The 60948-nt window shown below is 38.1% G+C and overlaps 5 protein-coding genes across 9 annotated transcripts in view; 4 read left to right on the forward strand and 1 right to left on the reverse strand.

Annotated features, from left to right (window-relative positions):
* The window catches only part of LOC135768510 (trypsin-like), a 262331-nt gene extending 259972 nt beyond the window's left edge, over nucleotides 1–2359 (reverse strand). Inside the window, exon 1 of one of the 2 annotated variants that reach the window (XM_065277740.2) lies at nucleotides 2166–2359. In XM_065277740.2, coding sequence (XP_065133812.1) covers nucleotides 2166–2223 — 58 coding nt within the window. In that variant the 5' untranslated portion in view covers nucleotides 2224–2359. The remainder of the gene's footprint in view (nucleotides 1–2165) is intronic. The other variant, XM_065277739.2, reaches the window with a different exon arrangement.
* A 3368-nt stretch (nucleotides 2360–5727) lies between these two features.
* Nucleotides 5728–32194, forward strand: taok2a (TAO kinase 2a). Of its 3 annotated transcripts, none has more exons than XM_065252701.2 (20): nucleotides 5737–6582; nucleotides 14258–14398; nucleotides 14519–14590; nucleotides 15027–15128; nucleotides 15211–15256; nucleotides 16289–16385; nucleotides 18140–18253; nucleotides 18827–18918; nucleotides 19255–19348; nucleotides 19562–19643; nucleotides 20032–20199; nucleotides 20690–20893; nucleotides 20979–21107; nucleotides 22880–23116; nucleotides 25719–25847; nucleotides 26037–26240; nucleotides 26461–26700; nucleotides 26885–27097; nucleotides 27374–27556; nucleotides 28473–32194. In XM_065252701.2, exons 2-20 carry the CDS (start codon nucleotides 14267–14269, stop codon nucleotides 29412–29414), a joined length of 3480 nt encoding a protein of 1159 aa, XP_065108773.1. In that variant the 5' UTR covers nucleotides 5737–6582; nucleotides 14258–14266; the 3' UTR covers nucleotides 29415–32194. The 3 variants fall into 3 exon arrangements, with proteins under 3 accessions (XP_073669988.1, XP_065108773.1, XP_065108772.1); XM_065252700.2 differs by having other exon boundaries at nucleotides 5740–6582; nucleotides 26885–27106; XM_073813887.1 differs by lacking the exons at nucleotides 27374–27556; nucleotides 28473–32194 and adding an exon at nucleotides 27179–27366 and having other exon boundaries at nucleotides 5728–6582.
* Nucleotides 32195–33950: 1756 nt separating this feature from the next.
* Nucleotides 33951–38565, forward strand: cdipt (CDP-diacylglycerol--inositol 3-phosphatidyltransferase (phosphatidylinositol synthase)). Its single transcript, XM_065252698.2, has 6 exons — nucleotides 33951–34125; nucleotides 34631–34765; nucleotides 34840–34993; nucleotides 35293–35374; nucleotides 36467–36548; nucleotides 37494–38565. Exons 1-6 carry the CDS (start codon nucleotides 34083–34085, stop codon nucleotides 37637–37639), a joined length of 642 nt encoding a protein of 213 aa, XP_065108770.1. The 5' UTR covers nucleotides 33951–34082; the 3' UTR covers nucleotides 37640–38565.
* Nucleotides 38566–38711: 146 nt separating this feature from the next.
* maza (MYC-associated zinc finger protein a (purine-binding transcription factor)) lies at nucleotides 38712–47703 on the forward strand. 2 transcript variants are annotated; one of them, XM_065277732.2, is made up of 8 exons: nucleotides 38712–39810; nucleotides 39946–40096; nucleotides 41396–41769; nucleotides 42344–42693; nucleotides 44846–44909; nucleotides 45664–45835; nucleotides 45942–46369; nucleotides 46808–47703. In XM_065277732.2, the coding sequence occupies exons 1-7, from the start codon at nucleotides 39778–39780 to the stop codon at nucleotides 46259–46261; spliced, it is 1464 nt and encodes a 487-aa protein (XP_065133804.1). In that variant the 5' UTR covers nucleotides 38712–39777; the 3' UTR covers nucleotides 46262–46369; nucleotides 46808–47703. The 2 variants fall into 2 exon arrangements, with proteins under 2 accessions (XP_065133804.1, XP_065133803.1); XM_065277731.2 differs by having other exon boundaries at nucleotides 45942–46359.
* A 1795-nt stretch (nucleotides 47704–49498) lies between these two features.
* Nucleotides 49499–59634, forward strand: nlk1 (nemo-like kinase, type 1). The gene is made up of 12 exons (XM_065252694.2): nucleotides 49499–49734; nucleotides 50686–50994; nucleotides 53537–53666; nucleotides 55543–55598; nucleotides 55871–55977; nucleotides 56246–56331; nucleotides 56410–56619; nucleotides 56704–56805; nucleotides 57481–57567; nucleotides 57736–57934; nucleotides 58019–58112; nucleotides 59235–59634. The coding sequence occupies exons 2-12, from the start codon at nucleotides 50687–50689 to the stop codon at nucleotides 59281–59283; spliced, it is 1428 nt and encodes a 475-aa protein (XP_065108766.1). The 5' UTR covers nucleotides 49499–49734; nucleotide 50686; the 3' UTR covers nucleotides 59284–59634.
* The last annotated feature ends 1314 nt before the right edge of the window (nucleotides 59635–60948 follow it).

Raw genomic sequence — 60948 nt, forward strand, 5'->3', positions numbered from 1 at the left:
TTTAGCTTTTTTTTCCATTTACATACCAATTACTCAAATTAAGATCTACAAGATATTGCTTTCACACAAACAAAATATTTCAGGGATAGGCAAGATGATTTTATTTACATGAAAAGATCATAAAAGCCGACATGGTCACTCCAATGGGCTTAGCTAAATTGAGATCTATAGTATTTTTTAATTTATGTATTTTATTAAGTTTCTGTCAAAGTGTTCTGGAATAGTGAAGTCACTTGGTGATCAATTACATAGGTATTTCAACAATGCTAAAGATCCAGGTTGTAAACTACTATGCATATTAAAAATTTCAACACATCAAAAAATATATTAATGATGTTTCATTTCTTAAACTTAATATCAAAATATCAATATTTTATTGATTTTAGATCAATGATTTAACAGTGAATCTAAAGAAAATAAACATATTGGAGAGGTTTCCCATACAGGGTTTAGATTATCCAGGACTAGGCCATAGTTATATTAGGACATTTAAGTGTTTTTCATAAATAAACATCACAAAACAACAATACTGGTGGTGTGCATCTTGAGACAAAACCACAGCACTGATATATGTTAAAATATGTTAGTGCAAGATGTTTTTAAAGTAAGGCAGCTCAAACATGCATATTAGTCTGGGACTAGGATACACCTGTCCGCGAAACCGTCACTTATTTCTAATTGCTTTGTAATCAGATTATTTATCCTTGACTTGCACTACATATCAAGTGTTTAAACACACAATTATGCTTTACTAGTATTCTATAATTGGATAACCATAATAAAAACCAGGGATGTGTTTAAAATATTTTGATAAGGTTTAAATGTAGAAACACTTTGTAGAAAATTAATGGGTAAATATTAAATATATATGAAACGTGAAAAAAGGGGAATCCAAGGCACTCTTCATATATCAAAAGGTAAAAAGCCTTTATTTAAATATGGCTATAACATTAAAAACATATAACAGGGCAGTAACCCACGCGTAGCGGCACAGATAGCCTTCTTCAGGGTATGGCTTTTTACCTTTTGATATATGAAGAGTGCCTTGGATTCCCCTTTTTTTCACGTTTTGTATACCATACACCAAAGAGCACCTAACTAATTTTTCCCAAACAAAATTTTTTCAGGTATTTTTGAGCCCTTTGGGTTTTTTTCTGATTTCATTAAATATATATGGTTTCTACCATTAAAATAGGTTAGCTCTATAATCTTACCTAGTTTAATATAATATAATATAATATAATATAATATAATATAATATAATATAATATAATATAATATAATATAATATAATATAATATAATATAATGGATTGCCATTACAATATAATATCACATCATATCATATCATATCCTATCCAATCATATCAAATCAATCATGTCATATCCAATCATATCATATCCTATCTTATCCAATCATATCATTTCATATCATATCATATCAATCATATCATATCATATCATATCATATCATATCAATCATATCATATCATATCATATCATATAATATACTATACTATCATATAATATCATATCATATAATATAACTATAAAATATTTGTTCACAGCATTATAGTTATTGATCGTTAATGTAATTTAATACAAATGTAGGTCTATTCATTTAATGTTAATGATTCAAAAATCTGTTTTTAAAATGTTTTAGTAAATATTAAAAATAACTAAAATGAATAAACTCTTGAAAAAAATATAGTTCATTGTTAGTTTTTAGTTATTTACTAATGTAGTTCATGTATTACTACATTTTATTTGAGTGTAAATAAAATGTATTACAGGCACAATTTATATTTGTTTACCAATTTAACCAATTTGAGAACTTTTAAATTAAAAGATATTTAAGCAAAACAGTTTACATTTCTCAATCATGAAATTATTCTGTCAAATATATCAAAACAAGTTTGTGTTAAATACAAAAAACCTTTGCAAAAGAAATTCTGTCACAAATGGTGCTTAAAAGGTTCTTCACAGTGATGCCATAAAATAACAATTTTTTGTTTCTCAAAGAACCATTTAGTCAAAGGTTCTTAAAGAACCATTCATTGTTAAGCACCTTCATTGTTAAGAGTATAGCTTATCTTTATAAAACAAAAAATTATCAAAATTGGTGGTTATTTTGCCACATTAAAAATATTTTTTTTTAGATCTTACCTGATATATTGAGAAGTATGACTCCAGCAACACACAAGCACACTGAATTAAACTTCATCTTCTGATGTGTTTAGTATCCTCCACTGTGAAGAAGGTAAATACTCTTAGCTTTTTAAGAAGTTCTCCCAATTGACTTGCCTTGTCTGATGGGATGTCTTTTATTGTGCCTCCTGTAGTATTTACAGTACACACCCGTCTGTGTTACCTCAATAGCATTTCACAAGTGCCTAAAATACCAAATTGTCACTTACAATTTTTTTATAAAATAGCGTACTGAACGTCACAACAAGTCACAAAACTATTTCTTCTTTATGTAAGCTTTTTCTTGTTTGTCTTTTGCCTATGATCCATGCTATTGAATGGACTGTTTTGCTCCTATAATAAACCTCCCCATAAGCGTCTTGCTGGATAGACAATGTAATGAAAAAAGAATAAACATACCCAGTTACTTTAATTCTGTGTTTTCAACTATACAATGTTGAAAACAATTTCCATTGGCACAGACTATATTTTTAAAATGAGTTTTTGCTGACATCAATAGAAAATTGCATGTGTATATCTGTGTATAAACAAAATATGTTGAGTTTCAAAGTTGCTGATAGTTTAATAAAGTATCATTTTGAAATGTTTCAAAATTTCCTGCTACATAAGTGGTTTATAATTAGATCTTCTCTCTATTCATTCTCCTTTTATTCCATTTCTCTTATTGTAAGAGCCTTCTTTTTAGGGAGGATATATTTTAAAGATGATGCATCCATTGATGATCTTGTTTAACTTGTTTCATTATGGAGAAACTTAAGCATGCTTCACTTAAACTCTGATGAATGGTGGGTGATCAACTGTAGATTCTTCAGAAGTAGTTTTTTCAAAGGGCAGTTGTGGCCTAATGGTTAGAAAATATGGCTTATAATGAAAGGCATGGCCTGAGAGTTCGAGTCCAGCAGGTGCAAATGAGGTGCCCTTGAGCAAGGCACCTGTCCATTGCTCCCGGGCACTGCAGGGATAGCTGTCCACTGCTCTGGGTGTGCGTGTGTTCACTGGATGGGTTAAATGTTGAGGTCACATTCCAAGTATGGGGTACTATACATTGGTCATTATGTCACTTGCACTTCTTAATAAATAACTTACTATTTTCTAGTATTATAATTTCAATAAATGTAAATAAATAAAATGTAAATGACAAAGCACTGACAAAAATAAATTTTCACAGAGAGGTTTATAAATATACATATTCAGTTAAGAATTTTTGTTTGTAGATAACATCAGTAACGTACAATGGCGTAACAACCATGTGAATGTATCATCACATGTCATAGATGGCATTTTCTTGCGAATGTTTGCGCAGGTTTATAGCCTTATTTGTTTGTTCTGTAAATTCTTTAAGGGTGTGCGTCAGAAAGCCGACTATATATAACAAGTGCATAGAGCTTCCCTAAATATTATGTGGTAGATTGACAACTGCAGGAAGTCCTCTGGTTTTACCTGTTGTGTGACTTTATGGGTGAACTAGCAAGCATGCTTCACTTATGAAATTTCAAATATCAGTAAAAAGAAAACATTAGGGAATTCTATTTAAATATTTAATCTTTCAAATCTTTGCATGTGGATCTACTTCTATGCTACCCGTCTCACACACAAGCCAGTGAATACACAATCTAGTATATTTCAGCAGCCAGCATTACATAAATTAAAGCTTTACAAATATTTGTGAAGTCTAGGGTTTATAAAACTACAGTTAATACCCATTTCTCTGTAGTAACCATGTTTTTTGGCATATATTGATCTGTATTGACATGCACATGCTATGTTATTTTATGGTAACAATGATTTAACTAGTAACCATGTTTTAACCCTTTAACTGGCACACCAAGAAAAAAGGCATTTGAAAAAAAAAATTGTTCAGATTTCTTATCTCCTTATGTCACTAGTTAATAGGCTCTATGTATTTTTTTTCAACACATTCAATCATTTTTTAAATATCGGCCTCTACCAAATGGTTGATATGTCACTTAAAGGAATTCATACACATACTATGGAAATCAGAAAATATGAACTATAATACTATTTGTTTTAGGTTTTTTATATTAAATCTTCTTTATTTATTATTCAAGAAACACACTGCTAGGTGTGGTAGTGCAATAGGATTTTTTCCCCTTTTTTTGATAAATTAACACTTCTTTGTAAACCAACAATGCAGAGTAAGCCAACATCAGAAACAGTCCTTCAAACAATATAAAACATAATTTAAGTTTAAATTTAAGTAATTTTTGATTAATTAATCAGTAATTATGATTTACATACATTAATCATATGAATTCATAATATTTATTAAAAAAATATATACAGAAGTGGCTAAAAAGACATACTTAAGAAATTATGTAGAAATAACAATAGCTGTGTCATATTCATAGCTGTGAATGATCAAAAATGTATATTACTCAGAAATGGATGATCTGAAAACATTACCTTAGCTTTTCTACATTTACCATAAAGTGACAAATCAACCGTTTGGTTGAGCGTGTTTTTGAAAAATTATTAAAAACATTTAAAAAAAAATTCATGGCACCAAGTAACATAATTTTGTAAAGTTAGGGCTCTTTCAGTGTACTATGTCAAAAAATATGCTTTCCTGGCAAAATTTCAACAATAACAATTTACATGGCAGGAGTGATTGCTTTCTCTCTGACATCCGTCTAAGAAGATGTGTTGTGACAAGTGCTGTTGATTGACCCTCTGACATCTATTGGATTTTTTTGGCATAACATAGCTCAACCAAATAGTAGAGATGGCTCAATCCGCTTGAGTTAAGTTAGGTACTCCTCTCAATAAAATATAGGGACTCAAAATGTGCTCAACCATTTGGTTGAGCAGGCAGTAAAACCATATGTAATTATTTTTAAATCTGACTTTTTCCATGTTTAAGTGCTATATTTGGGTCCACATTGCTTCTATCAACCTATAAAAAGAAAAAAGAACAACCCACTAACTTAGTTTTGGTAAGCATGTGAAAGATTATGATGTCATAAGGGGATCTTTTTATAATAATACCGCCCCCTAATCATTCAAGAGAGAGAGAGAGAGAGAGAGAGAGAGAGAGAGAGAGAGAGAGAGAGAGAGAGAGAGAGAGAGAGAGAGAGAGAGAGAGAGAGAGAGAGAGAGCACAATTGAGTTTCAATTTCAACAGCCCACCATCATTAAATATTCGTGTTTCATCATTAAATAAATCAGTGTTTGCATTTCATCTGCTCATTTGCATTTTAACTAATTCCAAGCCAAAACATTTGCATAAAAACCGTGTTCCTGATGAGTTTTTATTATTATCTGTAATACCATTCTTACCAAATTTATAAAAAATGAAGCAATTTCTTTTTATTACACCCCGTGTATGTTTTGATAATTGTTCTGAATCTGATCTCTAACAAAATACTTACACAAAATACATTCACAAAAGTATAAGAGTTTATAAACAGACAAAAAATAAAAATAGAATGAAATGCTTTTTTCCCATTTTGTTTGTTTGAAAGCAGAGGGTCTTTCATTTGATATATTTGTGTTTATACATTTTTAGAAGAATTTTTTTTGTAAAAACAACAAAAAAAAGACGTGCAACTTTAAAAAAAAAAGGCTGGTGGGGAATGAGTTATAGGACACACCCAAAAGGGCACATTTTTGCTCGCACCTACAAAGTGGCAATTTTAACACGCTATAATAAATTATATATATATATTGTATTTTGAGCTAAAACTGTCAGATAACTTAATACTTTGGTGTAAACAGAGCTAAACTCCAACTAAAACATTTTTTTTGTATAATAATTTTTATACTGTTTCATGACCTCCGTGTTAATTAAGAGATTTAATTCCTTTCGAAGTGTTTTAAATAATCCTTTCAGAAATCCACTTTCCCTTTTCAAGATGGCGAGATCATCTGTCCGCTCTACACCGGAAACACACGACACAAATTTTTGACCTTCCTTCCGGTTGGCTCCCGCCCCACGTAGCCATTTTGCGTTTCCTGGACAAAAAAGGGGATAGATGGAAAGACAATCAGGCACGGAGTAAAATACAGTCTGGAAATTATACAGATAATCATAAGTTTGGATGTAACACTGCAATATGATAGAAGCGGGAGCGGGCGAGCAGTTACACCAGCCGCGGCCCGTCATAAAAGTGCAAACAGTTAGCTAACTCGCTAACGAACCGTTAGCGAGAGATAAAGAGTTCATAGACATTCATGACATTTATAGTTATTTAATTCAGCACTGTTTCATGCTCTGAGGCGGACGTCGATAGAATTATGGACGGTTTGTTGGTCTGAAACGTCGTTGCGGGCAACAACAAACGGCGCGGGTTTTGCGGAGAAAGCCGGATAACCGTTTCCTCGCAGGGTATAAAGAAGAGGATCGCGGCACGCCACGGTAAGACAGGTTGTTTTTCTTGGATGATCTGGATTTCATGGGTTTGGGGATTGTGAAACATTCATAACTAGACCAGGCTTGTAAAGCACCGCATTCTGTTGTTGACAGACGTTTGTCATAAGCCTGTCACTAATGTATCTTCCATAATAACAATATATCAACCATGCTTCTTAGTTAGTGGCTGGACTCAAATCGTAATTGTGGTGTAACTACACCCCATTTTGTAGTAAACAAGTCACAGTGTTTGATTTAACTTCGCGTTTTGTCTAAAAATCTGCAGCTCACTTTGGGTTTGGGACACATCCAGTGTGTTTCTTGCCTATTGTTTAGTTTCCCCTTTCTTGCAGAACACCGGATGCTGCTTGTACCCTCAGCCCGAATTAGCATTTATACAATAGTATGCAAATCTTCACACACTATATAACTACACTTGACAATACTTTGGGTACTAAAGCCAACAAAAGTGCTAACCGGCCAACAAGAGTCCACATAATAAAATAAGTTGTGTTGGTGTGAAAGTGTGCTTTCACTGCAAACACATTATAGCCTTAAGTGCACTCAGTGGGTGGAAAAGAGAAACATTACTGATGCCATTTAAGTTTTAAAGTACAATAATAGCACATTAGGAGCTGCAAGTGTAATCAATATCTGATACGGATCATTTAATGTTAGTGGACAGCGAGAGGGAGTGAATCACATCATCAATACTTTGTTACAAGCGCTTGCTTTGCTGGAAATAGCTTAAGAATATGTTTAAGTTGGGCACAGTTTCCATGGTATGGTTTGCAGCTGTGGATATGCTTTAGATCCTATGTGGGTATCCCTCCTTTAAACAGGAAATGAGAATTAGACTTCTCAACTCCATAGACCATTACCCCACCCTGTTATCAAGCTGTTTGAAGCACGAGAATGTCTGCGTAAAGCGCATATTTATTTGAATACCCCAAACATTGTATTAAATTATATATTCTTAAACGTGTTTTCTTGTTCCCATGTGGTTTGATGTAGTCTGTGTTTATTGTATAGGAGTGCCTGGTAATGATATTATATTTCAATTCTAGTGTCTCTTCTTCAGCTGTTTTCTAGCTACATAGATCTGCTGTCTCATTTTTATGGTGCCCTAAATAGTATGTTTAAAGTCCACATGGAATTAAAATTGACCTGCGTTCTTTATGCATGTTCCTGGCATCAATATTAGCACATTTTTCCAAACATAATTGATGGATGTCTTATCAAAATGTAATATAACATGTTTCTCTAAACAAGGTTTTGTTTTTGTTTTAGCTAGACTGGTGTATGAAACCTCAACTTTTTTGAAGTAATCAATTCCCAATATGTAAACATTGTTTCATTGGTGAAAACATCAGATTACTGAACTCAAATGAGTTGCAAATAGCATTTTGTGTTGAACTCAAAGCACTCAGTGTATTTTTTTTAAACGTATTTACATTTATATGATTAAGTATACATTTTATGTCTACTCCATACATTGGTCATTCTAAGTTCCTTACATTTGCTAATTGGCTAATTAATTATGTAATATAAACTAATTCATAAGCTTGAGTCTCAAAAGCTAGCATGAATGCCAAGAAAACAATAAAAGAATCTCACAAATGGCAAGCCTCCACTTGTCTGCCATTTCATCTAATGTAACCTGTCTATGCAGTGATTTTGTTTTTAGTTTCGGATTGCCGAAACACATAACATTTTGTGATTTTTACTTAACTGTTTACAGCTCACCTACCGGACGATTTCCACTCCTCACTCAGTCAAATGGCTAAATACATATTTACAGTTCCAACGTGCAATCTGAAATTAATATGCAAACAAAACAGAGGCCAATATGTTTTTCACATTTCAGTTTTAGTGTGTACACTGTGGATTAGTTGTTTGTATTTGAACCAGATGCGTTATGCATTAAGCAGGACCTTAACTGCAGGATATGACGGTCTGTTTTTCTTCGCAATAAATGAGGGTTTGAACAGAATGCAAATTGACAACATGGCTACATTAACATGAAGATCAAAAAGATGTAAAGATTAACTGATTTCGAAACGGCTTCATCCAACTAGGGCAGATTACGGCATCTTTATTATTAATGTCTAGTGCCAAGTCTGACAACTTCTAAGTGGGTCACAGACTTCTGGGTCTTTTGTAGTGGGCTGCAGATGGCAGATTGCCGCATAATATTAGCCAAGCCAAAAAAAGAGATGGGCATGTTCAGTTTTGTGCCATTTATGGCTCTTTTCCACTGCGTGGTAAGGCTCACCTTTGGGGGTTCCACTGTGTACAGTACCTGGTATTTTTTTAGTACCACTTCGGTTGAGATTGTGAGTCGATAGGAAGTGAGCCGTACGGATACTATAATGTGACATGTAAAGACTACAGATCAATGATTGGTCAGCGAAAATCATCACTACCAGCCTCATTGCTAAGTGCAAGATTAGCCTAGCTTGTGCACCTTCAAGGGATGTCGTCATCTACACTTTGTTGAACAAATTCCTAAACTGGGTCTAATGGCGCTTTTCCATTGCATAGTATCCCACGGTTTAGTTTAGTTTGGGTCGGGTCAGCTCACCTCACTTTGGCGTGGTTAGCTTTTCCATCGAGTTTAGTATCACTTCGGAGTGGGAGGGATTATAGGCGTGTCGTTATATTTACGCTGCCTACTGCTGTGACATCATACACGTGAGAGCGTTGTTGTACATTCCCATACATTCATTTATTTCTCAGTCTGCCACAAAATTAAAATTGGCCACCACAAATAGATGTTTGCACATCGCGTTTATAACTACCTCTGTCTCACATGACAGTTTCTGTTCAAACACCCGTCAGTCGACGGCGCTCAGCTGAGCCTCATTCAAGTTGCATATAAGCATATATAATGCGGACGTGCACGTCGCGAATGTGCCGCCACAAACTGCAAGTCTGGAAAAAACTGTTATGGTGTCCCGGATTCTCAACCTGCGGATGTTTTTCATCGCTAAAAGGGTGTTTGGAAACTTATAGCAGAACACAGATAACAACATGTTTGCTTGAGACAGCATTAAGCTAGAGCTAATATTTACATTATAGCGATGACGTGACGATTCTCTCAGACCAATCAGTGATCTACAGTGTTTTCGCGTCACGTTTGGTATCAGCTCGGGTCGCTTGGAACCCCAACCGAGGTGGTACGAAAAAAAGTATCAGGTACTACGTACTGCACCCAATGGAAAAGCTCCCAAAAGTAAGCTGACCCGACCCAAACTAAACTAAACCGTGGGGTACTATGCAATGGAAAAGCAAGCCAAACTGAACTTTGATATCAAGTAGAGTTGGAATATATCAAAAGCTTTGGTGTGAAAGTGCACCGAATATGTTGGACAAAATATGCAGCTTGCATTTAATTTATAGTTGTTTAGCATTGTGAGGACTAGGACTGGGCGGTATGACGGTATATTCCGTTACCGCGGAATAAAATGTCAGACGTAACAGATTTTTCTATTCCGTCTATTCCGCGGAATGCAAATAAGTGGGCGTGGCCAACTCTGCCCTCCAGCATGTTAGACTGAGTATGACGGAGAAACATGTAAAATAGTTAACTTATAAAAAATGTACGAGTTATTTGTGTATTTTTATAATAAGTGCCAGTGAATCCACAGTGGGTCACGCAGAGAGACTCTTGTCTTGCTCGCTCTCTCTCTCTCTCTCTCTCTCTCTCTCTCTCTCTCTCTCTCTCTCTCTCTCTCTCTCTCTCTCTCCCCTCATGCAGCAGCCGGCCGGTCTCTCGCGTGCAGAGGACTCTCTAGGCAAGCGCAAGGAGCTGCGACGCGAAATAAAGAGTTCTTCTCGCACATAATGCTAATAGTTGTAAAGTTTTCTAAACTTTAAGCAAGCTAAGACTCGCGTTTATATCAGTGATGTGTGCTGCTTGAGCGACGTAGTTTGACGCGCCATTTGCTTATACAAACATATTTGATCGAAAAAAAAGAGATGCAAATGTTAAGGTATAATAGAAAGTAAAGGGCGTCAAGATCTTAAAAAAAACTTTATGATCATCACATCATAGCACCTGTCACATTTATAGAGCTTCGTCTCTCATATATGCTATACTGTAGTGTTGGGCGATATGCCCCATTTTGAGATCGTCCTATTGTCAGCCTGTGAGATCGGCGATACACGATAGTATCGGGGGGGCGGGGCAGTAGTTTACTCTTTTTTTTATTTGTTCATTTATGACAAGACTTGATTGGTGGAAAAAAGAACAAGAGCAACACCGTCATGAATGCATCTTTCTTAAAACTAATGCCATTAATCTGAGTGCGTCATTAAAGCCCAGACGCTCTTTGCGTGCCAGAGAGGGAGAACAGGACACGCGCTGGTTTTAACCCTCTGCGCGCTAACAACCTCTCTAGTGCAAGGAAATGTCAGAGATAGGGCTGCTCAATTATGGGAAAAATCATAATCCTGATTTTTAACACGATTACTTAATGACTGTAAAAACATGCACCTGCGCAGACACACATAAAAATAATTAAATGCATTTGTTTAGTGCTGTTGCAGAGGGTTACACGTGTCAAGCAGTGGTGCTCTCAGAGGTGCCTTTTTAAACACACTGGTCCAGCGGAACACAATCATATTTTAAACACGAGGGATGTATTGCTAAAACTCCTTGAAAAGCATATCATAAACAGGATTACTATCTGACTTCAAGTTCAGACAGAGCGCAGCTCTGTGCAGCGGGTTATATTTTAAACAAAAGGAATAGTTTGCCTCAGCTCGCATGAAACGCATTAAACCGCACAAATACATAAGGATTACTACTTCAGTTTATGTTTAGACTTCGGACAGATGCGAGAGCGCGTGCATGTGAGACAGAGGGAAGCGTAGCTGCTCATCCACGCGCTGGATTTAGGTGCTAGAACGAGTCCGAGACGCGCGCATTAAGTGCATCTGCGTGCAAGAAGGAACTCTCTCTCTACAAGCTCTCCGCGTAAAGTGAAGCACAAACCCTCATGCGAGGAAAAGCATGCAAAACTATGATGATGATGATGATAATAACAACCATTCGCCAACTATCGTCATGACTATCGCCATGAAAGCCTGCCATTGGCGATATGTCGGACGATCGTCGATACACGATACTATCGTCTATCGGCACAACACTACTATACTGTAGGTATTTATCCTGTCTGTAGGTTTTTGCATATATTTATACCTGTTCATTTTACATATTGCATATGTTTAATGTAATGTATGCATAAATACAAAATACAATGAAGCCATACTATGGCTTCAATAGTCTATGAAATTAATAACTCAATTAAAAACAAGATTCTGTCTAATCAAGACTTATCTGTTGTTATCTTCTGGGCATTTTCACTTTAACATTATTAACTTTAAATTGCTCATATTTTAAAACTGTGGTGAGCATTTAGTTAAAAGCTAGAGTGAGTGGTGTATTTCTGTAAATTTTTATCATCAAAAAACAATATAAACTGAAAAACATGTATACCGTCAAATATTCCGTTCCGTGAAATAAAATGACTCATTCCGTGGAATAAATTTTGTCATTCCGCCCACCCCTAGTGAGGACTGATTTATGAACAGGTGTGTACACACGGGATGTTTTTTTGATGTTTCCGTTGCAAATGAACACAATGCAAGTAGATCACTTTCTCAGAGCTCCAGGATTCCACGATACAAAACTTTCAGCAATCAATAAGAAATTTCATTTTTTCTATACCAGTGTTGATTAGGGGTGTCACGGTTCTCCAAATCCTCGATTCGTTTACATTTTCGATTCTCAGATCATGATTCGATTCTCGTTTTTTTTTTATGCTTTTTAGACTTTTATAAAATATAATATCTGGCCTTGAACCCGGAGATGCCCTGCCATGTTAGTCGTGCTGCCAGTGGAAAAATGTGGTACCAGGGCTCCAGACTAACTTTTTTCACTAGTAGCACAGTGGCCCCCAACTGAAAATTTTAGGGGCGCAACCAAAAAATTTGGGGGCACACACTGTAAATCAACATGCTAACCAAATATTCACATTTCTACTAATTTCCACTGTATTACTTATAAATACTTTAATGATAGATGCAGAAAGTACAATGTGCTGTTTCAAATTCAGTGTCACATCACAAAAAAAGGTCAAATTTACTGGTCGCACATGTGCGCCTGAATGTAAAATTCAGTGGCACACTCTCAAATTTCGGTGGCAAAATGCCACCATTTGGTGGCAGTCTGGAGCCATGGGTACATGCACATACCTGATAAAACGAAACTTCCTGTCAGATGAACATTCCTGTCAGTACTTTGCACCTTAAAAATGGGCTTTTATTTCCATCGGACGAGATTGTGAGACTATACCCCAATAAGTCATGTTTAAATGCTGTTTCAGTGTTTCCCACAGGATTTTGAGAAACTGTGGCGGTGATGACGTCACACACCGATTAGCATATATGTGAGGTCATTGCGTTGTGTTTTACTATTCGGACGGGATTAGTTTTACATAGGGAGGTGGGGTAAAGCAATTATTATCAGAGCTTCTCTGTGATTTAAGTCCTGTCTGAATGCTCCATGTCAGTAATCATTACGGACAATGTCAGTAAAGTTTACGGCGACTTTTACCTTCTATAAAAAGGCCTGGAGAAATTACCTCAGGAAATACTAATCCAGTGCGAATAGACCAGCGGTAAATATACACATATTATAAATGTAAATATACACATTGCGTCATTTCCTGTTAATTTGCGGGCTTCTTTTCAATATAAAAGCGCTTAAAGAAGCATTTACTTGGAAAAACAAGTCAGTGTCAAGTCAGTTTCTGAATAACACGACACAAACTTAAAAAAAGTCAAATTTACTTCTCAGAGGCACAGAACTGTTTCTGAAACTCTCGTTCTCCCCAAACTGGTTTATAACATCCATGACTGTTGATGTTGTACGCGAAAAAGAAACTACACGGAGGAACGCGCGGAGTTAAAATACTTTCCCACTGTTCTGTGAGAGAGGCGCGCTGGCGCTGCAAGTAAAACAGAGAGGGGAGGGGCGTGTGCTTTTGAGGCGCTGACCGCAACGAGAGAGGGAGGAGGGAGGCGCGCTGAGCGCTCGCTACAATGAATTAAGATGTTTTAAATAGTAAAATTAAAATGTAAATGGGAATCATGAAAAATCTATTTGTGGCGGCCCACCACACATAAAGCAATGTATGGGAAACACTGTGTTTTCATAATTCTTAAGCAATTGTAATAAGATGTTGTGAAACAGAACTCAGTTCAGAGAAAGGACCACTCCTGTCACAGACGCCGCTCTGTTGTGCACGCTAGGGAGCTCTGGTCTGATTGAGTTTAGCTGAAGACGGGAGGCGCTTGCTGTTTCTTTTTTTTGTTTAGAGGAGGTTGACTCGCAGCACTCAACACGTTTTTTTTCCCCCGCTTGGCAAGCCGACCGGACTTGACATGGGGGCATGGCAGCATCGTCAATTCCATTTTTTTATTCGAGGTTGTGACTTAATTTCGATCGATTTCGATTAAAACTCGAAATTGTGACACCCTTAATGTTGATACTACAGCAAAAAATATGCCATTATACAGACACCAGTTGGTCAAGTTGGCAGCAAAGTTCTAGCACTTTTGACATTCCTACTAACAGCACATAGATAATGACTCCCTTATTTCTCTTGTTCAGGACTCAGTCATGCCTGCCAGTGTGCGTACTGGAACCCTAAAGGACTCCGAGGTGGCTGAGCTCTTCTACAGAGATGATCCTGAGAAACTCTTCACTGATCTCAGAGAGATCGGGCATGGCAGCTTCGGGGCCGTGTACTTCGTAAGTGAGCCAAGAGTATAATTTCTGGGGGATACCAAGTCCCTGGACCATGCATGTGGTTGTGTTGATTTGCTTGTTTGTGTTTTTGCGCACTGTATGACAGTATGCCTTGTATTTTAGGCTCACGATGTGCGTTCGAATGAAGTGGTGGCCATCAAGAAGATGTCATTCAGTGGCAAGCAGTCCAATGAGGTCCGCAGCACCATTCTTGCATAGCATTTATACATGTTTACATGGTTGTGATAAGAACTGGTTGATGAAGCTAAAAATTTAAATATCTATTTTTTTAGCCTGGCTGATAACCCACTATTTGTTCATTTATTCATGTATTTTTTTTAAACATGAAAAATCTCATGTGTTAGATCTGTACGTTTTTTTAATATTGACAAGGAATCTTTGAATCAGAAATGATTCATTGCTTCACAGAGATGCACAGATACATTTTACTGAATTTTAAATAAAAGATATGATATTGTAAATTGTCCTAATATTTACAATTCCTAAACTAGACTGACTATATTGCCAACGCAAATATATCATTCAACATGGCTCTTCTTTATTTCTACATCCTAATTATTATGCAACGTTACAGTTTAATACAATGTTTTTGTTTGTTTTTTACCTCCAGAAATGGCAGGACATCATAAAAGAGGTGAAGTTCCTACAGAAGCTCAGACACCCCAATACCATTGAATATAAAGGGTGCTACCTCAGAGAGCACACGGCATGGGTAAGTGTGCATTCATACATGTGCAATAGCGGTGTGATGTTTGTCTGATGTGCTAATGTTGTCTGTCTGTCTCTCCTGTTAGCTGGTGATGGAATACTGTTTAGGATCAGCCTCTGATCTTTTAGAGGGTGAGTAGTTCATGTCTCCCCCTCTTCACAAAACCTTTATTGTTTCCGAATCAGGTCATTAAACTGTCCCTCAGCTGCCCTGTTTTACAGATCTTCATTTTTTGCTGCCTTTGCCATGTAAAGTCCAATAATAAATGCGTACTGTCACACCACAGAAACAATTGCCAAATTTAAATGAGAAAAAAACACCAAGTAAATAAAATAAGTTATCAAAATCTTGAAAGAGTAGGCAACATTCTCTGCTCTCAAATGGTGGAGGCGTGTCCATTGTCTGCTTTGAAACCACAGCCACTTGTAGGAATGCTACTATCTCTTTTTAACTTTCAAATATTGCTACAACCTGAATGGATGCTTGCAATTTTGTTAGAGGCGCGGCCATACTCTGTGGCTCCAATACGTCAACTAGCCACCCTTTTAACTTCGCCCAAATAATCCTGAACTGGGGGAAAGCGGTGTAACTCCATAATATTCAGTATTACATAGTTCACTATGTAACGTTGTTCAGCAATAAATTTATAAGTTTAAAAACAATTGTTGGAAATTATTTTACACTTTTTAAAGAACTACTCAAATTTATTTAAAAATTGTGATAATTTACTCACCCCCATGTCATCAAGGAGGAGAAATTAAGTTTTTTGAGGAAAACATTCCAGGATATTTCTCAATTAAATAGACTTAATTGGACCCCAACAGTTTAAATGCAGTTTAAAATGTCAGTTTCAATGCAGCTTCAAAGGGTTCTTAATTATCCCAACTGAGGTATAAGGGTCTTGTGTAGCAAAACAATTGTCATTTTTGGCAGTAATAAAAATAGGCACATTTAAACCACAACTTTTCATCTTGCACCAGCCTGGTGAGGCCCATCGCAAACTCCCGTAATTGCGTGTTACTGTCTGGGTCCAATAAAGTCTTTTTTTGAATGACATGGGGGTAAGTAAATATTGATAAGGAAACATGCAGGTTTTGTGTAAATAACTTTCCCTTTGTGAAATATGTTATTGTGTACATACTTAAATATGTATTATCTCACAGTGCATAAGAAGCCTCTACAAGAGGTGGAAATAGCTGCTATTACCCATGGTGCACTACAGGGCCTCGCCTACCTTCACTCTCATAACATGATACACAGGTGAGACCACTGGCACTGCCACTTGCTTCAAATTCTGTTCTTTAATTTATCATTGATTTATATATCTTCTTAGTTTGGGATTTTCTGTTGTTTACATTTTTATGCGTTAAGCCAACACTTTTTCATCAGCATTTTAAGAATAAGGAAGCATTTAACATTTTGCTGTAAGAGCTAATAATAAACACAATAGGGTGATTCTCACGAAATCCAGATTTAGAAGGTGTCCCGCGTCAGAAATTTTAAAAAGCCCTTGAAGCCAATTTTTTGCACATATAAGATTAAGGTCTGAACTTGCTATAACCATTATTTTTAAAGGATTTAAAAAGTATTTCCTATAAAATTATTTACAGTTTTTAGATTATCATTATCAAAATGTTTAATTACCGCAAAATAACATTATATTAAATATATGCATTTACAAACTCATGTTTCGGTAATGAGAACTAAAAAGTTGTGTAGGTACTATGACAAACAAAATTTCAACTTTTATCTGGAAAAAAAAATAAGAACTGCTTACCTGGTAGCAATCTTGAGTTTCACAGTCAGTTATGTCCATTCCAACAAATTTTTTTTTTGTTAGTTCCTTGAGGGCTTAAACAATGATTGAAAATTGTTGTGGAGGATGAGAAAATTTGTCTTGGACACATTTATATTCCTTACAGGGTTCCCACAGGTCCTTGAAAGTTTGTGAATCTGGGAGAAAAATTTTATGCAAGAAGTTTTTTGGGAAGTAAATCCATATTATTCCCTGTGTAGTGTAGGATAATATCATAAAAATTCTATACTTTTTAAGCACACGTGCTAAACTGTTCGCTTTAAATGCTTATATCTTCTGTATGCGAATGTTGATTCATACCAAAATGCTTTTTTCCTTTTTTGTGTTTTGAAACCCTCTCGGCACCATTATATCCCTGAGAAGGGAACGAGGCACTGCGTCTCCCTTTCCATACTTCCTGCATCCTTGTAACACCATTTTTGGCAATATTTAAGATAGCAATATACTTCCTGGTTCCCGTGTCACCCTGTCTTTGTCATTAAGCCTCACCATTGGTTGAATTTGATATACACATTCAGACGCACCTACCCTTGGAGGCGTCCCCAAAGTGTCACTGCTGTGACGCAGCACAAGTTCCCTTGAAAGGGAACTGTAACAATGTATCTTTAAAGGTAACACAATGTAACCTTGCTCTCACTTGAAATGTGTCCCCACATTTAGTCCTTGAATTTGAGAGTATTGGACTTGGAAAGTCCTTGAAAGGTCCTTGAATTTGAAGTTAACTAAAGTGTGGGAACCCTGTCCTTATTATTGTCTCTAGATTTACCAATGATCACCAAATACCACATGTTTCTTTACTGTAAATGTTTATAGTAACATGCACTGAAGCTTTTTATTTTTTAGATTTTTTAATCATAAATATTTCCATGTCAAAGAACCCAAATCCAGTCATGGACACGTTACGGTAATAAAAATGTTCCCCTTAAATGTGGAAAATAAACAAAATTGGTTTGTATGATGTAATTTGAAATCATGTGAAAAATAGTACACAAAGAGATGTTTATAAGTCTATTTTCGCGAGAATCACCCAATATACAAATAATACAAATAATATAACTAATAATATTAAAATAGGGAAGAGAACGACATAAGAGCATTTTTTATCTTTAACAAAAGTTTAGATTTTTCCACTTTGCTGTGAATGGTTTGTTAAGTCTTATAAGATGCACAAATATTTATGGATTGTTGACTTTTTCAGAGATGTGAAGGCAGGTAATATACTGCTGTCTGAGCCTGGTCAGGTCAAGCTTGGAGATTTTGGCTCCGCCTCTATCGTTTCTCCTGCCAACTCTTTTGTGGGCACTCCATACTGGTAAGATCTGGTTGAACCACAGTTTTAACAAGACTAACATTTTTGACAAGTGCATTTAGGGGCAGTTTCCCGGACAGGGTTTAGATTAATCAAGGACTAGGCCTTAGTTATAATATGACATTTAAGTCGTTTTTACAAAAAAAAAAAAACAATACTGGTGTGCATCTTGAGACAAAAAAATTGGCATTGATATATGTTAAGATATGTCGGGGCAAGAGGTTTTTTAAAAACAGCACCTCAAACATGCATTTTAACATGGAACTAGAGTAAGCCCTGAATGGGAAACCACACCTTAAAATATTTTGTGCATAAAGAAAAACCAGTTAAAAATAGTAACAGCGTGAATTAAACCAGTGCACTGAAACTGGCATCTGATTTCCAAGAAAAATGAAATGAAGTTACTCTGACGGCATACTTTCAAAGTGAAAGTTTTTAAGTGATTTAAGAACTGTATGACATTGCTATGTACAATAAAAACCTGGCCATTTTATTGCTCATTCTAAATTGCTTGTTTTTGCCAACACAAAGAGCAAGTTTGTTCTGTTTATCGTAATCATGTCCTCTCGTGTTTAGGATGGCTCCCGAAGTGATCCTGGCCATGGACGAGGGGCAGTATGACGGGAAGGCGGACGTCTGGTCTCTAGGCATCACCTGCATTGAACTAGGTTTGCGATGTTAAAACTGACCTATGACTTTCCACCCCTCGCTGACCCCAAATCTTTAGGTCTTTTCAGGCATTAAAAGGGTTTATTTAGGGCAGTCTGTGTTGACTGTCTTGCTATGGAAAGAGATTTGGGTTTTAGTGTCTAAACTGCTTTGTGTTGTTAGTTGACTTCTCTATCTCTCCCTCTCATTCATTTGCCCTCCTGATGATTCATCTTTTGCTTTTATTGTAACTCTAATAGTTGTCAACTCATTCTTTATTTTGTGCTTCGTTCTCTTTTTGTCTCTTTTGTTTGTTTGCTCTGGTTTTATATATCTTTTTGTCTCTCTCCCTGCAGCTGAAAGGAAGCCACCCTTGTTCAATATGAATGCAATGAGTGCCTTATACCATATTGCGCAAAACGAAAGCCCTGTCCTGTCATCAAACCACTGGTGAGAACTGGTCTAGTTTGGTTTGTTTTGTTTTGGCATTGCCTATTGATATTTTCTATTTGTTCTTCAAGTTTGGTCTATTTTTAAGTTATATGTTAAATTTATGATCTTATAATAATCTCATAATTAAAACTTTACTTTCAGACTGTATGTGTTGTTCGGTTGGTATATTTGTATGTTCATCTCCCTTATTCTTCTCTCTCTTAAATGCAGGTCGGACTACTTCCGTAACTTTGTGGACTCTTGTCTTCAAAAGATCCCTCAGGACAGGCCTACCTCAGATGTGCTGCTCAATGTACGACATAAACACACTCGGACTTTTCACACATATCCCGCTTGTCTTGATTATGCAATCTCTGGTCACGACTAAATGCCCCACAATGGCAAGACACAATCATACACCCAGATTGACAAACAAGAAATGCTTTCAAAGTTTACAATTGAATTTTGAGTGATTTGATATCACATTCGCTGTCTCCGACTATGATTTATACTGTGACAGACAAGATGGATTAGGCTGTTCTAAATTCAGAATTTTTTAGTCATAACTGTTAAGTATCATCAACAAAACAATTAAATTGATTTGTAGTTATTTATATGCCAATTAATTGTTATTAAGTGTCTTGGCACACCCTAAGGTTCTCCAGTCAAGATCTGTCTCACATGTGACGTTCTCTCTTCAGCACCATTTTGTGGGTCGAGAGCGCCCCCATTCTGTAGTGATGGATCTGATCACTCGCACCAAAGATGCTGTGCGAGAGTTGGACAACCTGCAGTACAGGAAAATGAAAAAGATCCTCTTTCAGGAAACTCATAATGGCCCTACACAAGAGGGAGGAGAGGAAGAAGAGGTGACGTTTATTTCTTTACATAACACGTCAGAATACATAAGTATTTAAACCATTTGAGCGGTATGATCACATGTTTGTCATGGGTAAAGGTGCCGCCCAGAGAGTACCATCAGATATTTGAGAACAAGCAGTCACGTCACCAGTTGCTGAAAGAGAGTTGTGCTGAATGATTGGTATTCACCAGGTTTTCATTCATGTCACAGACATTTAAACATTCACACGAGTACTGCTATGAAAGTTTTTGTCATAACAATCATAAGTAATTGGTGACGCCATTCTCCTCTATTAAGTTGACAACACACAACATGCACTCATTGGCACAAACATGCTTTTAACACTAAAGCAACACTTTCTAATGAATATATAGTGTTATCAGCACTTATGTGCAATAATAACTATGTGCAATAATAACTCAAAACTCATGGCATAAAAGGTTAAAAAAAATAAAAACTCACAGGAAATCTTTGTGTGTGTTTGTGTGTGTTTGAAGGAAGCAGAGCCATACTTGCAGACGGGCACTGTGAACAGTATGGAGAGCTCTCAGTCTGTGCCGTCTATGTCCATAAGCGCCAGCTCTCAGAGTTCCTCGGTCAACAGTTTGGCTGACGGTTCGGACGACAGTGCGGAGATGGCCATGATGCAGGAGGGAGAACAGACTGTTACCTCTAATAGCTCCATCATTCACCGTCCCACTGTACGTAGTCAGAGAATGTAACTTTAAAAACCTGTACTTTTTGCATGTAGTTAGTTACATTGTATTTCGAATATCTGTCTGGCAGGCTCGTGATAACATCTACGACGACCCTTATCAGCCTGAGATGGAGTCGCAGCAGCCCCCATCGTCGGCCGCCCGGAGGAGGGTGCAAAGGAACCGAGATCATTTTGCAACCATTCGCACGGCCTCTCTGGTGAGCAACTGACCGAATTGCAACTCTGAACCCATATTTGTCACACACTGTGTAGCAGAATGAGTTGTTAGCAGGTTATGGTTTTCATCAGGCCAAACCAAAAGGTTAAATGGAACTGAGAGCACTATTATTATTTTAAAGGTGTCTCTCCAACCCTGTTCCTGGATGGCATCTATCCTGCAGATTTTAGTTTCAACACCAATCAAATACACCTGAACCTGCTAATCAAGTTCTTCAGGGCTACCTAAAAATGTACAGCATAGGGTTGGATCTAAAATAAGCCGGAACAGGTGCCCTTCCAGGAACAGCTGAGTCACACCATTGCATAATATTTGAGTTTTCCAAAGACATCTCATTCCTGCAGTTTGAAATCACCTTAGTTTGCTACGTCACACACATGTAACTAATCACATTTGAATTCACACATGCTGAATTCATGCACCGTGTGTAATAGGTTAAGCCAGTGTTTCCCAACCCAGTCCTAAGTTGCACTCCTCCCAGTATGTTTTAGATCTCACCTGATTCACTTATCAGCTTCCTCCCAGAATGTTGGAGATGTCTTCCTAATTAACACACTAACAAGCTGATGTGTTAAATCAGGTGTTTTATATAGGGGGATGTTTTATCTAAAACATCCTGGGAATGATGCCATGTAGGACTAGGTTGGGAAACACTATCAGGCTTTGTCCACACGAAGCCGGTCCATTCCCCTTTCCGATCATTTTTTTCCTCGTTCTAAAAAATAATCCATAAACACGGCGTCGTCTCAAGAAATATCTGCGCACACACGAAACCGACTGAAAGCGGTGTAGTATATATGCCAGACCAGTACGGGGCGCTGTAATTCTGCCACAGATATACACTATACACGGAGAAGAAGACTTTGAGCATGCGCATAACCTTGTATACGAACCAAGAAGAAGAAGTGATGGCGAACGCAACAACTTCAAGAGCAAGAGCGTAGTCTTTCTCCTGGTTGTCTTCCGCGGTGGATCTAAGAGCATGTGGCGTATGGTGTTGTTCATTATTGCTTGTTGCTCACCACAATTGCATAGAAGCAATAGATTTTGCTGTAATAACGCTAGTAGGCTTAGTAGCTTCTGTAGCACGAACACAATTATGTAGTCCGCCATTATTGTTGTTGCTGTTACGTGTGACGCTTCCGATGTGATGTGATGTGATGACGTTTTCGCTTCACAAAATATACGGATTGGCTGTACACACGAAACCGCAAGGGTGTCGATTTCAGATTTAGCCACTTTAGGACCCGGTTTCAAAAAATAGCGGTTTCAGTCTCCCAAAACGCCGGATCCGTGTGGATGAAACGCCAATACGATAAAAAATTTATACGTATGCAGTGATACGCTTCTCCGTGTGTACAGCCCCTCAGTGCTAAAAACAGTTAGTGCTGCAAAGCGCAGTTTATTTATTAATTTAAGGACTTTTCAGTTATGTCTCTAAAACTATCAAAATTACCATCAGCTTACCTTTATGAAAGGATGGAGGTGGGGACTAATTTGCATATTCATATATCGGCATATACTCAATGAGGGAATTACACGCAGGCCGTTTTAAAGCATGTAGAAATTTACTCTCACAGGAAAAACTTTTACTTTTGCTATTATGATGTTCAAAGAGCTTAACGTGATAAAATTATCGGCTACTAGAAGACAAGAAGTCTGTGTGGGCCGTGGGTTCTCACATTTTGCTGTATTTGGAAGTCCATTCCTGTTTTGATTATTCATCCGAACTAAATCTTTTTCTCTGTGCAGGTTACCAGACAGATACAGGAGCATGAACAAGGTTCAGCTCTAAGGGAGCAGATGTCTGGATACAAGCGCATGAGGAGGCAGCACCAGAAACAACTGCTGGCTCTAGAGAACAAACTCAAATCTGAGATGGACGAGCACCAGCTCAGACTGGACAAAGAGCTGGAGACTCAGAGAAACAACTTTGGCGGTGAAGCTGACAAGCTGAGTAAGAAACACCAGGCCATCCTAGAAAAAGAGGTGAGAGATGTTAACCCTTAAAATATGACTTTATACTTTACGTCCCATGTATTCAAACCCACGACTTTGTGCTCTACCAGTTGTATTGTATTGTTTATCTTAGAAGTTATTAAACTAATAAAATGTTGGGTGGTAATTCATTTTGTTTATTGAGAATGCAGATTGAAATATGGATACTTGATTTTGGTTTGTGTGTTAATTTGGGAATCATTAGCTACAATCACATGGACACCTTTTGCCTTCGAAATGAAATCATTCTGATTGATAAATCCTATAATAGCATTAAAACTGCATTCAGACTAGCAGTAGCAGAGCGATGCGATCTTATTCATTTCAATTGAAGCTTGCCGACATCTAGTGACCGTTGGCGACCAGATGCAGTGTGTTTAGTCGCGCAACAAAGTTGAGAAAAGTTTAACTTTATGCAAATGATGAGCGACTTTCTGGAGCGACTACCAATATATTGAAGAAGTGGAACTCACGTCATCCGTCTCTCGGCAGTAACTGGAACGAATGTTACCCATTTGTTTATGACAACCAGATTTAGAAACGTCGCCTAGAAAGTTGCTGCTAGTCTGAATGCAGCTTTACACTTACGGTAAGCCCTATTCGGACAGGATTATTTTACGGGGGTAGCTGGCATAATGTAATTTTACCACAGGACGTCTGTAGTATTGATGGTCAATTCGCACGGGATTAGAAATCTCAGTTAAAGTGGGAGGGGTAACTCAATTACGCAGCACATCACCTCTCTCATCGTCATGTGCACATTACCTTGCTTCCTGATATCACATGTGCAAACAACATGACACAGACGAGAAAAATTTAAAACATGTTTAATTTCACTTTGGGGAGAACGTCAGTTTCAGAAACATTGCTGTGAAGTGATTTTTACTTTTTTTTTTATCTGTGTCATGGTATTCGGGAACTGACTTTCCATTGACTTGTTTTTCCACCTAGAACGCAAGTAAATGCTTCTTTAAGGGCTTTTATATTTGAAAGAAACTCGCAAAATAACAGTAAATGATAAAATTTAAGTGTATATATTTACAGTCTGTTCGCACTGGATTAGTATTACCTGAGGTAATTTCTCTGGACCTTTTTACAGAAGGTAGAAGACATGGAGCATTTGGACGGGACTAAAATCACAGAGAAGCTCTATTAAAAATTGCTTTACCCCACCTCCCTATGTAAAACTAATCCTGTCTGCATAGTAGGGGAGAGCATGCAATCTAAGGCTTTTTGGTTTTGGCTCAGTCAATAAAAATATTTGAGTTTTTTTTACACAAGCAACACAGACATCTCTGCTACAAATTACCATTTGAAGTTTGTTTCTAGTACTTACCATTCTTGGACAATTACACCAAACATGACAGAAGTGCAAACGTAACAACTTACCCCATAGGTAGGGTTAATTGTTAGCCTGGTCCAACCTAATGAAAATTAAGCGGAAGCACGTAGGAGGGCGGAGCCAGGCTAGTTAATTGTAACACTTGCTAAAAATTAAGTTTGCAGGCTAATAATTTTATACTATTTTGTCTACTACTAATACTTATTATATACTATATAGACACTATTCATCTAACCATAGTTCAATTATAAATAGATACAAATGTCTAAATATGTGAGAAAAGCAGCAGAATTATGACAAAAAAATTCATATGTGATCCAGTCTGTAAATAACATACTAAAGTCTCAAAATCAAATTCAGAGATAATGAAAATCAAAGTCTGATTTTAGCCATTCATTTCATTATGATTTTAATATTTGACATGACCTTATTCTATCAATATTAAAGTTAATATTACAAAAATATATATTCAAATATAATTTTGACACAATTTTTGATAAGACAGGCACATGTATTTTGTTTACAGCCAGCAATCATTAGTGTGTAGCCTTTTCAAATCGTAAGTGCTGAGGGGTTAGTTAGTAACACAGCGTTACAACTAACCCCGCTCGGTGAAAATATCTTCAAGCCTACCAAGGAAGTTGCTAAGAGCTGCAGACATATCTCAAAAGGATGCCATGTTTTAGTCAACAAGACACTGATTAAGATGACATAATATTGGTTTGTATCTTACACACCCAACACAGAAACCGGGAAAAAATATGTTGAAAAATGTACTTACATGACACCAAAACACTCTTTCATCGATAACTATATAAAAACATTATGGGGCGGTTTGGATTGGGGATTGGATTAGTCCTAGACTAAAATAAATGTAAGAGCGGTCCAAACAGAAAACATCTTGCACTGACATATCTTAAAATACATCAGTGCCCTTTGTTTTGCCTCAAAATGCACACAAGTAATGTTTTTGAAAAGGCATGTTTGTTAAAACTTGTAATATTTCCTAATAAAACTAATGCCTAGTCCTGGCTTAAGCTTATCTCGATCCGGGGAACCACCCCCATACCTTTCCATTAATTTGCGGGACCAATTAGACTTTTAATCAATTTGGCTCTTTTTATTCTGATCGAGGTGTTTACATAGAGTATTTTTATACAGATTGAACATTTAAACCAATTACAATTGTAAACGCAGCTATTGTTATCATTGGGATTTTGTCTGATTTATTTCTTTGATCTGTGGTTTCAGATCAAAGCTGCTCAGACAGAAGAGAAGAAGTTTCAGCAGCACATACTGAACCAGCAGAAGAAAGAACTCAGCAGCCTTCTGGATTCACAAAAACGACAGTACAGACAACGCAAGGAACAGCTTAAAGAGGTACACACACACACTCACACACTTCTCAGTGCTGCATAATAATGAATTCAGAGTAATTATAGCCGATAAAGCGTTGAATTATAAATGGGTCAAAATGCTGCGATATGTGGGTTGCCTTGTAATTCCTATCATATTCACCACATATTCATCACGCCTTTGTGACCCTGAATTCCTTCGCCATGGCAACAGGAGCTGAGTGAGAACCAGTCCACACCGAAGCGGGAGAAGCAGGAATGGTTGGTGCGTCAGAAAGAGTGCATGCAGCAGGTCCAGGCTGAGGAGGAGGCAGGGTTGTTACGGCGACAGAGGCAGTATTACGAGCTTCAGTGCCGACAGTACAAGAGGAAGATGCTTTTGGCCAGACACAATCTGGAACAGGACCTGCTCAGAGAGGTGAGACTGACACTGGCCTTCGCTTGCTTGCTTGTTTAAGTCTGCAAGAACGTAGGTTGGTTATCTGTCAATCTACGATTCAGAAAAGTCTATTTTGCCTGGCCCACATTGTTGTCACCACTATTTTATACGTTACCTCTCATATTACTCTCATATTCACTTCTTGATCTTTTCACATGTAACACCAAATCTCTTCCTTTATCTGTTCGCCCCACTAAAGGACCTAAACAAGCGCCAGACCCAGAAGGATTTGGAGTGTGCAATGTTGTTGAGACATCATGAGACCACTCAGGAGCTGGAGTTCAGGCAGCTGGCGCTTGTTCAGCACACTCGGGCCGAACTGATCCGCACTCAGCACCAGAGCGAGCTGGCCAATCAGATGGAGTACAATAAGCGTCGTGAGCAGGAACTACGCCAGAAACACGCAGTGGAGGTCCGCCAGCAACCCAAGAGCCTAAAGGTACGAAGGGGTGTTTCAAACCGCTGTTTTGTGTTTGTTTAGGAAAAATGGGCTTGTCCATACAGATTCCTTTGCATTCATGGGCTCGCACCTGCATAAACATTCCACCGATGTAAACATATGAACCAGATGTGTGCTTAAATGTTGACTTGAATCATCAGTTGTTTGGCCTTTGTCCTTCCAGACGAAAGAGCTGCAGATAAAGCGTCACTTCCAAGACACCTGCAAGATTCAGACCAGGCAGTACAAAGCCCTAAGAAACCACCTGCTGGAGACCACGCCCAAATCGGAGCATAAAAACGTGCTGAAGAGACTCAAAGAGGAGCAGACGCGTAAACTGGCCATCCTGGCTGAGCAATACGACCATTCCATCAAAGATATGCTGTCCACACAGGCTGTGAGTAAGGCAAGGAGAGACAGTCTTTAATGCATTTCACATTCGTTGACATACACTTACACAATGATTTATATTTCACAGACGATGCATGTGTACAGACGAAAACATGGGTGAAAGACTGTCCATGTGACATTTCACTATAAATCTCAAAAGCCAAAAAATATGACTTGTTCACAACAGGTTTCATGTTTAATATGTCTCTTGGTTTTGTGCACCTTCATGTTTAAGCTAAATGCCTTAATTAACTTTTCCTCTACTGATGCTCCACCCCAACAGTTGCGATTGGATGAGACGCAGGAGGACGAGTACCGAGCACTTCGCATGCAGCTGCAGCAGGAGTTGGAGCTCCTGAACGCATATCAAAGCAAAATAAAGATGCACACAGACACACAACACGAGCGAGAGGTCAAAGACTTGGAGCAGAGGGTGTCTATCCGAAGAGCTCTTCTTGAACAAAGGGTAAAGGAACGAAAGAAGGGGGGATTATGGATGTATACATGTTTACACTCAAATTAAAGGCTATCCTTTTCCAAAGGATTGTACAGCTCAATAACACTCAATTTTGGGGGGTTTTCCACTGTACAGTACCTAGTACCTTATACTTTATAAAGTACCCCCTCTGTTGAGGTTCCAAGTGAGTCGAGTAAACCCAAAAGCAAACCGAGCCAAAGTAAATCACACAATTTACTTATCTGTATACCGCTTTTTTTACTGTCCTCAAAACAGGCTGATGTCTTCCTTGTTCCTTGATGTCCCTCCTTCAGAAATACCTATCAAATTTTGATTGTGTAGTTTGTTTAGTGTGTTGTGATTCGGCAGAAGCCGTTTGAGCTTAGCTGGCGACTGACATATTCCTGTGGGCGGAGTTTAGTCAAAAACTTTAATATTGACATCATTCAACCAGGAAGTAGAGGGCTGTAGACAAAACTGTCCGTTCACTGTAGGCTTTGAAAAGCGAATTCTGTTAAAGAAAATATATCGCTTGGCATTAAAATTTGAGCTTTATCATTTTGGAGGTATTACTTAAAGGTGGGGTTCATGATCTCTGAAAGCCAATGTTAATATTTGAAATCACCTAAACAAACACGCCCCTACCCCAATTGAATCTGGACCTTCTTTTGATAGATACGCCCCACATAACGCATCCCAGGCAATGATCAGTCGGTTAGTAGACACGCCCCTTACTGCTGATTGGCTAAAAGTGTGTTTTGGTACTCGGCCAGACTCCTTTTTCCAAAGTGTTTTTCAAAAATCATGCACCCCGCCTTTAAGCCTTAACAGCAACCTTACACACCCACTAAAGCTTGAAAAATGAATTTAGGAAAAATAACCCTTAAACCCTTTGTTTCTCTTTGATCCCTTGGTCTCTCTTTAGATCGAGGAGGAAATGTTATCTCTCCAGAATGAACGTTCTGAGCGGATCCGGGCTCTGCTTGAGCATCAGGCTCGAGAAATCGAGTCCTTCGACTCTGAAAGCATGCGTCTGGGCTTTAGCAACATGGCTTTAAGTGGAATACCTGCCGAGGCGTACAATCAAGGTTACTCCAACCCTCCCTCCTCGGGGTCCGGTGGCTGGCCATCCCGTCCCGTGCCACGCTCGGGCAGCCAGTGGAGTCACGGCGTCCAAAACTCTGCCGCGCCGCCATCCTGGCGGAGTCAGAACAGCACAGCCGGGTTCGGTCGAGCGGACCACGTCTCCGTCCGCGAGAGAGAACGAGAGAGGGATTTGGATGGAATGGGCATCCGTGGCCACCCCAGCTCTCGATCTTCTGTTGCTGCTGCGTCGTCGTCGTCGTCGTCTTCTTCATCGTCATCACATCATCATCATCAACTTCGCTACGTGCCACAACAGTACCACCACCAGAGCACACCGCACCTGTACCGGGATACAAGAGAGCGAGAGTGGGGGGGTGGTGGTAGCAGTGGTGGTGGTGGTGGTGGTGGTGGAGGAAGTGGGGGAAGTGGTGGGAGTCATCACTCATCTTCATCTCATGGCCACTCACATCACTTCTCCTCCCATGCCTCATCTCAGTCCCTGGCTCTTCTCCCACCACCTCCTCCTCCTCCACCCATTTCCTTTTCCTCCTCCTCTCCACAATCCTCCTCCTCCTCATCTTCCTCTCAAAGTGGCTACGGAGGAAGGGTCGAAGGGTTGGCTGTGAGAGGCCCCAATCTGATGGCCCTCAGGAACAGTCCAGGACCTCTTCGGAGGACCGCGTCGGGTGGAGGCGGCGGGTCAGGTGGAGACGGAGGTTTAAGTCGGAGTACGTCAGTGACGTCACACATCTCTAACGGATCCCACCTTTCTTACTCATAGAGGGGTCTCAAAAGGAAGATGCAGGTGCAGTTTAGCGTATTTCTGAGGGGTGTGTTAGAGTTTAACGTGTGCTTCACCTTCAGAGATCAAGTTAGAGAAACAATACTCGGGTATTGTTTATTGTTACAAGGAAAAATCTTAATTATAGGTCAAGAATTGACCAGAGAGGCACGGATGAGGACCACTTCAAACCATTTCTAGATGGAAACACCTGTACTTACAAAAAGATCGATCTCAGGGTTACCAAGGAATTAGGATTTGGGAGGGCTCAGGGTTTAGATCAAGAGCAGAAATGAGTGGAGAGAAAGATAAAAAGTACTGTAAATGAGAAGAAAGGCTTACTGTTGAGTGACAGAAGGGATTCAAATAATATTAGTGGTGCCAATACTGTATATCGGACTCATTGTCTGCTGGTTCATTTTTCCTTTCGCTTTGAAACTCTTTGAGTTCTGCACTTTTTAAGCTTGCACATAATACGTTTCATTTAGATTTTAATACTTAAAAGACTGTGCTTCCAGATATTGTATTGGGATTTGTCCTGTATCGCATAAAGCTGAATTAAGTGCATTTCGACTTTGTTTTTAGAGGAGTTGTTTGCCTAAAATTATATTTTTATTGTTAACTCACCCTCATGTTTTAAAACCATATGATGCTTTTAGCGTTTTCCTCATTCAGCATTTTTTATACCTTTACATCTGTTTCTTTTCTTCATTTTAGAAGAATTGAAATTGGTCACTATATTAATTGTTTTTTTTTTTTTTTTGGTAGTGGTACAGATTTTAATGCTTCCCTCTATGTTCCATAGGAAGTCAAAACAGCATATGGGTTTTAAACATTAACTGGATGAATGAATAATAACAACAAAATCCTTTTTAGTGTCCGAGCATTTGTGAGCCAGTAGACGATGAGTCCGACTAATGTCAGTTTTACTGCTATTCAGGGCAGAGAGATTTGAGTCGGATGCAATAGAAAGGTGCTGTAGCATGTGCAGAAAATGTTTCAGGGAGAAGAGATGTAAACTGAGGAAACCGCAAAGGGCGAATTTTTGTAATTATGTAGATAGAACTAAAACAATACTAAAAGAACATCTATCAGTAAGGGTTTTTAAACTGTACATTTGTAATTGAGACTGGCAGGTTTTTATTTCAAAGTTATTTTGTATTCTGTACGTTTCCTTTTTTTTTTTTTTTTTGACGATGCCACATGTCATACTGCCATCTAGAGGCTCAGCTAAACTAAGGCAACTCCGCCCCACTGTCCTTATAAGGGCATGCTGCCATTCAGTTGCAATTGGTTTTAACTGGGCTACAATTCAGTTTTTAGTTAAAGATTGAACCTGGCTTGGTAAATTAAGCCATCTCCTTGACACTATAGTGTAAATATGATGTACATGTCCATAGAGGGGTTGAGTTACAAATAAATGCATGAAACTGATGTACAGAGACCATTTGTGTACAAACATACACGACAGGCATTTATATATGACTTTTGAGTAAATATGTGTATAGTGTCAAAGGTTTTACAGGAAAGTCATATGATTGTTTCTTGTTTACCACTTTTGATCTATATTGTACTTAAACAATCCGTGTGTATATACAAGCACTAACTCCTTGTATAGGGTAATAATAATTTTGCTATGTGAATCGGACGGTGAGACGGAGAAAAGATGATTATTATTACACCTACTACTGCCGCTGTAATATGTTGTACACTAATTTTTCCTTTTTTTTCTACTTTATCCTCCTTTTTTAAAACTTTTTGTTTAATCGATGCTTACAACTAGGCTGGAAACGTTGGCAGTGTCAGTAAAAGTCTAATTTTAGTCAAAAAATATAAAGACTACCTATCCCAGCATTCCTTGTGTTACATCTCAGGGTAGGAGTCTCTTGTGGAGTGATCTGTCAGGAGAGTAGTATTTTAGAGCCAGTATTAAACTTGTACAGAGCATTTTAAAAGAAAATTTTAGCTGTGTAGACAATTTCTAGGCAAGTGTCTCGAACAACCCCCCTCCAATCCAGCAAGTTTTCTTCCTCCATTTTATGCCGGAATGCATTGTTTCTTTTGCGTATTAAAGAATGGACGAAAGGCAACACAAGCTGTTTACAATTGAAATCTCAGCGTGGTGATAGATAGATAAGGCAGGTATTGCCAACAATATTGTGTTCCTTTTATGTGTTCCCACACTGCCAGCTCTGTTAAAACACCAGCGTTCACTAGGACCGTCTATCTTGTTCTCCGTACCCAAGGAGATACCTCACTTCCCTGTACCTCTCGCTCCATTTCAGTGTTCATATTCTCTCCCTTTAATTTTTGCTCCTTTTACCAGCATTCCTATGTTGTGTGTCCTTAATTGGTTACTAGCATTTATGGACAAAGTAGGGGGATGAATATACACCTCGGCCCACCTGTAGCTCTGGGCCACCATGTAATGTGTTTACAGCAAAACATGCTGGATTCTTCCTAGTGTATCCTCTTGAGAGGGGTTGCGTTATAAGAGGTATGACATTGATTGCGTCCTACAGTGTTTGAAAGATTGGAGCCATGAGGGTGGAGATGAAACTGTGATTGCAGATATATGAAAGATTTTGTCTGTGCTAAAATGTATTTCAAGATTGAAATGTGATGTTTGAAAGGCTGATGGAAAGAACGGGTGTTCAGGACTGTAGGCTCACAAAAAAAGTACTAATTACATTCAGGTGAAACGAATACTGGCGGTCTCACGTGATAAAGGACTTGTACAGTAAAGGATTAACAAGTTATTAAAAAGGATACAAAAATGATCTTGTTTGTGTGATCTGTCTGGGCTGATGTACGTGTTGTCTTTGAACTTGTGTTACTTGTTTGTTTGTTTTTTATTGCAAAAATACACATCTGGCATCTACCATCACCACTGTGATGCTGACTGAAGAAGATAAAAGACCGTTTCCATGGAGACAGAGGCAATGCTAAGGTGAAATTAACTGTGGCCTGCCAAAAGCACATGTTGGGTCTGGGGAAGGGCTATTTTTAGATCAAGTCACAAAAGCGTCCTGGGTGATTTTATGTAATATATTGCAGTAATATTTTCCAGGCCTAATATTTTCCTGTCATTTTGTTCAAATAGCATTATAATCAACAAAAAACAATTCTCTGGTTAGAAATTCTGTAGCATTAATAAAAAATATGATGTAAATGTTAAATTGGTGTATTGCTATTCCTAATGGATGCATGTTTAAAGTAAATAGTTTTTAAATAAACACACAGGAGAAAGTATTGTGTATACCGGAGCCCTTCTAGGTATATATGACTTTCTTACTTTAGCCAATCAGAGATTAAATAATATTCTTGCTACTTTTAGCTTTTTAATGGCATTGGATACGATAGTGCCCCATTTTTAAAGCTCCATCAAGGGCATCCACCATCAAAAACTAATCCATAGATATTTTAATATGTATCTTTCAATGTGAAGCAATGGAGTTTTGTGAGGTAGACAATTTAAATTACATTATAAACTACAGCCACGTGTGTTCATGAGAGAAATTATGTAAGGTAAAAGGCTGACCTCTGACCCAATATAAAAAATACATTGCTTCGGAAGACGTTTAAAATGTATGGATTGGTATTTGATGGATGGATGTGCTTTTGGGATTTTTAAAAACATGGGGCACTATCCAATGCCATTATAAAGCTGAAAAAGCCAGGATTTGATCTCAGACTGTGCAGAAAGTAATACATCTAGGATGGTCTGAGCAGGAGTTTTTAAACTGGGGTAAGTTGACCCTAAGGGGTCCCCCCAGAAGGTTCTAATGGGTCTGTAAATTTCAAGAAAAAAAACGATGAGTAAATTTTGTGACAGTAAATATTAACATTTGTAAACAATTTGCTATCTTCATAATATCTCAATTACTCTCTATCTACCACAGTTTAATTTTTTCTTAATACCAAATATGGATATATATTTTAGGAAGGGGGTCCCTTACTAGGGGTTCATCGTATGTGAGTGGTCCCTGACATCATAATGTTTGAAAACCCCTGATCTTAAAATTTAAGCATCCTAAAAATGTTCCTTGCTTGGTTAAAAGCACGTTATCCTTTAACTATTTTTTGGATTAAGCAAATTTTGTGGTATTTGCCATGGTAATAATTCCTTTGTATAAAAGGTCAGATTTCTTTAGATTTATTGTAAAAGCATCTTAAATGGGTTGAGTGCAAGCTTTTAAGGACATACCAAACACATACATGGAAACATTAACAAGTTAACACATGTGTTGATGTAAAAAGTCTCACTCATCATATTTTATTTTATTGGAAACAGTCCTGTAATACAAAACAATTATAAAAGAATTAGTAATGTATGGCATGCCAACTTTCTTGTTGACATGTCCGAAGCTTTCGTGTTGCTTTTTTAAGCTTCTATTGATGCTGAGTTGATAGATGAAAATATTCAAACATATCATTCGGGTTGACATATTTTTTACAGTCTATGGTTGACATGCTGACAGAGCGCGTGCCAGTACTATGGAAGGGGATCATTCGTTTAACAGCGCGCGCGCACGCACAGGAAGCATGATGTCACGCGTCACGCTACCTTTTCAGTCCTCCAACGAGCAAAGAGGTTGAAGAGGGAAATAGAAAACAAGAAGATATATTTCAGTTCCCGTAGAGCTCCGTCCAAATACTAACATAACCATGAGTGAAGAAAACATCTTCCTTTTCGTCCCGAATCTGATCGGTGAGTGTAAATTCATCGTTTCCGGTCTGATCTTAAGTTATCGGAAGCAGAGATGTACGCATTGAACGGCATTTAACCGCTGTCTTCTTTAATGAACACATTTATGTATTAGTCTAGCTTGTCTACGAATGTTGTTTTTTTTACTGCTGCTGTGTTTTAACACGTGTAAATGATTTAAATTACAAATACCATTATCAACCCTAAACTGTTTAGAATTAAAGTCACTACCATATCTCTTTATGTAGTATTTTGGATCTTATTCCAACAAGATTCAGTGGAGTTTTACTGGCTCCCATCAACTTGATAATATCCCACCAACAGAACACAGCACATTACAGAGACCATTAGAGATTATATATAACCATTAAATATGCTATCACATATATTTCTGTGGTGATTTAGTTTTTTCAGCAGGGTTTCACTCTTATCAGCTATAGTGACATGCATTATATATTATTCATAAACTATTGCATTAATACTCAAAATTTCCTTTCTATTCTTTTAGGATATGCCCGTATCATACTGGCTCTGCTATCCTTCTACTTGATGCCCTGCTGCCCAGGGCCAGCAGTATTCTGTTACCTACTGAGTGCGCTATTAGATGCCTTTGATGGACACGCAGCCCGTGCTCTCAATCAAGGTAGTTATCCATAAACTTGTGTTGTATGTTGTCTTTATTTCTTTCTGTTTTCACTCTGTTTACCCTTCAATTAGGTACAAAGTTTGGTGCCATGCTGGACATGTTGACAGACCGCTGTGCTACCATGTGCTTGCTGGTGAATCTGGCGTTGTTGTATCCGTCTTACACTTTCCTCTTCCAGCTCAGCATGTGTCTGGACGTGGCCAGCCACTGGCTGCATTTGCACAGGTTTGTTAAATTCAATCTTTTATCTCAAATCACCCTCTGATGTGCATAAAAGATTCTGGACACATTTTGGAAAGGTTAATTTATGCGATTGGTATGTCGGTTTATATTCTCCAATTTTAGTCTTTAATTAAATTTACAATTATGTCCACATTAATTGCATTCCATCCTTTCAGTAGTGGATTTATCATTGGGAAAATGGTCCAATGGTTAAACTTATCATTATACAGTTGCTTGCAGATATACCTGTGTGACTTTTGTGAATTGTGTATTTGATCTTAATTTTTCTTTTTTTCTGTTAGTTCCACGATGAAAGGAGCCACCAGCCATAAGACCATTGATCTTTCTGGCAATCCCATCCTAAGGCTGTACTACACATCCAGGGTAACAAACTCTGGCATAAACACAATTATATATTCTCAGTATAAACATGACGTTCCATTTACCATTTTAGCTCATTTTTAGTCGTAAGCCTGCTTCATTGATTAAGGGGCTTTTTTACGACAATGACGTCCTGAAAAAGCTAACATTTGAAAACATCAAAGTGCAAAACAACGCCTCATTGTGTACATGTAATCTATCAAAAAGCAAATCTGTGATAACGGTGACTTCATGCACATGTGTTAATTCTGTGAATGGAAAGCTGCAGGGATGATTTATTTTTGTAGGCCAACCTGGAAGTAAGCTTCAGATGGATTTCCTCTGCAAAACGTCAATGGGATTTTTCCGTAGGATTATTGCAAAAAATAACCTCTGTGATGAACAAAACTTCACACATTTTATCCATCAAGATAATATTTACATATAAACACAACTTGAAGTCTAAAATCCAGTTACTAGAAATTAAAAGCTAACCTTGGGCTATAAGGCCCGAATTTTCATGTGTGATCGATAACATCTGTAGTCCTATGTAGCAACTTGTTAATAATCGACCTTTACGTTGAAAAAATTGGCACAAATAATACAGCATTTTAAGTTTTTTTCATGGATTCACGCAAACACAGATTTTTTTTTGACAGCATTGTCTACATTTTTCAAAAACGGAAAGGAAATATTTATGTTTTTTACTACATCGTTGTCGTGTAAGCGTAGCCTAAAGATCAGTAATCTGTGTTTGCAGTCACATCTCTTGTTAACTCACTGAGTTAATGGCCCTTCTGACTCTTTAATTATACATTAATGCTTGCTGTCGGTGGGATGGACTCATGGATTTGGCAGCGACCAATCAGCTTTTTCTTTTACTAGGGAACTGACAAGCCGTTGTCCTCCTCTGGCCTGATCCAATCTTTTTCCCAGTACATGCAAAGTCACATATGTATATCAGGGGCTGTCATGTACTCTCAGTCTTCAATTCCTAATTAGTTGTTTTGAGTTAGTTAGTAGGATGCTGCCATAACTAGTTCATTTAAATGTATGTATGCATACCTTTTTTAAAGATGTTCCTAGCTGACTTCCGACATCAATGTTTTTCCACAGCCTGTGCTGTTTTTCATGTGCATGGGGAACGAGCTGTTCTTTGCTCTGCTGTATATAATGCACTACATTGAGGAACCCCAGGGTGAGTATCATCAATCTGTTCTGTGTGCTGCTTTGTAATTTTAATTATTAAAATTGTATTTTTGGACATTTTTTCTTTCTTTAGCTCAGTTTTATTCATATTAGTGACCTTAAAAGATGCCCTATCATGTTACAATTGACACCTACATCAATATGTGCTGTTAAACAAGGAAATGAACAATACAAAAGGAATAATTGATGACAGGCCAATGAATTATAAGAAAATAATGCACACCCAAGGTGCAATGCACCTGTGCATTATATTCAAATAATTCAAAAGACCGGAGTCAATTATTCCTCTTTTACCACGGTTACCACACAAACATTGCTCTGGTGCCTATTTTTAAAGGGGACAGAGAATGAAAAACCATTTTTACCTTGTCTTTGTTGAATAATGGTAGTCTACCCACATTCACAAACATACAAAAAGTGCTAAACATGCTAAACATCTCAGTCTCATAGAAATTCCTCTTTTAGAAATGTCAGCCAGAAAACGGCCCAATCTGAAAAATTGATGCTTGTGACATCACAGGCATCTCACTGCCCCTCCACTTTAAAATAATTGGCTACATTTTTGGAGTGGCAGCAAAGTCAGCCAATCAGTAATGAGATTGCAAGTTAAGCCAGTAGGGGGAGCCAAATAGGTGCAAAACCACTTGTTTAAAATCCCCCACCCTAATAGAGCTATCTGAGAGAGGTTTTTAGGAAGCTTCTAAGGCATTACAGACCCAAACAAAAATATTTTTGTCTACATGTCACATCACAGAACAAGGATAAATACTCCGTTCAATCATTCTATGTCACCTTTAAGACATTTGAAAAGTTAGGTGTGCGGTTATCAGAAATTAATGCATACCCACAGAACATTTCTCAGCCAGAAAACATCATTTAACATACCCGTGGTATAATACATTTTAAGAATAACCATCTTTCTTGTTCTTCCCAGTTTGGCTGCAGTGGCTGCTTGGAGTTTGCGGCGTGGTCTGTCTGATGAAGTCTGGCATAAGTGTCCTGCACCTCATCACAGCCTCCCGCAACATGGCCGCCATCGATGTGGCCGACCGTGAGAGAGAGAGAAGCAAAGCCCAGTGAGGGAGAGAGAGAAAGAGAGATTGTGTGCAGAAGCAAAGAAACAGGGAGATGAGAAGCAAAAAAAGAGAGAGAGTGCTTCTAAATAATGGGAGTTAGCTGGGATATCTTTGATAGTCATAAGTATGAATATGTGGACATCAATCACGGGACCTTGCAAAGCCTCTGTAAGCATTTATATTTATTTAAGTATAAATAATCAATGCAAATATACCAGGGCATTTTATTTTTATTCATAGTCCTGTAGTTGTGCTTTTTATTACTGTTAATGGATGTAGCTGCACTGAGTGTAAAATGTTTATGTTTTGTGTGTTATTCATTATATTTTTTAGGTGTAATGTTGGTTTGGGGTTTTTCAATATGTAGTAATACATTATTATGTTCTTAATGATAATGCATAAATCATTTTATTTGGTTTTAGAATGGCTCTTGTATGTCAAACCAACAATATTTTACACATACACGCGTACATAAAACACAGGTACATTCCACACTTCAGCCGAAATCCTCCCGAGTATTATTGTATTTGACGGTTGATTATTATTAGTTGTAGTATTTAACTAAATTATTTGTTCATTTATGAGAATGTCAAGCGCTGTTTGATTAGACTCCTATTTGTTATGTTGCAGGTATATCAAAACATATTTATCTATTTGTGTAGTAGTTTAAAGAGTGGTGACATTATAAAAAAGTGTCTATCATGTGTCTGGCATCAGTTTCATTCACAGGCTTCTGAATGTATTTTTGGATTGTGTCAGAGGGGTAGACATATATATATATATATCATATAATCATATATAACATATATAATCATTTATAGTACCAGATGTCATAAATATATAAAATGAGAGATATATAACTGTGAAGTAAAAAATTTTGTACCACTGTATATCAGGCTTATTAATAAATATACCTGACACCAGATATAACTCTTGTTTTTTTACTGTATTTCATAAGTTTAACTTTAAATGGTGATTTTCCAGGTCCTGTTAGTGCATATGATGTACATTTAATTCCATCGAGCGCGTACCATTATTATCAGCAGTGATCTGCAGTCGCTCTTTATTTACCGCCGCTGCGTCTGCGTACGTCTTTACCTTTAAGGACCTGCGACATTTTTTCCACCGGACAGCTCGCTTTCCGCACATACGAGCGTGCGGATGTCTGTCTTCGAGGATTTTGTGTCGTGGGCCGTGTTTTTTAAAGAGGAGTGCGTTGATGCTTTCTTGTATCTTTGTTTTATGGTGTAATTTGCGTCGGCCGAACTCGTGCGTCGGAGGGGTGCGAGAGAGGACGACACCGCGCTCGAGAACAACGCGTGGAGGAGGGGAGGAAGACACGGAGGGGGTGTTCACTCAAAATATACTATCCCTTTAAAACAAGGGGGACACAACGGTGGGGGAGATATAGCGGGGCAGAGAAGACGGGATAAAAAAAGAAAAGGAAGAAAGAGCGAGGGTGGGAGGGTGAGTGTGTTGCTGAAAAAAGGAAAAATGTCATCCTCTCGATTGAAATGCCGAGGCGGAGCCATGGACGACGGCCGGTAAAGCGCTCGCTAGACGGGAATGGAATTTAACGCAACACCGAGGCTCGAATAGACGCCGCTCGGGGCCTGGATGGAGAATCTCATAATAAAAATGATGGCATTATTTTCATCCACGCCATGCGATCGATGCTAGCAAATCATACACACGCTTGTCTTTTGTTTAAAAAAAAAAAATACTATTGTTTTGCATGAAAAATGTGTTGGTGTCATTAACAAGAACGCATTACATGCAGTGAAAATGTAATGTTGTATTTTATAAAGCATGATGAGCCACTGTTATCTGACAACGGGGCGTTACGTCTTCTTGTACTGACAGATTGACATCTGTAATTCAAGTACATTTACTTCACCTTTATTAATCGAGATTTGAGAGTCAGTGCTCTATTTAATATACATTGCTTAAAGTGATGTGCTTTTTTACTAGTTAGATGTTAGTAGCGGGGTTTTATATATAAATAGTGGCTTTTTATTATCAATAGAAAGCACGGAACAGGGTTGTGATATTTAGATTTATTTAACAAAATATAAAGGGAGACCTCTGGCAAGGAAAAATAAACTATTAGAGTCCAGAAAACATCTGTACACATCTGTCAAGATGGATGCAGCTTGGAGCAACTTCCTCTTTCAGGTAAGAAAATATTTTTAAAGGGGGAATATATCCATTTTTTATTTAATGTTTACCATTTGTCAATAATATTGTGCCACTTTCAAGTCAAGGCAAAGGAATGTTTCAAATTTGTGATTTTGCCCCTTTCTGCTACAGACGCCGCCTTCACAGTCCCAAAGTGATGCGACCCTCCAATCAGATCTTTTGCCAGAGCTCACGGATGACACTCAGGAACCGCCTCCTGAACACATAGACCCGCCCCCATCCACGGTGGACACAGCAGCGTTGAATGAGGAGCCCTTACCGGGTGAGGGAGGGGCAAAAGAGGAGGGTGGGGGTGTTTAGAGGAGTGGAATGGGAACAGAGTTTATGCTGTTTCTTGTCGTTGTGACATTGGTGACTCTAAGGTAATATAGTTGTCTCTTTTTTGGGTGAAATTGGATTATACTTTAGGATATCCTAATGTTTTCATCCGTGGATCATGGAGTTTTTATGAATGTTGTGATTGATTTTCTTCCATTGTCCATTAAAAAGTTAGGCATAATTTTTCCTGATTTACAAATACTTGAAAACGAGCACAGTGTTATGTCTTAAACGTGGACCCGACATGAAATCAAAACTGACCATTCTTATTTTTTAATAGAATAAATTCAGTGTTAATTATAAGCAATTTATCCGTGTGGGTCACTATTATTTTTTTTAAATCCATGTGCCCCCATAAACTTAAATCAAAATTTGAAAATGTACTTCCGCTCTCTTGTGGTAAGACTTCTCTGATGACGTCAACTAGACAGCATGGGCGGGAGCATCTGTTAACCCCGCCCCCTCCAAGTGTCAGTCTGCTGCGAGTTCTATTTCTGAGCAAACGCCTACTTTTCTATATCCAATCAATTCACAGTGGAAAACACAAGCCACGCCCACTATTTTCCTCATGTGATATTCCGTTTGACGTCACAATAGTGAAGTAAAGTCAAGGGTGACTTTCTGTTTACGTGGACTATAAAACTTGATTTAATTGTACCATATAGTTTGTGCTTATAATTTAGTGCTAAATTGGGGCAAAAATTATAAACTATATGACACAACTTATGCCTAATAAATATCTTTTGCCCTTCCTTTAAAAGCACTAGCACTAACGGTAAATTTACACCGGAAGTCAGCATTAACTCTTGACTGAGGACGTATGTGAAGCGTGGTCCTGATGCAGTCGTCATAGTGACAACAGCCAATCACAGTGGCTGCAACACATCTAATCTGTTCTCGGTCTTGCATAAATGTAATTGGTTGGCTCTGCACTAGGTTATTTGAACAAGACGATCTGATTAGATGACGCCTGCATTGGCTCTTGAAAAGTTGGGCAATGTTCAACCTATGCCTGGGGCAACGCTAGTGACAATTCAGCAATGCATTCAATATGAGAAGCGTTAACACCTACACCCAATGTAAATGTACAGTTAGACACCTTCAGCCTTTTTCTATAATTAAAGTTATAAAATTGTCCAATGTGTCAATTTTTTCGTATCAAAATCATAAACAGGATTATTTGGAGGCAACACTGTACCATTAGAAGACTAAACCTACATATATCTCTTCATTTCTTTCCCAGTGAAGCCAGTTAGTCGACCAGCTCGACCCGCACACATCTGCTCCATATGTAACAAGCAGTTTAAGAACAGTTATAACCTGCGCCGTCACCAGTCTGTCCACACCGGCGTGAAGATGAAGGACAGGGCCGCCAGAGAGAAAATAGATGGAGGGAAGTCCGCAACACGAGTGGAAAGACAAACCATTCCTCTTTCTCTTCTTCATCTGTCCATACCTGCCACTTTACCCACGACAGTGGACCCCATGGCCCATCCTTCACCAATTGGCAATCAACAGCTGGAGACAGTGGCTGTCTCTATAGCCCCAGCAACGGTTGCCATGTCAGTCAATCAGCCCCTCCCTACTGCAGTGGTGGTTACTGGGACAATGGTGCAGGTTGGTTTGATTTGTGTCTTTTTTGCATACTTTGCATAACCTTGCTGCCCTTCCCTCATCCTGACTTTTCGGTTGGCACTCTAATTTCAAACATGCTTTCTTTCCTGTAAAAGCCTAAAATACTTTCAAAGCTTTATGTACCAATTCCCTAGTCTCACCAAAAATGAGGCTAATGCGTCAGTGGTTGTGTAACATGGTCTCATACGGTACCTGCTCTCACCTCATTTATTCAACACGCACAGTCAGTTGGTTAGTAGGTCAGCAAACATTGTTATTGATTTACATAATCTGTCTCTTCCCATGCACAAAATATGCTTATATTAAATTCATATTTTAATTTTTGAAGTAGTACAGTCACCCATGTTTTTTGACCCCAATCTGGTTCCCCTGAGGGTTGTGACCTTTTCGACTGTTGCAGCAATTATAAACATACAAAAAGTGTTATTATTTTAAAATCAGTATTGATATTTGACATGTATTGTAATAACGAACTATTACTAATGTTGAAAAAAGTCAAGATATTTTTTTAATCTTAATATTTTTTAATCTCTGACATTTTTTCCCTTTTTTTCAGGCTGCACCCAACAGCAACATAGACGAAAACCTAAATAATGCCACCCCGATCCAAATCTCTATACCCATAACAAACGCATTGCCTGTAAATGCAACTCCCATTTCTAATCCCAACCCAAATCCCAATCCGGTAAGGAAAAACCATGCTTGTGAGGCCTGTGGAAAAGCATTCAGGGATGTGTACCATCTAAACCGGCATCGGTTGTCCCATTCGGATGAGAAGCCGTACTCCTGTCCCATCTGCCAGCAGCGGTTTAAGAGAAAGGATCGAATGAGCTATCATGTCCGATCACATCAAGGAGGGGTGGAGAAACCATACGTGTGTCCACACTGCGCCAAGGGCTTCTCACGGTAAGTGTTTTTACTTCTCTGTATCTGGGGGGGGGGGGTAAGCACATATGTGACAGTCAAGACATTTTCAAATAGTTGCATAAAAACACTTTATAAATGAATAAAACAGCATTTTAAGTTTATTATTTATGTAAACACACAAAAACCGGGTATGATCAAGAGCAAACTATTAGGCCAATTCACAGCAGCGTCCAATAGTAAGCATTACACTGTAGTTGGTCGAGTATTGTGAATGATATTGTTAAATTAAAAGCTATAGAGAGATCTCTATCTCTATAGAGATTACCCTAATTACTAATTTGAACGTGAAAATGGGTTAGTATGATGAGAATAAGTGACCTCCTGTCTTTTTGTATTTACTATATTTAGACACATTTATATTCGTGTACAGCATTAAATGATGAGGATTTTAAAAAATGCAGATTTTAGCTTGTACTGTTGCAGTTTTTACTTGCTTTATATAACAAGACCTTCTTTATTGGTGTCAAAGGTATATTTTTATTACAAATTAAATGTTTTTACAAGTTAAATATTTATAGGTTGAAAGGAATAGTTCACTAAAAATGGAAAATCAACCCATAATTTACTCACCTTAATTCCATTCTAGGTGAATATGACTATGATTTAAATAATATCCAGGATTCTTACTATTGTATTAGCATTAAATGTTTGCCTTTTTTTAAATCCCATACATTATCAGATTAAAAAATTCTGGACGGGTTAATACATTTTTTTTCTAAGAAAGAAAAAATATTTTGAGCATGTTTAGCAATTGATGCGTCACATTTGAATAAAAACCCATATAGATTGAAATGCATTGGTACGTATGCCGATCATTGGTTCTTACGTGTCTCGTCGTCATATGAGTTGTGACCCAGGGACAACCTTCCGGTCTCTATCGCAAAGCCAACATAGAAATTACTTAAAGGCTCTCTAAGCGAATATGTTCGACTTCGACGTCACTTGTTGTTGATATTTGAACTGTTTTCAAACAAACGGAGCGTAGCTAACTCCTCCCCCTCCCTTCCGTGCTTTTGTGAACGCGACCAACCCCCACCCTAAATCCTTCTTGGCGTTTATTGGCTGTAAAACTTTGTTTTGTTTCGTGGTGCAGGTTTGGCCACTGTGTGTATATTGAAGTTTGTAGAGCCTGGGCTGTCTACAGAGATCGCGCTTTTTTTACAGTTTGATCAGCGGTCAGGTAGCAAGCAGATAGTGAGGAGATGTGTGCTGTATGTAACAAAAAATGTTTTATGGTCTAAAATGCGTGAATTCGCTTAGAGAACCTTTAAACTACAATTTATTGACTGGCTACTAGACCAATCCCATAAACCCCCATGTTAAAATGTCCAACTTTACAGCAGAAATAAATATGTTTACAGCCTGGTACAAAAAGTGTTTTTGGTCTATAATTTTAAATATAATTTTACCTTTTATGACGTGTCAAGGGGTTAATTATATTTGAAATTGTCTATTTTAATTATATTAAGCCTTAAAGTTTCCATAATTAAGGGCGTGGCCACTTGAGTGGCAGATTAACTGGCATTGCTGTCACTATCATCGAGCTAGGCAAGCATGGTTTCAGCAACCAGTCATCTCAGCTCTTCCCACGTCCTGCCTTTTAGCCGATTTACGGTTATCCGCAATGGTGACGGCAGGTCCCGCCAAATATTGGCTTCAAAAATTTTCTTCACAAACCTGCGGGTGATATCACGAACACAACGTTTATATTTTTTTACAGGCTATGGCTGTGACACGTAGGACCGTCTTAAATATTGACATGGAGCTGACGTGCCACCATTTTAGATCTAGATGTAATTACATTCAAACATAGTTTCCAAACACGCTCAAAAATATATGTCACAAACATATCGCTTCAAAAGAAATTATTTACTATAAATCTAAATGTTTCTGCTGAAGAAAGAAAATCATTTACACCCAGGATGGCATTAAAGTGAGTAAATTAAGGGGTAGTTTTCAATTCCTTATTTATCGAAAAAGGGGCATTTAAACTTTGCACCTTCAGTGTTTTGCAATGTTTTTAACTTCTTTGAGTTAAAGTTGACATGGAGATGCGAAATGCAGGCAGATAGTTATTGTCATTTTGTATGTATTGTATTCCTTCGTTGAGCCCTCTTTCTGTCTTCTCCAGACCCGACCATCTTAACAGTCATGTGCGACAGGTGCACTCCACAGAAAGACCCTTCAAATGTCCGGTAATCAAAACGCACTGCTTTACCATTCTCTCGATCTCCATTTCCTATTATCCTACTCTTTATCACTGACATTTACTTTTCCTGCATCACTTTGGATTGAACAATCCTATACTTGACTTTCTGAAGGATGCTCTAATCAGTACGGTGTAATACGGATGCAGATTTGAGGCTATAGGGATGTAGATTTGAGGCCACATCTGTGATAATGCTGGGGCCAAATGATTACATAACCGATTATGTTGCCACGAGTTTTATTCATACTGTCTTCGTAAAAAATAAGCTAGGTTGCATGTAATTGTTGGAAGTATTTAAATGCATACCAAAAATAAATGCTTTCTTCAGCTGAATAGGGATATTGATGTGTGAATCTGTGTAAAAAAATTTGATTAACAACAGCATAGTGCCAGAGATGTTGTGGATTGACTTTAAATGCTATTAAATCCAGACTATTAAATCATTCCCACTTCAGTTCATTCCTGAACCCAAAGCCATCAGCATTGCATCTCATTAAAGTATTGCAGTATAATCCAGCGAAATACAGTGACTTATAACTAAGTGCTTATGTATTCTAGCATGTGCTTATCTACTCATATGTGTGAGGACCTATGCGTGGGCTGCAGCCATATGTGTCTGGTGGTGTGTGAGCCGAGGATGAGTCACGATGTTTGAGTCGGATAAGAATAGGTTTGGAATGCATGAGAGAATTAAGAATGGGTGTACTTCTGTTAATAAATCGTGTTTCTGGTTTGTGCAGACATGCGAATCTGCCTTCGCTACTAAAGACCGGTTACGAGCTCATATGATCAGACACGAAGACAAGGTTCCCTGCCACATATGTGGCAAACTTCTCTCTCCTGCTTACATCACAGATCACATGAGGGTCCATAACCAATCACAGCATCACGTCTGCCACATTTGCAACCGCAGTGAGTTTCATTGGTTATTCCATCTAATAAGCATGCGAATTTTACAGTTAGTAGGAAATGATTGATTACAGTTTTACTCTTATTAAAATTTTTTTGTTCAACATAGGTTTCACCACACTGACATACCTGCGTGTCCACGCTCAGAAGCACCATGGGCAAGAATGGAAGGAGAGTGGAGTCGGGCGTGGGTCTGGCCCAGGAGGGGTGCTGCTATGCCAGCTGTGCGGTGTGCACTGTAAAACGCCTACGCAGCTGCAGGGGCATATGGCCACGCATGCCAACCAGACGGACCCCAACGTTTCTTGCCCTATCAGCAGCAGTTCTGGGGCAAATGTGGCTACAGCTACTCTTGTTTCTAGCCCTCCAGTCACGGTTGGCTTGCTGGTGACGGACTGCTCCAGTATTGCTCCACAAAGCCACAGCTAGCCAACAGCACATCATGAGGAGGCAGGGGTGGGGTGGATGAGATGGGAAATAATAGGTGGGAAGAGAAATGTACAAGAGGATTGGTCTAACCTGGACAGGTGAGAAAAGGTGAATTATAGGTAGAGCTGCGGGCCTGTTTGTGATATATTTAAGCGTCATTGTGTGCCTAATGATTTGCGAGTATGTGACATACATGACATAGCAAAAACGCTCTTAGAGTCAGTTTACCATTTTAGAGTCCATTTACCATTTCTGTGAATCACTTCAAACTGTTATTTTTTAATGATTTATATGCTTTGAAATGTTTTGGTAAAAATATTGGTGCATGTAAGTGGAATCAAAAGGCTAAAAATGTTGGCATTATAGTTGTTTTAGCTGTATTTCTCACTCCTAATGTTAGATAGGATGTGTTTTTAGTGTAGTTATCCCTTCCTCTGGTCCTGTTTTGGCACCATTTGTTTATTAATGGAGGTCTGCTTTGGAGGAGGAGCTTGTGTGTATGCAAATCAAGATTACCAATCAAACCTCCATGTTTTCCCACTCCAGGCTACCATGGAAATGCCAACACAAAGACTGCAATGTGAACCTTCTCATTACCCAACCCCTCATATCTTCCTGGCATTTTGCTAAAACTTTATGACTTTCTTCAAAGGTGTAAAATATCAGTGAACTGAAGAAACATCATCCTGCTTCATGTGTATTTTATAAGCAGGAAGACTGGAAAGTCTTATTGGATTGTGTGTTCATCAAATGCTGTGATGGATGCAGTCTGATATTGTTTTCAAGAAGATCCCCACGTTTCAATGATGATCTGATGAATGACTGGTTTAGGTCCCCATGGAGGGATCACTCGGACAATATTTAAATGTTAGGGAATGTAGCACAATGAAATGAATGGACACATCATGCCTCCTAAACATTTCCTTATATCATATTGGCTCACATCTACCTATAATCTTGACGATAAAAAAGATACATTTTAGAATTTATAACGCAACTCTGTTGTAAGAGATCATTCCTTTATAAATAATCTTTAGATAAATGACCACTGAGAACGTCTGAGAGGATCAAATACGGGGCCATATACTCAGTAATCCATGCAAAATGTTGTAAGGGTTCTAAACTTAGTCACATGGACAAAATATTTATATTTGTAATGTACGCAGTATATGTGAACGCTACGACAGCATCTATTGTTCAATGCCTCCTTTGATATTTTTCACATTTCTCACTGATCTCGATTTATCGGCTAGTTTTGTTTTTGAGAAAACACGTTAAATGTAGTGTTAATTAAGCTGCATAGGAATTGTAACCTATATGTTTCAACTTCTGTTTGTGTTGATGCTTTGGTAAATGCCAATATGTGTTGGTGTCGCTGTATTCTTATCCTAATTAATCTCTGTATAATGATCATGCACCTAATTATACTGAATTTAACTGCAGCCTCTGTTGGGATATTTTGTATATGCCTAGTTATCTGGTAATTTTGTGCATTTGATGAGCAATACTGGAAAAGTTGACTCTTTTGATAGAAAGGGTCATAACACTTTCCATAAAAAGGGAACACATGTTATTATTTTTCTTTTAGAGGCATTGGAGGTGAATATCATACATTTTGTGTAAATCTTAAATATATCAGGTAAAAAAATTATGTAGCATCAAATGTACTTTTTAACACATCAAATTTTTACCTAAACAGGGATTAAGGAATGTGCCACTTTAGAGATCTTGGCGATTTTTACTTTTATCTTGTATCAGTAGTTAAGATAAGACCACAGTGTCATTTTTTGACAATCTTCTGAATTGATATTCATTGTGGAAAAAAATATTTCTTATTCTTATTGTCCTCATACAGCCCTGCATGATTACTGCATTATTTTCACTTGTTGTGTAGCGGAGGATTTTCTCGAATTTGAGAAAAGAACCGCCTTCTCCACTTTTTAAAAAAATGCAATTGTGCAACACTCCTGATTGACAACTAGGAGGACCAATAGTCTTGATGATCCAGCCGTAAAAAGAAAATCCTCCGCAATACCTTTAAATTAAATGAACCATCTGAAAGGGGACATATCACAAGACTTTTTTAAGATGTAAAATAAATCTTGGGTGTCCCCCGAGTACGTATGTGAGGTTGTAGCTCAAAATAGCATACAAATAATTTATTATAGCATGTTAAAATTGCAAATATGTGGGCAAAAATGTGCCGTTTGGGGTGTTTCCTTTTAAATGCAAATGGGCTGATCTCTGCACTGGTTGGATAGTGCAGATTAAGTGGCGTTATTACCCCCTTCTGACATCATAAGGGGAGCTAAATTTCAATGACCAATTTTTTCCACATGCTTGCAGAGAATGGTTTACCAAAACTGAGTTATCAGTTTGTTCTTTTTCACATTTTCTAGGTTGATACAAGCACTGGGGACCCAATTATAGCACTAAACATGTAAAAAGTTAGATTTTTATGATATGTCCCCTTTAAAAAATGTGACCCTGTTTGTGCAATCAAGGCTAAAGTCTCAAAATTCAATTATAAAATCTGACATGACCTTATTCAGTCAATATTAAAGATATCAAGGTTATATATATATATATATATATATATATATATATATATATATATATATATATATATATATATATATATATATATATGTATGTATGTATGTATATATATTCACTGAATGTTATGTAAGGTTTTATGTAGGAAAGTAAATTCTTTAAAAACCTTTAGCGGGTTTTTTACAGGCAGGGTCACAAATGTAACATTAAAACATGTAAACTTTATCCTCCAACAATATATATATATATATATATATATATATATATATATATATATATATATATATATATATATATATTACCCGTGTTGGTAAACAACTAGAATTTACCTTAAATTATTATAAAAGTACAAATATTTGGTCCTAATCCCCAGTGAATTAATTTTAGATTAAATCTGCAACCTGTTTAACCTATTTATCTAGATTCTTGCATAGTAATTACGATAAATGCTATGAAATTAATTATTATTTTCACGTGTATTTGACGTTTTAATTTTGCTATATGCTATTTAAATTTTTATAAATTTATTTAGACATTTTAAAATGAAAACAACTTAATTTTTTAAGTTTAATGTCTATACGCTGTACGTGTCTTGACGTGTGTATTAACACAGGACAGTGAACGGTTAAATCGCATTGTTTACACCGGTGGTCCTCCCCTCCCCCACGCGCTCATCCCTTCTTTCTTTCGCCTCATCTCCATCCCCCTCTCTCAACTCCTCCTTCTCTCTCACTACCGCTACTTCCAACAGCTGATTTCCAGACCAAAGAGAGAAACCCGTCCACACACGGTCCAGGTTTGGATTCAGCTGCAGCAGGAGGATTTAAAGAGACTGAAAATGCCAGGAAAACGCTGCGGTCCGCCAGCGTCCGCGATGCAAATTTAAGCTCCGTCGCCTCAGCCATCAGCTCCGAGAGGTTAGCTGCTGTGCTAAAGCTAACTTTACAAACATCTCTAGCGTGTTTACATATGGTTTCACAATTTATCGTTGACTTTTCTTCATCGTATTATCTTAGAAAAGGACTGTTTATATTTAATACCCGACGTTCTGTCTAAATAATATCGTGTGTGAACATAAACATCATATATAGGTCACGGTGCAGAGTAGTTAGCCAGCTAGCCCGAGGTAACAGCTGGTAAGGTCGCGTTGGCTACAAGAGAATACATGACTTAAATTGATAAAAAAAACAACTTTAAAATTAGCAGAGAGTGATGCTATGTATGCTGATGAATTGTGTTATGTGGACGGCTTATTTTAATGTAAATAATAAGCTTGTGACGAGATGTTTCATTGGATGGTAGCTCGTATCTTGGATATGGGGGAAAGAGCAGCCTGAACAAAGATAAGGGACAAAATTGCTGTTTAATACTGATGAACCCCATACAGACATGTGACAAGAATGCTTCAGCTTTCTGAAGGGTGTCCAGACAAATGTTTTGTCAGAGCACAGACTGATCACATGATTTAAGTACACAAACCTCTGGCATATCTGATTTAGGAATGTAACTGAGAGAGTTGTACTGTTGCATTGCGGATGTATTGCATCATTGTTGTGTGTTTTTATTCATTATGGCATTATAATTTATTGGGAACATCTTTAGTTTCAGCTTGTATGATAGGCGGTTCCAACTTTAAAGATATTTTTTACTTGCCCTTATGTCCTTTCAAGCCCTTAAAAACTAGAGACAAACAGGTTCAGGGCTGGTTGCACAGACTGGACATAAATTAAGGCTTTTGTTAAATTAAGACATTTAATAAGCTATTTAAAAACGTGCATTTGCATTAAAGGTACACTGGTGTGCCTTAATGAATTAACCTGTGGAACCATTTCTTTAACCTAAAACCACTAATTCTTATTTTAATATAGGATGGCTTTCCATGGATCCAGTCGGCCAGCAGTATGTGGTAACTTGTTCCCTGGATCAGAGTTAGGCCATAAATACTTTTGTGTCAACACCACGACCGGCACTACCTCGACAGGACTCAGTGCGACGCCAAATCCGACTGGACCCATCGCTCCCGCTGGGACTCCCAGGCACCCGGCATCTCTTGGAGGCAGTGCAGGTGGAGGGGCGGCCATCCCACAACCTCGCAGTAACCCAGCAAGTGAGGTTCCAAGTCCGGCTGAAATGGAGCCTGATCGACCTATCGGTTATGGTGCATTTGGCGTGGTCTGGTAAGTACAGCATTCGTGTCTCAAGACAATGACTTGGCGAATTACAATAAATGTATATATGTGACATACATTTGTGCACCTGTCCACCACTTTTGTCCTAAGTGACTTGCAGTGCATTCAAGATATACATTTATTTTTTATCAGCATGTGTGTTACATGAGAGTTGAACCTACAATCTTTTGCACAGCTAACAGGTTGCTCTACCAGTTTAGCTTTACTAAATCGTTTTGTGTGATGTCAGTACTTGGAAATGCTCATATCACTTTTGTTATGCTTGTGCTTAGGGGTTTATCAAATTCCCAGCCCTTAGTATTAAACTTCAATATATAAGTCAACCCACGCTCTGTTCTAGGACAGGCTTTATTCCTTGTTTAAATGATCAGACATACAATTTTTTTGCATAAATACATCCCAAATCAGAAAAAGTTGGGACACTGCAGAAATTGTGAGTAAAAAGGAATGGAATAATTTACAAATCTCATAAACATATATTTTATTCACAATATAATATAGATAACATATCATATGTTGAAAGTGAGACATTTTGAAATGTCATGCCAAATATTGGCTCGTTTTGGATTTGATGAGAGCTACACATTCCAAAAAAGTTGGGACAGGTAGCAATAAGAGGCCAGAAAATGTAAATATACATAAGAAGAGCTTAAAGATGAAGTTACAACTTTTGTCAATTGGCAACATGACTGTGTATAAAAAGAGCCTCACAGAGTGCCAGTGTCTCTCAGAAGTCAAGATGGGCAGAGAATCACCAATTCCCCTAATGCTGCAGCGAAAAATAGTTTTCTGAGTTTCTGAAGTCATCTTCATCTACAGTGCATAATATCATCCAAAGATTCAGAGAATCTGTGTGTAAGGGTCAAGGCCGGAAAACCATATAGGAATGCTACTGTAATGGAAATCACAACATGGGCTCAGGAATACTTCCGGAAAACATTGTTGGTGAACCCAATCCACCGTTCCATTCGCCGTTGCCGGCTGAGACTCTATAGATCAAAAAAGAAGCCATATCTAAACATGATTCAGAAGCGCAGGCGTTTTCTCTGGGCCAAGGCTCATTAAAAATGGACTGTGGCAAAGTAGAAAACTGTTCTGTTGTCAGACAAATCAAAATTTGAAGTTCTTTTTGGAAAACTGGGACACCATGTAATCCGGACTAAAGAGGACAAGGACGACCCAAGTTAGCGCTCCGTTCAGAAGCCTGCATCTCTGATGATTGGGGTTGCATGAGTGCGTGTGGCATGGGCAGCTTACACATCTGGAAAGGCACCATCAATGCTGAAAGGTTTATCCAAGTTCTAGAACAACATATGCTCCCATTCAGATGTCGTCACTTTCAGGGAAGACCTTGCGTTTTTCAACATGACAATGCAAAGGATCCGGGTACTGAAATGGCCAGCCTGCAGTCCAGATCTTTCACCCATAGAAAACATTTGACGGATCATAAAGAGGAAGATGTGACAAAGAAGATCTAAGGGGCCAGTCACACCAAAAGCGTTTATGGCAGTTGCAGGCGCCTTTTTTGAATGATATTCTATGTGCAGGGAGCCTTTGCGTGCTGTTTATGCACGCTGAGCGCCTTGCGGTTTTTGCCGCCGGCCGCAGCACGCGCCTTTGAAGGAACCCTGAGAGCGGAGAAGCGCCCAACGTTATTCACGTCTTTCCATTGTCCAATCGAATGAGGGGAGAGGCGGGCCTTACGTTGTGGTGAGGGAGGTTTACAGTTGCTTTGAAGAACCGGACTACACTCGCTTACTCTCTCCTGCGTGTTTGTGCACCTCTCACCCTCAAACAAGGTCAGAGCAAGCGCCCTCTTTTTAAAGTTTCTGCTAAAATGACAGTTAACAGCAAAATGGCGCTCACGCTTCAATATTTGATTGACAAGACAGCTGACTCGGTGGTTGCTTAGCAATATAAAAAGCTGCGTCGCACTGCTCTTTTTTTTTTTTTTTTTAAAGGCAGTGCGTCGCGCCTTGCGTTTCGAAGCATTTAAAGCGCGGTTGGTGTGATTAGCCCCTGAGACAGTTGAGCAACTAGAAACCTGTATTAGGCAAGAATGGGACAACATTCCTATTTCTAAACATTGGTCATCCTCCAAATTATTCCTTATATGTACATTTAACTTTTCCGGCCTCTTATTGCCACCTGTCCCAACTTTTTTGGAATATGTAGCTCTCATGAAATCCAAAATGAGCCAATATTTGGCATGAAATTTTTAAACGTCTCAGTTTCAATATTTGATATGTTATCTATTTTCTATTATGAATAAAATATACGTTTATGAGATTTGTAAATTATTCTATTCCATTTTTGCTCACATTTTCTATAGTGTCCCAATTTTTCTGATTTGGGGTTGTAATAGTCTAGTCTGGTATAGTATAATATATATATAATATAGTCTATATTATAATGTAGTCCATAGTATTATTTTTTGTAATACTAAAGGAAGAAATTTTGTAGTTAATATATTGAAGTGTTTTAAGGAAAATTAAGGTTAAATTTCTGTTTTGTTGTATTGCTTTGGTAGGTCTGTGACAGATCCTCGAGACGGACGCAAGGTGGCTCTAAAGAAAATGCCAAATGTCTTCCAAAACTTGGTCTCCTGCAAGCGCGTTTTCAGGGAACTTCGGATGCTGTGTTTCTTCAAACATGACAACGTAAGTTTTAGGATGGAAACAACACGAAACTTGATCTCAATTAACTATGCAGCCTTATTTTATCTTTGATGTTGTTCATCTTTGTCTAGCTATATCTATTATTTCCTACTTGTAAACAGCTGTGTAGACTATATTTCAGGGTACCCGCGGAGTCTTAAAAGTCTTGAAAAAGCATTGAATTTCATTTTCCCATATTAAGGCCTTAAAAGGTATTGAATTTCACCTCAAAGTCTTGAATTTTTCACGGAGGTCTTAATTTTTCAAATGATCAATAGATTTATATGCTGTTAATTCAGATACAAAACTCACGTGCACGAAAACCACGCGCGAGTGATAGATACGAGCGCAGAACACTATCCATGTTTGGAACAGCATCTTAGCGAGCGCGCAGAACACTATTCGCGCGCTGAAAAACGTCCTCCCGAGAGCGCACCTCTGTTCAAAGCGCACAAATGCAGTCACGCGAGCAAAGTAAAAAGTTAAGAAAAAAGGCTGGGATGATAAAGTAAAGGGTGGGATGAGCGCTCGTTCGACTTTCTCTATGCGCTTGCAGTAACACAACACGCACTTGCTCGATCAAGTTGACTTTGGGACAATGACGGGTGTCCAAGCACCTGTGATCGGTTGTTTGATTTAATCAGTGACACACACAATCTTCTGTTCCACAATCCGTCTCTAGTAAATCTAGGTAGAGAAGACACGTTTTAATATGATCATTATGTCGGAGAAGATCATTTATATGTTAAACAATAGTCTTGTGTGATCCATGCAATAATAAGCTGCAACAATAACGCAAATTTGAAAGCTATTATATATTTTGTTTACTGTTTAATTAGATAATATCAACTTGCAATACATACTACATACATTGTCACACTAAGTTAGCATTAGAAAACTTTAGTATGGTCCTGTATAAAGATTAACAGAAAAGATTGACAGAAATATATCTATATATGAGCTTGTGTCCAGTTTTTTGTTTGGTGCAGTGAACAGATCTCTTGTCTTTTTATGGTCAAAATAGCATTACATTTTAATTTGTTGTTGTGTTTGAGGGGTTTTTGTTTCATTTGCCATAATATGGTTAATTTTGTTTGTCAGTATTGTTCTTGTTCAGAGCATTACTGATGAGTGGTATTAGATGTTGTTATTATCTTAACTATATTAAACAGCAAAAAATTAAACCTTAAAATTGGTGTTATTGTTTGGTTTGCAGCTTATTTCATGGATCAAACAAGGCTATTGTTTTAACATAAATTACCTTATCCGACATAATGGTCATATTACAACGTGGCGGGCTGCACAAGATAAAGAGGAGGGCCACATGTGGCCCCTGGCCCTCCAGTTGCCCATCCCTGATTTAGGGATTTTCAAATTTACAATAAATGTACATTTAAATCTATTAAATCTATTTGATTGTTGGTTTTGATTGTTGGGTAAAGATAAGGGTTAGGCCGTTTGGGCCTTGGACTCAGCCTTTCAGAGGCATGTTGTCATGAATGTTCAAACACTTGTAAATAGTAATTATTTGAGCTATATTACGTTATTTAAAATGATTTATTTTACTCGAATGGGCGCGATGTAGGTATTAAATTTCATTTGAAGTGGTATTAAAAAGGTCTTAAAAAGGCCTTGAATTTAGGTTTGACAATCCTGGGGGTACCCTGATATTTATTGTTCGTGCCTCTGACAAAATGTTCAATGCTGTCTTATTTGTAAATCACTTTAGACAGGAGCGCTGCTAAATGACTAAAATGTAAATGTAATGTAAATGCATGTGTAGATGATTGTCAAGATGGTTTTGAAGGGATGGGTTTAACAGACGGTGTACTTTCAATATTGTGTTTTGATTTAATGCGGGACATTTGCTTTGGCACAGGTGCTGTCTGCCCTTGACATTCTCCAGCCTCCACAAATCGACTGCTTTGAAGAGATGTATCCTGCTGTTTAAATAATCTGTATAAGGAAAATGAGAAGATAAAGTAGTTGTATTGTTTCTGAAGCTTACAGTATGACTGTATAATCATATATAGCTGATTTTATATGTATTTGTATATCATGCTGTTCACTAAAATTGGATACTTGGAAAAATCATGCGCAAGTCGCCCCTTAAATTTCATCATGTTTTTTTAATAGAAGTGGTTAATGTCGAGTTTGTAGATGTGTTTTATTGATCTGTTATCAGCTTAACTGAAGCCGTGTTATAGATACGTGATCACAGAGCTCATGCAGAGTGACCTGCATAAAGTCATCGTTTCTCCTCAGCCTCTCACCACAGATCACATTAAGGTGTTCCTCTACCAGATACTCAGGGGTGAGTCACTGCAGTTTAATTATGCTTACAGTTTTTGATTTTTTTTGGGAGTCGTGTGCTTGTGTCCATCTTTTTCGTGGTGTTTTTGGTTTTCTACTTATAACCATAAACTGTTTCCATACCAAAACACAGTGCATAAGTGATGCATAATTTTAGCAGCAGAGCACAAAATGTAAATGTTAAAATATATGCTGATTTTGACACCAGTTTTAAGGATTGCTTCCCCGGTCTGTATCCTTTATGAATTTTACCTCTCTCTGTGCTTCAGGGCTGAAGTACCTGCACTCTGCAGGTATTCTGCACAGAGACATAAAACCAGGGAACCTGTTGGTCAACAGCAACTGTCTGCTCAAGGTACCACATGTGCCCACAAGAGTACCTGATCAAATAACTGAAAACTACAAGCAGATTAATGTTAACTTTCTCATTTAGATTTGCGACTTCGGTCTGGCACGAGTGGAGGAGCCAGACCCTTCTCGGCACATGACCCAGGAGGTGGTGACGCAGTATTACCGTGCCCCTGAGGTTCTGATGGGATGCCAGCATTACACTTCAGCTATAGACGTTTGGTCTGTAGGCTGCATTTTCGCAGAGTTGCTGGGTCGTCGCATTCTTTTCCAGGCTCAGAGCCCCATACAACAGGTACTGGCATGTATAAAAATATCATTTTTAGAGCAGATTTTTTTATTATGCATTGTATTGATTTTCTCATTTTTTCTCTCTCAGTTGGATCTGATCACTGATCTTCTCGGAACTCCTCCTCTCTCCGCCATGTCGTCTGCATGTGAAGGAGCTCAAGCTCATATTTTAAGAGGACCCCACAAACCAGTTCTGTACCCTTTTGTAAAATATTCACAGGGCTATTGCTTTTATAGAAACCTGGGTATGTGGTTTCCAGGCACGGAGAAGTTATGGAAATGAATAGAAGTGTAAAAAAGGCATTTTTTTGTAGATTTATAACAGTGGTTCTCAAACTGGGGGCTGCGAGATGGTGCCAGGGGGCCCCAGTTTTATGATGGTTTATAAAATACATTAATTTATCATTAATTCTGTGTTGTTAAACCTCAGAAAAATTAGGCTACTAACCGACAGCAATACGTTGTATAATTTTATGTTTTGTTTAATTCAAATTTTAGTAAGTTTTAGAATGTCTTATGCCATCCATTTTCTGTGGGGGGCCGCAAAGAGATGCACCGTATACAAGGGGAAGGGCGCACTTTGACAAAGTTTAAGAACCACTGATATAATATGGGTCTCTACTTAGGTTTTCTCAAAAATATAGCTCTTTATGATGACTGTATTCTTTTGTAAGATATAAGACATTTTTAGTAATCCTGGAACCCATGAATTTATCTGATCCATGAAGTAAAAAATATAACATTCGATTGTAAAGCTGTCTACAAAATTGCATATCTCCCAAAACTGTATTATTTAGCACAATTAATTCTGACGGTTGTTCATTGACAGCGTTTAAATTTTCCATTTGTGTCCTCCTTCCTTCAGCCATCACTGTCTGTTTTGTACATGCTGTCGGATGGGGCCACACATGAAGCTGTTCATCTTTTGTGTCGCATGCTTGTGTTCGATCCGGTACGTATGACTTTATCAAAATATAGTGATGTTATAATGTTAATCCGTGTCTGGTGCTAAAAATTAATTTAGCATAATTTAGGTGGGTCTGTGTTTTCTTATAAAAGCGCAAATTATATTTCTTTAGATTTTTACATGTTTCTGCCTATATTGGGTTGTTTTGTGCAGGCTAAGCGTATCTCAGGCAGTGACGCTCTGTCTCACCCGTACCTGGACGAGGGTCGTCTGAGGTACCACACCTGCATGTGCAAGTGCTGTTACTCCGTGCCCAGCGGTAGGGTGTATACCCGGGACTTTGAGCCGCCTGCAGATCGACCTTTCAGCCACAACTACGAGCAGAGCATGCACTCCGTTTGGCAGGGCAAAGGTGTGCCCTCAACGCTTTCACCTTTCTATAACGTGATAATAAATATTTCTCTTTTAATGACCCATTTTTTTCTTGTTGTTTCAGAACTCATCCATCGTTTTATAACAGAGCACCAGCAAGGCAAACGAGTGCCTTTGTGCATCAATCCCCAGAGTGCCGCATTCAAAACCTTCATTAGGTCTGTATAACTAGAAGGGTTTCTAAAAAAACCCAAAGAGCACATTCATTCAAATGTTACTTTTACATAAGATGTTCCATATGAAGTTTATTTAACTAAGTTCGGGAGGAGCATGGTCATGTGATCCAACCAATAAGTGCAAAGAGGTGCCTATAAATGGCAGTCCCTCACTTCTGGCCCGTGACAGATTTTTTGCAGCACCCCATCACCTCATTCTCAGCTAGATTCATTTATCAAAGTTTAAGAGAGGGGAGTACTCTGGGTTCGGGCTAAAATTCCGAGCTCGGAGCCCTCTCCTTGGACAGCACACCAAATATGCTTTATCTCATTCCCTATCGATTACATGTTAATGCGAACTCGTGAAGTGGTTATTAATAGGGGTTATATTATGAGATTTTTTTTGTAAGGTTTAAAATAAATCTTTGATGTCCCCAGAGCGCGTATGTGAAGTTTTAGCTCAAATTACCCCATAGATAATTAATTACAGCATGTTAGAATTGCCACTTTGTAGGCCTGAGTTTTTGGGTGTGTCCTTTAAAATGCAAATGAGCAGATGAATGCAAACACTGATCGCAATGATGGTGGTTTTTATAATTTGAAACTCAATTGTGTTGTCAGTTATTATTTTCTCTCTCTATTTCTCTCTGCACTAAATGGCAGTGCTGTGGTTGGATAGTGCAGATAAAGGGGCGGTATTATTGTAATTTGCCTTTCTACCTACCTCACAAAACAGGCGAAATCTGAACAACCTAATTTTTTACATGCTTGCAGAAAATGGCTTACCCAAGCAAAGTTAATGAGTTGATATTTTTCACATTTTCTAGGTTGATCAAAGCACTGGGGACCCACTTTTAGCACTTAAACATGGAAAAAGTCAGATTTTCACACTATAACCCCTTTAAGATATTTTCTTGTATATAATTAGGCCCATGTGGAAACTGCAGACTTATTTCAAATTTTTTGCATTGATTTGCAATATTTAAATGGGTAATGAACTTTTATTGCGCTTTTTGTTAAATTATCTTATTAGCATTAAAGATCCTCCACCCAACATTCATATATTTTAAGCAGACACATCCTATAAAGCTTTCTCAAGTCTTTTCTTTTGTCTTTCTGTATCAGATCTACGGCCTGGCATTCCTCTAAAGTATCAAGAAAAGAAGAGAGATGAGAGATAAGGTGGATTGGAAAGGATTCTGGAAAATGTGGATTGCAGGAACCGGCTTGTACTGGAGCTGATTGAAGATGGATAAATAGTTCTCAGCACTGGGATTTCTTTCTTTTTCAGTTTCATTTTCACAATACTGATTAATAATGCTTCTAATGCTGCTGAGAACATTTTTATACTGACTTTGTGATCGAGGATTATGGGAAATTGAATTTCCCACAAAAAAAAATCTCATGGATGGTAGAATTTTGACTAAATGCGCAAACATCGATGTTGTGCAATACAGATATCTGGAAAAAATGCGAATGACGAGACTTTGCTGACGATGATTTTAATACGGCATGTCAAAGATGAGATGATAAGATGACATGGTCCACAGGCCTATTGCATCGCACTCTCGCGGCCATCTTGAGTCTGCCAGTGTGTATCTGAACTGTCTGTTTATAGACTTTTATCACTGTGTTTCTTTTGCGGGTTCTTAGGTTTTATTTTTAATATCTTGGTAACCAAAAGATCCAAAAGTCTTCTCATTTTGTTATGTTCTCTCTCATACATTTTTAGCATTCCCTGCTTTTTTCTTTGCTTGTACATTTTTTAAGTTTAGAGTTTATTCTGTTCTTACCTCTCCATATTTTTATAGTGAGGATTGCATCCCCTGTGCAAATGATCCTTGATCAAATGCATTAGTTAGAATGCTGTATATGGGTGATTTGTATCCTGTACTTGCTTTTTTAGCATATACCTTATCTGTGATTCAGAGGTTTGTGTCGTTTACAAAGACTTTTTCCACCTGATGCCCCACCCTCCTCTTAGGACCAAACAAGATTGACACCAGTATCCAGTTCTCTTATTGGGTGAACAGAGAAGATACACAAGTTTTCTGGTTGGATCTTATTTATTTTCTGTTTTTAATTTATTGTCGTCTTGTCCGTTTTGTTCGGTGTTTGTGTTAGGCAGACCAGGTGTGTCTAATTCACGAAGGCGTGAGCGGGACATCTGGTCTGTGTGTATTTTTTTGAAAACATGTATGCTTTCAGAGAATTTAGGAAATGTGCAGTGTTGTACTTTCAAATATTTCATTACCTCAATAGGCCCACAGTTCGATGGGCTGGTGTGTACAGACTGAACCCAATCATTTATCCGAAATGTACTGTAATAGTCGAATGACGTCAAGTATATTGAGCCACTCCACTGAACTACAATCGCTCTCTTTTTCTCCATTTCTCAATCAATGTACGTTTCTCCTTTCTTTAGAGCGAGGGATTGGCGGGACAGTGGCTGATGGATGAGTTTTAGTTGGGGAAATGCTGCTGTTTGTTTGTTTGATACCTCCATAACCTCCCTGACTCATTTGTTTAAGCAACACGTCTAGAGCTCAGGTTTCATATTATAGAATATGGACTAGACTGTAGACACACAAGACTTATATCCAGGCAGAGTTATTGTATACAGGCAATCACTGGTGCTCTTTGTTATTATTGTAGGAGGCTTAATACTCAAATGCCCAGTACTGTAAATGCTTGCCTCCTACCACTAGGCGGCAACAAAGCTTAGGTCACGATTGGACGTCTCATGCTTGTTCCTCATCAATAATGCATGTATGTAAAGACTTCAGTTGGATTTGCAATTGCGGTGCATTAGGAGTTTTATTTTAGAAACTTTGAATGT

Source organism: Paramisgurnus dabryanus, chromosome 3 (assembly GCF_030506205.2).
Source record: "Paramisgurnus dabryanus chromosome 3, PD_genome_1.1, whole genome shotgun sequence".
In the NCBI taxonomy this organism is placed as follows: Eukaryota; Metazoa; Chordata; class Actinopteri; order Cypriniformes; family Cobitidae; genus Paramisgurnus; species Paramisgurnus dabryanus.

Excerpts from the sequence above, each read along its gene's own strand:
- nlk1 (XM_065252694.2), top strand. The coding sequence starts at position 50,687 with ATGGCTTTCCATGGATCCAGTCGGCCAGCAGTATGTGGTAACTTGTTC. Across the intron at positions 56,332-56,409 it reads ACAGCAACTGTCTGCTCAAG|ATTTGCGACTTCGGTCTGGC; the intron begins GTACCACATGTG and ends TTTCTCATTTAG. Across the intron at positions 56,806-57,480 it reads TAAGAGGACCCCACAAACCA|CCATCACTGTCTGTTTTGTA; the intron begins GTTCTGTACCCT and ends TCCTTCCTTCAG.
- maza (XM_065277732.2), top strand. The coding sequence starts at position 39,778 with ATGGATGCAGCTTGGAGCAACTTCCTCTTTCAG. Across the intron at positions 39,811-39,945 it reads GGAGCAACTTCCTCTTTCAG|ACGCCGCCTTCACAGTCCCA; the intron begins GTAAGAAAATAT and ends TTTCTGCTACAG. Across the intron at positions 42,694-44,845 it reads TGCGCCAAGGGCTTCTCACG|ACCCGACCATCTTAACAGTC; the intron begins GTAAGTGTTTTT and ends TGTCTTCTCCAG.
- cdipt (XM_065252698.2), top strand. The coding sequence starts at position 34,083 with ATGAGTGAAGAAAACATCTTCCTTTTCGTCCCGAATCTGATCG. Across the intron at positions 34,126-34,630 it reads TTTCGTCCCGAATCTGATCG|GATATGCCCGTATCATACTG; the intron begins GTGAGTGTAAAT and ends CTATTCTTTTAG. Across the intron at positions 35,375-36,466 it reads GGCTGTACTACACATCCAGG|CCTGTGCTGTTTTTCATGTG; the intron begins GTAACAAACTCT and ends GTTTTTCCACAG.
- taok2a (XM_065252700.2), top strand. The coding sequence starts at position 14,267 with ATGCCTGCCAGTGTGCGTACTGGAACCCTAAAGGACTCCGAGGTGGCT. Across the intron at positions 16,386-18,139 it reads TCTCATAACATGATACACAG|AGATGTGAAGGCAGGTAATA; the intron begins GTGAGACCACTG and ends TGACTTTTTCAG. Across the intron at positions 26,701-26,884 it reads AGCAACCCAAGAGCCTAAAG|ACGAAAGAGCTGCAGATAAA; the intron begins GTACGAAGGGGT and ends TTGTCCTTCCAG.